Source organism: Adiantum capillus-veneris, chromosome 1, assembly GCF_014529385.1.
Source record: "Adiantum capillus-veneris isolate H3 chromosome 1, ASM1452938v2, whole genome shotgun sequence".
NCBI classification, from domain to species: domain Eukaryota; kingdom Viridiplantae; phylum Streptophyta; class Polypodiopsida; order Polypodiales; family Pteridaceae; genus Adiantum; species Adiantum capillus-veneris.
In genome coordinates, this window is record NC_140931.1 from 51,534,556 (window position 1) to 51,606,644 (window position 72,089).

At 42.1% G+C, this 72,089-nt stretch overlaps 2 pseudogenes; one reads left to right on the plus strand and one right to left on the minus strand.

Annotated features, from left to right (window-relative positions):
• Positions 1–8,352: 8,352 nt before the first annotated feature.
• On the minus strand, positions 8,353–43,393 carry LOC147464728 (uncharacterized; annotated as a pseudogene).
• A 23,398-nt stretch (positions 43,394–66,791) lies between these two features.
• Positions 66,792–67,892, plus strand: LOC147464729 (pentatricopeptide repeat-containing protein At1g19525-like; annotated as a pseudogene).
• The last annotated feature ends 4,197 nt before the right edge of the window (positions 67,893–72,089 follow it).

The window sequence follows — 72,089 nt, forward strand, 5'->3', positions numbered from 1 at the left end:
CACGTAACAATTTGTGGAGAAGGATGGAAGAACTCCAAGTGCCAAGTGAGTTTATGCTTGCGGTTTCTCGAATCTATGAGAAGGTGATTTGTCAATTGCGCATGGGAAGAGAAATTTCAGAAATTTTTGTAAGCACTATGGGGTTAAACAAGGATGTCCATTGTCACCAACTCTCTTTGGTTTATGCATCGATCAATTGGAACAAATGGTACTTGACTTTATGCAAGAAGAAGGCATTGAAGAGGTCACTATTTGCAATGCGGTAATCATGCTTTTGTTGTATGCGGATGATGTAGTGCTTCTAGCACACACTTTAGAAGATGCACAAAAGCTTATGGTTGTCCTTGAGAACTTTTGCTTGCATAGTGGGCTGATTGTAAATGAATCCAAAACAAAGGTTATGCTTGTGAAAACCAACCATAAGGAGAAGCCATGCATTGTGTACAACAACGAGACACTTGAAGTTGTTGAGAGCTTTAAGTACCTTGGCCTTGAGGTTCCATCCAATCACAAGTGGCATGAATGTGCTATGCGTCGTTTGGAAGCGGGAAAGAGAGCATATTATGCATTTGAGAACATGTGTAATGCGGGAAACATCAAGTGTTGGGTTCTCAAGAAGTATCTTTTTGATGCATTGGTGACACCGGTTCTTCTTTATGGAGTTGAAGTGTGGGGTGGGAGCATCTCAAAGTCTACTTGGAAAGAGTTTGAGAATGTCCAAAAGCGTTTTCTTACAAACTTTCTCCAAGTTAAGACACAAACACCATATATGCTCCTACTTCTTGAGTCGGGATCTCTTCCAATTGAGGTTATGGGCATGGAAAGGGTTGTGGAGTACATGATAAAGATGCGTCAAAACCCTCACATCGACTTCCTACAATTGCATGGGAAGCAAGCAAAAAAGTTCAAAAGACGCATAAAAGCAAGATCTTGAGCACGGGATGGATGCAAGACATAAAGAAGTGGTTTGGGAGATGGGATGCATTACACTTGCTACATGATGCTTCAATTGACTCTCAAGTGAATGAAGCTTTTCTACAACGCCAATGTATTACGGCTTGGGAGAAATCCGGTGGGTCACGCTTCATACATTACACCACCTATATTGCCCCCAACTACAAAACCATGTTCTTCGCTGAGAGAGGAAACCGTACTCACACTTATATGCTTGAGCCTATTCCTTGTCCGTGATACGCACTATCGCAGCAATTCGGCTTAGCTCCCATTTCCTTCGATGCGAGATAGGGCGTTGGGGCAATGGAGAAGAGTCAAATCGATTGTGCACATTATGCTCACTGCAAGTTCGAGAGTCTGAGTACCACACACTACTAGAGTGCTCAGCTTTTGATCACATCCGAACTTGCTTCTCTCACATTTTCAGCCATAACTTAGACCTACACACTTTCCTCTCCCAGCCAAAGTGTGGGCTCTCCATTGCGACTCTCATCACTACAATTTTGGAGCATCGAGAGTCACTCATCAGCCGTACACATACTACATCACATGTAACTTTGGTCCCATAGGTCATATTTGACCTCCGAGGACGATAATAAAATCTTCTATCTATCTATCTATCTCTCTCTCTCTCTCTCTCTCTCTCTCTCTCTTCTCTCTCTCTCTCTCTCTCTCTGTGACTATGTGTGTGCAAGGTGGGGCCAAGGAGAGGGCGCAATATGTGTCTCCACGAGGGAAGAGTTTTGGGACAAAGAGGTTGCAAGGATAGGGTTTTGGGGAGGCACCTCTCCACCTGTGTGTGTGCAAGGTGGGGATGAGGGCACAGAATAGCAAGTGTGTCGCATGAGGTAGAGCTTTGACTTGGATTTTCAAAGGGATGGCCATCTTATTATTGATTGAATTTATTTTTGTTTGATCCAATAGGTGCTACACATTTTGAAGAATCAACAAAACTTCTCTCTTTCACTCTTAAATAAAAAGTGATGCCATTTTTCAAGCTTTGCATGAGGTGCCATTTTGGGACTGCTCTCTCTCTCTCTCTCTCTTCTCTCTCTCTCTCTTCTCTCTCTCTCTCTCACATTCCGGAGTTTATAATCAAGGTAGGCTGCACAAAAAAAGAAGCTCGCATATAAAATGCACGCAACATAGTTTGCCAACCCCAAAGCCTACTAGAACATTCATGCTCATTAGTAGCAAACAATTTCATGGTCACCTAGATCAAATGGCCATAAAACACATGCTACAACTTCATAAAGTTAAAGCACCCAAGTTAATGTTTCCGACATCAAACCATGGAATATATATGCCATCTATTCCCCTTGGAAATAAAAAATAGTATTCACAAATACCATATATAGAGTCTCCTCACTCATCATATCATGTACATCATCCTTTACCATCCCCTTAAAAATGGCATCAACCTTTTCATCAAGCATCATCATATACTTATGCATAACCAAATCATATTCTTCACCCATTAAAAAAAAATCATTCATTTCAAAAGTGTCCAGCTTAAAGGTAAGACATCTTCTACACATAGCTTAATCTCCTTAGCAAAAGAGGATCTAGAAAGTTACCATGAACCATATTATCATTACGCATCAAATTACATTTCCATGGCTTCCCACATAGCCTCAAGAACCATCTTATGCACTTCATCATTGACAGCATGGCTACCTACATCATCATAGATAGAATCATGAAATTACTTATGGATAGTCTCCTCATTCCAAGGTCCACAGCATGTTCAATAGCAACATCATTTTTTGTCGTAGACCCAACCATACAATATACTTGAGAAGCCTCTTCTTGGGTATAATCCTCTTGCACATGAAAAGCTTTGTTGATGTGCAAGTCCTTTTCAACTAAAACATAAAGGAGAGGGGCAATCTATATCCACTTTAGCATCATACAAGCTCCTCTTCCAATGCACGTGCATACAGTAGACATGACATTTATGGCATCCATATCTTGATTCTCATCATGATCCTTTTTTGGAACTTCACTAATTTCATTCTTTTCCTTTCCATTCATTTTCACATCCATCGAAACATCATCTTTGCCATGTGAAGCACCATTAAGTGGAAAAGACAACAAGGATGACATGATTTGTACATTCTTCTTATCATCTTTCTCCTCATTATATGCTTGTTGTTCTTTTGCAAGACAAACACCATGATATAATATTGAATTAGAGGCTCTCTTTGTATATACATCAATGCATGGAGAAACCTTTGGCTTCACATCACATGCAATCCAAGCCCTCTCAATCTCTCTAGTGTCCATTCCTCATACTTTGCAACCTTTACTACATCCTCAAATGTAAGCCACCTTTTTAGCTCAACTTTGAATCTCAAATCAGCCCTTAAGATTAGCATAAACATGGTCAATTCAAGCATAAGAGGAGGACTCATTTCTTAAAACATTACAACATTTTCTCCATAACTCATTAAACTACCTCACATGCATATCCATTGTTTTATGTTCACCTTGCATAAGGCTCTTGACACAAATACCTACCTTCTCTAGATCCTTACCTTCTTAAACCTCTCAAGAAAATCCTTCTTAATTGCACTGTCAGTCATCACCATGGAGATCGAGATGATTTCAACTACAATTTATATTCATTGTACCATGTCCTTGCATTCTCTTTCAAGCAAAAAGTATATATATATTCAACATAACCAATGGATCTTCTTGATTTGTAATCAAACAAGAAAACTCCATCTTTTCAATGAATGCATCAACATCCTCGCCTACATTACCATAAAAAATTGAAAATTCTGCTATCACATCAATCAAAACCTATAACTTGAAGGTCACGTGAAAGAGTTTTGCGGTGGAGGGCATCAAAACATTGTTAAGAAAACAAGAACAAGGGGCACCTCTACAACAATGTATCCCAATAGTCCTCAATATGCAAATTCATCACCACAAACCATATCAAAATAACTCCACAAAACCACAAGTCAAAGACAAGTGATCCCGTGGGAATTTACAAGCACATGCCAACTTAGAAGACCACCATGGAAACTAGGAAGAAGCACCTGCCCTAGCATGGATTTACACCACATACCAACCAATGCACTTGAAAAAAGATCTTCTCCATTTTGAAAAACCATAATTTCAAATTTTACATATGTCACAAAGCATGTAAGCTTTCACAACTTGCTCTAGATCAAATTGCATGCAGGCTACCATATCATGTACCCTGCAGGGAACATACTATAGCTTCTAAAAAACAAATCCAAAAGGGATGCTTTCAAGGTTTTAAAAATTCTAATTTTTTTACAACAAATTTTTGAAGATGTCAATGTTTGAATCTATGCATTACTATGTGAAAAATTGATGCAAACAACAGGCTATATAGCACTACTACATAGAGAGAAGTTAGTTGAGGGCAAAAGAATTATAACGACAAAAAAAACTACAAAATTTTGATAATAAGATACCACAGTGCTTGCTTAAAACTCACATCTCATATACATAGATTAGGAGCATATAAAAAAAAATTCAAACTGCACACACTTGCCCCTATAACGGCTGACCTACTAGCTGGGTGACTTGACGCACATGTACATGTGCCTAACATACCAAGCTAAAAAGGCCACAAACTAAACTCATAAAGACTCTCATATAATTCCATGGCATCACCATATCTACGATAAGTACAAAAAATGGATCTTCAAAATAGACGTTTAGGTTTTTGGTTGAAAAATTGTAAAACCGGATGTCTACTATAGTTTCTTCTTGGTCACTCAAGTTATCAGAGCATTCATTGTCTACGTCATCCTCTTAAAACTCACATCTCATATACATAGATTAGGGGCATATAAAAAAAAATTCAAACTGCACACACTTGCCCCTATAACGGCTGACCTACTAGCTAGGTGACTTGACGCACATGTATATGTGCCTAACATACCAAGCTAAAAAGGCCACAAACTAAACTCATAAAGACTCATATAATTCCATGGCATCACCATATCTACGATAAGTACAAAAAATGGATCTTCAAAATAGACGTTTAGGTTTTTGGTTGAAAAATTGTAAAACCGGATGTCTACTATAGTTTCTTCTTGGTCACTCAAGTTATCAGAGCATTCATTGTCTACGTCATCCTCTCGTGCAAAATGCTCCGAAGAGTCATAAAACTCTTCAACCTCTTGTTTGATCAATCTATCACCCCTAGGATGTTCTAAGGAAACCTTTCCTAGGATTGTATTGACCATAAAACACAAAACCACATCATATCCATCCTTATCGTAGAATTTTGTTGTGGGACCATCTGAGATAGCACACACATCTAAGGTTTCTAGAATATGAGTCCATTACAATGGCTCTAATGCTTCCTTCGAGAAAGGTTCAGGAATATATATGTCATCTTCAAGTGCCCTTTCCAAAATACACTCTTCTCTTAAAAACTCTCCATCTGCTCTCGCGCTACCTACATTTGGTCACGTGGTAGCTATCTCGCCTTTGCTGCCAGCTATGTCCTCTTGTGCCCTGCCACCTGCCTCCTTTGTAAAATTTCCCTCGCCGTCCACCTACCAAGTTGCTTGCCATCTGCCTATGACACCTGGTAGGTCTCTACTTTTCCACTTTGATCACAAAGAGGGTATCTTTTAAGATTCCTCCTAATTTAATACACTTCAAAATTGGAGCAACTTACTGACGTACTAATGGTGCACCTACTACAGGCTCTATCTTTAAAAAGTCCAATAGGTAGGAATACCCCCGCCCCCCAAAAAATAAAACAAAAATCAATCTCATGCCGTATTCGTAACTCTACACATGAGGCTTCGTTGCAATCACCTATGCAAGAACATCTGTCGTCAGGTCAAAGCCATGACGCCACTATCGAAAAAATGCTAGAGCCGCTCGAATGCTGAGCGGGCTCATCAAGACCACTTTGGCCGCCATCTCTGGAGACTCAAACTCAATCTGATAATATCCTCTCCCGAGTAGCTGCACATCAGTGATCTTGCCCACTTCGGTGAGGAGTCAAGCTTGAAGTAGGTCCCTCACCTCGCCTCTGCAGGATCGAGCCAACAATCCTGCAAATGACTGAGGTGGCTTGAAGCCGTTCCACCTCAGCCAATAAGCTCGCTTGTTTTTCTAGCGAAAGAGCAAGTCGAAGGGTCGACTCCGCGGTGTCGGACGAGGGGGCTGCTGTAGAGTCCCTCTGAGGTGAAGCTGAAGTCGTCATTCTATGTCTGATGCTGAAAAGAAAAGGGGTGGGTGAAGTCGAAGAAGACAAAGCAGCATGCGCGAGAGAGGCTCAGTCCACCGCAGCGTGCCACCAACAAAGGGGGGGGGGGGGGGGGGGGGGGGCTGCAGCGTGAAAGAGGCTCAGCGTGCCACCAGCAAGAGGGGGGGTGGGGTGGAGAGGAGGGATGGCGAGGGCGAAGCAACAGCAGGGAGCTCGGATCGCAATGGTGTACATTTATGTAAGAGCAAACATCTAACCAGATATGTTTATATGGGTATACATGTGTGCACAGATACATATGTGGATATGGGAGTGTCTACACAAACGTTCGAATACAGCTTATGATAATAAGCATGCATATATTTCTATACACTATTGCATATATAGATATACATATCTGCATTTGATATACGCAACAGTTAAACTGTAGTTATTAATACATGTGTGTATATATGTATGTGTAAATGTCCCTACGCAAACACATGTATGTGAGAAAGAGAAAATATACACATAAATTTTGCACATACACACAGATACATATATGCACATATGTGTGCATGCATGAGTATGTGTTTAGGTACATAGAAAAATGCATACATCCACACATACACACATATCTACGTATGTATGTGTCTTTTCCATGTGTACACGGATCTATCTACGTATGTATGTGTCTTTTACATGTGTACACGGATCTACGTATGTATGAATTCAAATATAATGGTACATATGTACAGAGAGCCATGACCATATATGTTTCATTGTGAGCATCCAAGTGCATATTTTGGGAACCTGGGTTTCACACAAAACACAATTGCAAGTGGCCACAGGCAGGCGTGTATATGTGTGTGTGTGTGTGTGTGTGTGTGTGTGTGTCAGAGAGATCAAAACAAACCAAATGAGCAGGGTCACTTATACGTTTCTCTCGAGGTAGCCAAATTGTAGGTGAAGGGAGTTGAACAATGCGACCGGTGTTCTCAGCAGCGGAGGGAAGACTAAAGAGCTTCTCTGCCAGTGCCTGCAGGGCCTGCTCGCCCCTTTCAAGACACTCCCGAGTTATCTCCTCCATGTCACAACAGGTGAATCAGGTGATGGTGCAAAAAACATAAATGTGGATGTGCAAACAGACGGGGAAGACAGCCCACTTGGAATGGGGGAGGAAGTGATATTAGCATTTCATGCACCTGCTACGAGCAAATTACCCAGGTCCACGAAAACTTCATGTAGCTCCTCCATTCAAATGAAAACCATAAACCTAAGGCAGCTTGGTGACAGTGGCCAATGTCTGCCAAAAACCGGTAATGTATTTTAAACCGGGCCACATACTTGCTCACACCAAACCTATCTGTCATACTGGTGGTTCTTTTTTCCGATGGGATGCATCAACAGCGGATTACACTCCCATCGTCGATCCCTTGACTTCCTCAGTGTCACTTACGGACGAGGAAGTGCGGGCACAAAAGCAGGGGCGACTGAGGACGTCGAATGCTGAAAAGTAAACGAGGACAAAGGGGGGAGTAAACAAGAGCTTACTTTATAATGGTATTAGTTGGCAGATGTTTCAACAAACCACACACACCTGAATGGTTAGCTCGCCAAACAAGCATGAAGAGGATTTTGACTCTTGCAAGACATCTAGTGCATGCTGTATAGGTGCAGGAAATTTATTTTTGTTGAAAAATATGTGATGTTAGTGACAAACCTTGAAATTGTTTACAAGAAGACTTGAAATCTAGTAACTCTTGTTTGAGCATCAAAATCAAAATTCAAGCTCAAATTTCATATTTGAATCCTCATACATACACACCACAACTGAGCTAGAGGAAGTTTTCGAGGTAAAATGGGATTCAAAGTGTCACATATGTATAGATACATATGTGTGTGTGTCCTTGTATGACTACATAACCTATTACCATACACACTAAAAGATCATAAACCAACACACCAACTTTCACAATCATATGCGTATAATACACCTCCGTATAATGCCCTCAAAGTGTTCAGCAAACAGTACATAGTCCGGCATGGTTAAAAACAACAAGAACTAAACACATAATTAAAATAAACAGCCTTTGTTATCAGGCATTGAGAAACTATATCCTAGAGAGCAGACACCAGCCTGCAAGTAAGTCCCTACACGCACAGAGTCCCATATAACCATCCAGGTATATAGCTTCAAGCACTCAGACAATAAACAGCTCATTGGATTAACAGTAAACACCTGCAACCAGGCTTTTACATTTTGTATCCTCTCTACACAACCTGCATAATGTACCCTGAGGACTACCTGTCCTCAACATAAATCATTACGCATCACTGAACATCATCAGACCCAAAAAAAGTCCTCATCACTCTACAGCGAGCCCATAGTCTCATGTACAGTATCATACGTACCATGACCACATTCAAACAGATCTACATCTGAACTCTTCAGCACGGCCTGTCCAATCAATATATATAAAATGAATACAGGCAACATTCAAACAATAAACAAATAAAAGCAACAAGAGTAGCAGGTGTACCTGGTAGACAGGTCTTCTTCAATGTCAAACTTCGCCGCCTTTCCAATACAGAGAAATATTTGGACCTGTTCAGGCAACATAGGCCCTCTATGAAAATAAATTCTCCCATTGGCGGCCTGCAGTTCAGCCAATTCTTTACCTGCGTGCACGTGCTGCGAAAGAATGTTGTATATAGTATGGCAGTGCGCTGCTTGCTTCCGCACATCTTGCAGTGGAATATTGGTGTGCTTCTCTACGCAAGCAGCCAAGTCCGGAGACCACTTGAGGATTTTTTCCCACAAAATGGAAGCTTTGTTTCCTTTAGCACGTGTATATGTTGCAAGGACCTCCTGCATTCTCTCGAACAACCCACGTGTATTGTTCAAACCCTTGGATCTAAGGAGGTCTACCTCCAAATATGCGATCTCCTTGTTCGATACTCAATGGCCTCCTTTTGATATTCAATTTCTTTCTGTTTCTGTTTCCAGACCTCCTCCTTCTGTTTCCAGGCCTCCTTCTCTAAACAGAACACGTCCATGAGGCCTTGAAAAAGTTCCTTCCCGGAACTTGTGACATGCGGCTCCAAGGCCGCGAGCAGCTGACTGGATGATCGCGGATGCAATTGACCACCGAGCTCCTGCTTATGGCAGAAGCCTCTTGAAGGATGCAGCAGGGCCCCCAGGCGGCGGATAACTTGCGAGACGCCATTCTCCTGCAGAAAAACGGTTCAAACCCTAATCCCTAAACACGCTCTATCTCTATGAGAGTGAGAATATGTCCTCAAGAGACCAAACTGTCTCGGTACAAAAAAAAAAAAAGGGGGAAATTACCAAAATACCCCTATAATTTTTGGAAATTCCCAATATACCCCTCAAATTTCAAAAATTCCCAAAATACCCTTGTATCTATTTTCGTTGGATCTTCAAGATTTTTTAATCTTTATTCTTGTTTGACAATTGAGATCGGTTTTTGAGTGCTTAGCATGTAATTTTTTGCAAATCACCTCCCAAAAAAAAGGTAATTATGTCTAAAAATATTGAAGAAATTCATCTCCAAAGCCTACATAACCAACTCAATTAGCATCTCGTATGGTAGACAATCACTCTTCTTATGAAAAGCTACAAATTTTTTTGTTTTTGAAGAAATTTACTCTCACAATCAAGGGAATTTCGGAAAATTTGAAGGGCATTTTGGAAATTTATGACAAATTATGGGGGGTACTTTGGGAATTTTTGAAATTTGAGGGGTATTTTGGGAATTTCCACAAATTAGAGGGGTATTTTGGTAATTTTCCCAAATAAAAATGAAATAAAGAAAAATAAAAGCTAAATAGCTATTATCATGGTTCACAACTGTTTAGGGTAGTACAATCCGAGTGTATGAACATCAATGTTCGAGGATATCCGGCATTGGGCTCTATTATCCGAGGATGTCCAGCATCGGGCGTTGTCCGAGGATGTATTGCATCGGTCACTATAGAATATTGTCAATGTCCGCCATGGTAAGTACCTTTACTATCAAGCTAAAGTGATCCATATCATCTACTGTAATCTCTGTCAATGTTGTGAAGTACCCCCAATTGTGGGCGTCTAGATCTCCCTAGCTCAGTAGCCTCTGGGCTTTGTTGTGTGGTCTGCCCCTCTGTCTGCCAGTAGGTGGTCTAAAGAATTTTGTAATCTACCTTGAGATTGTCTCTCTCCTGATCTCCAAAGTAGCAAAGTCAATGAAATCGCCCCTGTATCTCATGATATACAAGACAGGGACATATGTAATGTAGCTCTGTCTCAAGCTCCAAATGGCATAGCCGTCATATCCTATCCTCTGTAGATATCCCCCTAAACCTGCGAGTCTTGACCTCAAGCTGATGTGAAGAGGTGCGTAGGTGACCAATAGCGCACCGTATCCCCCGAGATAAATGTGTTTCCATGTAACTAGGTCTAGTCACAAACCCGTCCTCCGTCAGATGGAGAAGATTCTCTCTACAAAAAGCCATCTTCATGCCCACTCTCGTGTCGGCTAAATCCAAGTCCTCCTGGCATCGAGCTGAGATAGGTCATCCTGATGGACGAATGAGTTTGGCAATCTTTCTGCCCGTAATAGACATAGAGGGTGCACCATCCAAAGAATACTAGGCAATCTATCCATATTGAAAACCGTGCAACTAAACCATGATGTTATCTTTCCATACCAATGAGTAGTATCCCCTGCAATGCTAGCTGTCAGGAAGACTCAAAAGCTAAACGAGCATATATGTGTCTGGGGAGGTCCCATAAATTGTTCAAAAAAGAAACTGATATGGTGAGTGCCTCGACCACAAGTGAAGATGCAGCCAGCCCTGCTCTGATAATCTCATGTGGTACTAAAGCCTTAACTCTTATCATCCAAGAGATCATAGAAACCAAAGGCCTCTCCATACATCTCCACCCATCAGTGCTACCAGATCTGCTATTGTGGTCCATTGAATGTCCCCATATCTAGGCTCCATAAAGCATAACTAATGCTACTAAAGTATCAAAGAGCCATAGCTTTGTTTGAGGTTCTTGGAACGAAACCTTCGAACACATCCTCTCTAATTTGCCTAGGGTAGCATATGCTCTGGTCAATCTCGTCTCAACTGCTCTCCTCGATGAAAACATTGGACCACTAAAGGCTATCCCAAGGTAAGTGTATGCATCTGTATACTTCACTGACTCCTGGCCATAAGAAAATGTGGATGTTGATCTCCTAACCCACTGCGGTGTGGTGAATTAATACCATAACCTTGGTTTTGCCAAACAACAAACAATACATTATCATGGGCAAACACATGTAATGGTCGGTGTTAGCGTCTAGTTGAGAACTTACTTAGGGCTAGCACATTAAGTTTTACCACCCCAGCAACCTCCCACTTAAAGGCCAATGTGCCTTTAAGTATGGGGTATAAAATATATATGTATGTACAATCATGTTAGAGTAGCCTATCTAGCTCTCGCCCATAAGTAGCTAGACCTTTGGTGAGAAGATCTACAGGGTTATCATCTATGTGCATCTTCACAAGCTCCATATGCTTGTCCTCAAGCACATCCTGAATGAAGTGGTACTTTACATATTTCATAAAATCTAATATCTACCTATTCCAAAAAGACTTTCTCATAATGAGCTGATCATTTAATATGGGAGAGATAAATGGAAACAAGAGGTAGAATATAGACATGTGCTTACAGATCTATCTCAACAAGGGGCCAATGGTAAAGGGGCTCAAATGAGAGATGGTATGTCAAAGAGAAAGGCTACCAATGGAGCTTAGAAGACCTTAGGGTTAGCTTCATTAAAGACCTCCAAAGGTTAGTGTTAAAAGTTCTTGACCTAAGTTAGGGTTGAGCTTGAGGTGGGAATCCAGCCCGAGCTCGAGATGCTTGTCTTGCTTGAGGTGCTTGATTAAGGTGCTTGAGGTACTTGAGGTGCTTGAGGTGCTTGACTGCTGCATGACTAAGGTGCTTGCACATGCTTGCTTGAGATGCTTGTGGGAACACCCCCTAGTCCAAGTGCTTAGTCATGCTTGGTGACTAAGGTGCTTGATCAAAGCAAGTCAAAAATATCCCTACAAGAGGGGGTCGAGCCCTTTCCTAGGGGGTAGAGAGAGAACACACTCACACACTCAAGGTGAGCCCAAGCCTAGAGATGCAGCAAGGACACATGTCAAGACCCTACCCATGTTACCTTCATGAGGTGCTTGAATCCTATTGGTCAGGCTTAAAAGGGGTCCAATGATAAATTACCACATTTATTTAATTTCTTTTGCATTTATCAAGTCCTCTCTCTCAAAGTGGAAAGGGGGGACCATTGTCCCAAGACTACCCTTGTTGCTTGATATGCACTAAGGCTGTGATTGGCCAGGCTTGAGGAGGTCCAATAAAATGCCTAGGAGTGCTAAAAGAGGGGATTGACCAAGGAAGCATGGGCCTAGCTTGCAAGGTATACTAACCCACACACTCTCACATTCACTCTCATTATGTGGTTGGCAAGTGCAAGAGCTCCATCTCCTTCTCTAACCTCCTTGAGAAGAGTGAGCCTACACTTAACCTCTCTGGCTATGGAGTGAAATCCAACCAAGAGACATGCTTCAAATCTTGAGCTTGCCATCTTCTTCATCTTCATCATTACTAAGCTATTATGCTATGCTAAAGAAGAGTGATGATAAGTAAGGGAATAGCTCTTTCTCGTATACTACTTCTTCTTCCTCTTCCCTATCCTCACTCCATGCTAGCTCTCTCCACCTTCGAGGTGTTTGAGGTCTTTGGGACTGAGGCTTGGTCCAGTTAATGCTTTCTTCAAATATTATGCTATGCTAGTGGTGCATGAAGCTTTCCATCTTCATAGCATCACTTAGGTCAAAAAGAACACATAAGATTGTATTGTATCAAGTCTCCTTTAATGGGAGAATCTATAATACAAATGCTATTGGAGGGGGGACCCGGCTCCACATAAATCCGGTCCTCAATTTTTGTAATGTTCTCTAATTCTCTCTCATGCAAAAGTATTGTTCATGTCTAGTTAATTAATTGTTATGTTTATGTTGCTACCATTAATGAAGTTCACCCATTATGCTCTCAAAGTAATTTCAGGAAACACTTTCTCTTAATTCCGCTACTCTACAAGTTATTAGGCCATTTCTATTACATTGGTATCAGAGCATTTGGTTTCTCTTTTCTTGCTTAAGAAGAGATGTCCTTAAGTAGCCTATAAATGGTTGGTTTTGTTAATTATATTAGGGTAAGTGGGACTGGGATCTAGTAACGATTTTGTTGCAGCCCACTATGTGGGGTATGGTGCACACCTCGGGAGCTTTGGTCTTAATAATGGAGTCTCTTTAGACTTTCCTACGGCTTTACCATTATTGAGCCATAAGAAGTCTGAAAGGAGCTATCCCTCGGCAATGCTGCAATATTAGACCCACCTCACTACTCTCTATAATTAACCGAATTCCAGTCGTGGGTATAGATACCTTAGGGCCGAAATTTTCAAAGGCTAAGAGGAGTAGCAACTGAAGTTTTGAATTGCCAAAAAGTACATTAAACAAACATATAAGTTTAATTAACATGGCCGACCATAGTCAAGAGAGTAGAATGAACATTGATAGCTTTGATTTTGCACGTGAAGGTGCTAATGATGGTGCCCCCATGTTTGTTAACTACCTTGTTACTAGGTTGCAGCAAGCCATGGGTAACCCTACCTTGCAAGCCGAAGTTTTCAACAACTTCGTGCTTATGGGATAACCCTTCCTCTTCAAATAGGAGAGAGAGCTTAGGAGGTCTCTTGAAGAGACTCCCAAAAGAAGACTCTCTCCCATTCCAGAGGAGGAATCCAAGGAACGAGAAAGCACTGAATCCCTAAGTTCATATGAAGATTTGGCTCCAAGAAGACGGCGGTCTAGGCGATTGCCAACACCTCCCAAGAGGAAATCTTCAAACCATAGTCCGCCGCCGTCTCCTTGCCACTCTGAACGAGAAGAGAGGAAACCAAGGAAGAAAAGGGCAAGGAAGAGGTCACCCTCTTCTCCTTCTTCTTCACCTTCCTCCTCTTTTGATGAAAGCTATGGCTATTCTCCTAGGGAATACAAGAGGGGAGGACATACCTACCGTTCTTGCCCAAAAAAAATGCTCGCGATGGGACTCCTAGAGCTTCCGCCATCGAAGCTCCAAAAGAGGATGTTCATTGCAAAGGAGCAGCTCTCTCCTATGCATGTGGAAGAATAAGAGAGCATGATGCCTTCATCTTGTTTGACCCTGGCTCTACTCACAACTTCATATCAACGGAGTTGTCCACCAAGTTGGGCATTCAAGCTTTCGAGATGGGAGATACTGTAATGACTGATGCAGCTTTCAAGGGACAACAAGCCTCCGTTACTCCCTTGATTGGGAAGTTGAGGCTTCATGTTCAAAGCTATGTCGACAAAGAAGACTTCTTCATCTCTCCTCTCCAACATGAGGATGCTATCCTAGGGGCACCATGGTTCGACCGCATGGCTGCCAACATAAAGTTTCCTGAAAGGAGAATTTACTTCACTTTACAGGGACAAGAATATGTATATAGATGCTAATGAGCCCGGTCGCACTATTCCACTTGTAAATCTTCCTGTTTTTGACAAATCAATGAAGAGCTCAGTTTCTGCGTACATGATTTTTGTCAAAGAGTCTCAAAAAGGTTCTAATGATTATCAAAAGTAGATGGTAGGAATCAAGAAGAGTTAGACTTGTCTAATTTTCTAAAAGGATTCCAAGATGTGTTCAATGATGATATCCCTATGGACTTACCTTCAAAACGAGGGGATGATGACCATCCCATTGAGCTTATCCCAGCAAGCTCACAGCCTAACAAACCTCCTTATTGAGTTTCTCAAGCTCAATAGGAGGAGATCATGAGGCAAGTACAATAATTGGTAGACAAAGGTATGGTGAGGCCTAGCTCCTCTCCCTTTTGTTCTCCGTTCTTTTAGTGCAAAAGAAAGATGGAACATACCGTATGTGTGTGGACTATCGTGCACTAAACCATATGACTATCAAAAATAGATTCCCCGTGCCTTGGGTAGAAGATCTGTTTGATAAGCTACAAGCCTCTACCTACTTCAGTAGGATTGACCTTAAAAGTGGCTATCATCAAATAAGGATAGTGGATGAAGATATCCTAAAGACCGCGTTTCGTACAACGTCGGTCTTTATGAATATCTAGTCATGCCTTTTGGCTTGACCAACGCACCAGCCATGTTCAATCGTCTAATGGAGAAGATCTTTAGACCTTACTGTAAATTAACTGGAGGTTTCTTCGATGATATTATCATCTACTCCAAGTCTTTGGAGGAACATAACAATGATTTGTCAAGCGCTAAGGAAGAATAATCTTCTTCTCATCCAAAAGAAAAGAGAATTTTTCCTCTAAAAGATTCAATACTTAGGTCATATTATCTCTCAAGATGGTATCCGAATGGATCTATCAAAGTTAGAGGTAATAAAAGCATGGCATAATCCAGGAATCTACATGACCTAAGAAGCTTTATAAGTATGTGTGCATACTATAGACGCTTCATAGCAAAATTATCTCAAATAGCAGGACCATTGCTTAACAAAAAATAACGTTAAGTATTCATAGACTGCTAAGGAGCAAAATGCTTTTGACAAGCTCAAAGAGAAGCTTACCTCCCAACCAATCCTCATGCTTCCGGATCTCTCAAAACCATTTATGGTCCAATGTGATTCTTGTGGTGATTGCCTTGGACCAGTCTTGCTTCAAGAAGGGAACACCATAGCATATGAGAGCCGAAGGCTCAACACAAATGAACGTGTCCTACACATCTATGAGAAAGAGCTTTTAGCTGTTATTCATGCCCTAGACACGTGGAAGCACTATCTATTGGGGACTCCATTTATTCTACGAACCAACCATCAAAGTCTCAAGTACTTCATGACGCAGACCAAGCTTTCCGACAAACAAATGAGGTGGGCAAATTTTCTTTTGCAATTTAATTTTCATATTGCTCACATTGCTGGTAAGCACAATCAAGTGGCTGATGCACTTTCACGATGACCAAAGGTTAATGCAGTGTCAATAGCTACTCACAATGATCTATCTTCTATGATAGATCAGTATGCTACTGACCCTGACTTTAAAGACGTAATGTCAGCCCTTGCTTTGGGGAAGAAAGAGGAACCATTCACCTTGCAGGATGGTTATCTTCTCCATGGCAATAGGCTATGTATTACCCATTCCCTTCGTGAGAAAGTCATGTTTGAATCCCATGCTCCTCCTATGCGGGGATAGACGTATTCAACCTACTCTCCGAGGAGTAGAGACATACTTCTATTGGACTACCATGAAAGTGGACATACAAGAGTATGTTTCAAATGTGTAGTATGCCAAAAGACTAAGTATGATAGAGGGAAGTAACCTAGATTACTCCAGCCACCATTGACAATCCTAATTCACTTGGGAGAGTATATCCATGGATTTTATCTTTGGATTACCCAAGTCTATCCATGGGAATACGGAGATATGGACAATATTGACAGGTTTAGCAAGCAAGCACACTTTATTTATCAAAAAGACTATTAAGGACACAAATGGCTACTTCTTCATATCTCAGATTTTCAAACACCATGGATTGCAACATCATCGTGTCAAATAGAGATCATAGAATGTTGACTAGTAATTTCTGGAAGGGTCTCTTTGAAAGTTTAGGTACAAGATTGAATTTCTCTTCGGCCTATCACCCACAAACGGATGGCCAAAGTGAGATAGCCAATCTTACAATACTTGATCTACTAAAGACTTATGTTATAGAAGTAGATCAATGCTCACAATGGGAAAGGTATTTACCTCTTGTAAAGTATGCATACAATAATAATGTACATACTTCTATAGGAAAAGCACCTTTTGAAATCATTGAGGGAAGATCTAAAAGTCCCTTGCTACTTAAGGTACATGGGAATATCTTCGCTGCTGATGAGTATAGCCGTGACCTACAAGAATCTTTTCAAAAGATTAAGGAGGCTATATCCATCTCTCAACAAAGGCAAAAAGTTGTTGCTGATAAGCACAGAAGGGCATTAACGTTCAAAGAAAACGATTGGGTCTTACTCAAGTTCCCCAAGGCTCGATTAAGGCAAACGAAGGGCAAAAATCCTACGGGCCATCAAAAGTATTATGCTAAACTAGAAAAAAGATTCTATGGCCCTTTTCAAATTTTGAAGCCAATCAACGAGATGGCTTACCAACTTAAATTGCCCAACCATTGGCTCATACACAATGCTTTTCATGTGAGTCTACTTAAGCCCTACAAAGGAGAGCCACCAAGTGAACCAATTATTGAAGACCCTCCCAAAGTAGAAGATCAAGAAGAGGTGCTACAACCCGAAGCTGTCCTTCGACATGAAGATAAGGTACTGCGACATGGTAAGATTATCCGTCGGTATCTTATTAAGTTCAAAACTATCCTTTTGAAGATGCTAAAATGGATCTAAGGAGTACAACTTAAGGATAGTATGAACCTTATCACTGCTTACAATGCTACATTAGAGTAAGCAAATGTACAAATTTCTTTTTAATGACCAATATTTTTGTCTTATAAGAGTAGTTCTCTTTTTATTGTGCACAAATATAAGTAGTATGCATGCTTAGAATCATGTTTGGTTGACAACGTCTCTCAAACACCAAGTAGAACTTGTCATTCTACTTTGGCATTATGATATGGACTAAAGAGCATACATGCTTGCGGAAGCTATGTCTCCCAAGCACCAAATGGATTAGTCATCCATCTTGGAATGATGTCATAGGGTAAAAAGTGTTAAGTATGGAGCCAGATTTACCCCTTGTAATTTTCTCTGGTAAAAGCGCACATTTGTAAGGCCCCCATTATGAGGAGAAGCCATCGTGCGTGAAGGAAAATCACTCACCGGAAATAAAAATCACTTGCCGGAAACCAAAATTTTCACGGCCAAAAATCAGGGGCCGGAATATTATGGCCGGACGGCGACCGGAAAGCAGTCGGTTGGCCGTTGGCCGGTGGGTGGCCGGTGGTCGGAAGAAGTCAATGGCCGGTGACCGGTGGCCGAATTCAAAAGTGGATTTGTCTACACAAGGGCGGCCACACATAGGCAGATTGGAGGGTCCGATTTGGACTTATTCACACAAGGGCGACTACACATGGCTGCCTCTCATAAGAGAGGACAACCCTTTTGGCCTATAAAAGGAGGCCATTTCTACACACATTTCATAGTGTGAAGTTGATGCAACAAGATGGGTGTAAGGTGGTGAGAGTGAAGCAATGCGGGAGCTCCAAAAGGGTATAATCTCTTTGTAAACTACTTCTTGTTTTGAAGTACTAAAGCCACTGAGTGGCTGCTTTTTCGTGGACGTAGCCCACATTGGGTGAACCACGTATATTGTGTGTACTCTCTCTCTCTCTCTCTACTCTATAATCTCGTGTATGTAAATTTGTCTCTCTCCATTAAGTAATCTACTCAATTATCTATTTAGCTACGTCTTATTTCCTAACAAAAAGGGACCCTCTACCCGCTAAGTAACGTAGACTAATGACTAAGAATTTATCTCTTCTACCTCATAGTTGAGGACGATTATGATTTCAAGAGAGAGGAAATGTCATAAAATCTAATATCTACCTATTCCAAAAAGACTTTCTCATATTGAATTGATCATTTAATATGGGAGAGATAAATGGAAATAAGAGGTAGAATATAGACATGTGCTTACAGATCTATCTCAACAAGGGGCCAATGGTAAAGGGGCTTAAATGAGAGATGGTCTGTCAAAGAGTAAGGCTACCAATGGAGCTTAGAAGACCTTAGGGTTAGCTTCATTAAAGACCTCCAAAGGTTAGTGTTAAAAGTCTTTGACCTAAGTTAGGGCTGAGCTTGAGGTGGGAACCCAGCCCAAGCTTGAGATGCTTGTCCTGCTTGAGGTGCTTGATTAAGGTGCTTGAGGTGCTTGTCATTCTTGAGGTGCTTGATTAAGGTTCTTGAGGTGCTTGACCTGCTGCATCACTAAGGTGCTTGAGGTGCTTGGACATGCTTGCTTGAGATGCTTGCACCCCTAGTCCAAGTGCTTAGTCATGCTTGATGACTAAGGTGCTTGATCAAAGCAAGTCAAAAATATCCCTACAAGAGGGGGGGTGAGCCCTTTCCTAGGGGTAGAGAGAGAACACACACTCACACACTCAAGGTGAGCCCAAGCCTAGAGAGGCAGCAAGGACACATGTCAAGACCCTACCCATGTTACCTTCATGAGGTGCTTGAATCCTATTGGCTAGGCTTAAAAGGGGTCCAATGATAAATTACCACATTTATTTAATTGCTTTTGCATTTATCAAGTCCTCTCTCTCAAGTGGAAAGGGGGACACTTGTCCCAAGACTACCCTTGTTGCTTGATATGCACTAAGGCTGTGATTGGCCAGGGGGGTCGACCAAGGAAGCATGGGCCTAGCTTGCACGGTATACTCACCCACACACTCTCACATTCACTCTCATTATGTGCTTGGCAAGTGCAAGAGCTCCATCTCCTTCTCTAAGCTCCTTGAGAAGTAGTGAGCCTACACTTAGCCTCTCTGGCTATGGGGTGCAAATCCAACCAAGAGACATGCTTCAAAGCTTGAGCTTGCCATCCTTTTCATCTTCATCATTACTAAGCTATTATGCTATGCTAAAGAAGAGTGATGATAAGTAAGGGAATATCTCTTTCTCGTATACTACTTCTTCTTCCTCTTCCCTATCCTCACTCCATGCTAGCTCTCTCCCCCTTCGAAGGTGTTTGAGGTCTTGGGACTGAGCCTTGGTCCAGTTAATGTATTCTTCAAAGATTATGCTATGCTAGCGGTGCATGAAGCTTTCCATCTTCAACATCACTTAGGTAAAAAAGAACACAAAGATTGTATTGTACGAAGTCTCCTTTAATGGGAGAATCTATAATACAAATGCCTATTGGGGAGGGGGGACCGGCTCCACATAAATCCGGTCCTCAATTGTTGTCATGTTCTCTAATTCACTCTCTTGCAAAATTATTGTTCATGCCTAGTTAATTAACTATTATTTTTATGTTGCTACCATTAATGAAGTTCACCCATTATGCTCTCAAAGTAATTTCAGCAAATAATTTCTCTTAATTCCGCTACTCTACAAGTTATTAGGCCATTTCTATTACAACATTTGTATGCTTTATCTTCACATGAAACATTGGATTCCTTGCCAACATGATAGCATTGTGACTATCACAGTGTAATGTAGGCACCTCAACAAAAATTCCCAAGTCTTTCACTAGTCGAGCAAGCCATATAGCTTCCTTGCAAGCCTTTGATGCTGCAATATACAGCTTTGATGGTTGACATGGATGTGCAACTCTCAAATGAGATCACCAAGAAACAGTACCACCAATAAAAATGAAGACGCAACCTAAAGTAGACCTCCTTTTGTCCATATCCCATGCATAATTAGTGTATCCAAGTACATGTGCTTATTTTCTTCCAAACCAAATGCACAATTCCTTTGTACGATTCAGATATCTCATGACTCCTTTCACTACCCCCCAATGTTTCTTGCCAGGATTTGACATGTATTGGTTGACCACTCCCATTGCAAAAGCAATATCTAATCATGTACATATCATTGCATAATTAAGCTACCAACTGCAAAGAGTATGGCACCTTTGCCATTTTAGCCTTTTCTACATCAAATTTGGGACTATCATTTAGGCATAGTTTCACATATGGAGGCAGTGGAGTATTCTATGCCTTCCCTCTCTCCATATTGAAATTTTTGAGTGGTTTTTCAATATAATTTGTTGAGATAAGTAAAGCAACTTCTTATATTTATCTCGCACAATGTGCATGCCCAAAATATGACCCCAAATATTTCACGTCAAAGCTATCATTCAACTTTTATTTCAAGGAAGCTAACTCATTAATGTTATTTTCAACAAGTAACATGTCATCCACTTAAAGGATAAAAACCAACAAGCTACCATGCTTTGCTTAACTCGCTTAGTATAGAGGCAATGATCGATGTCACTTCTTCTATAACCTTGAGAGAGCATAAATGAATCAAACTTATGATACCATTCTCTTGGTGCGTGTTTAAGGCCATAAAGGCTCTTCTTGATCTTACAAACCAAGTGCTCTCTACCCTTCTCCAAAAACCTTTGTGGTTGCTGCATATATACGTCCTCATGAAGATCATCATGTAAGAATTTAGTCTTAATATCCATCTGGACAAGTTAAATGTCCCCTTTGGTAGCTAAGGCAAGAACACAATGCAAAGTGGTTGTAATGTAATTTGCCTATTCAATTTGAGAGTAGCGGAATTTAATGAGAGTACTTTCAAGAAATGATTTTGTGAGCATAGCGGGTTGACATAATTGAAGATAGCAACATAATCATAGCAATTAGTTAACTTGGCATAGACAATACTTTTGCAAGAGAGAGAATTTAGAGAACATGACAACAGTTGAGGACCGGATTTATGTGGAGCCGGTCCCCCCTCCAATAGGCATTTGTATTATGATTTCTCCCATAAAGAGAGACTTGTTACAATACATTCTTTGTGTTCCTTGTGACCTAGGTGAAGCAATGAAGATGGAAAGCTTCATGCATCACCATCATAGCATAACCTAAACTTGAAGAAAGCTTTAACTATACCAAGCCTCAGTCCCAAGACCTCAAACACCTTCGAAGGTGGAGAGAGCTAGCAGGGAATGAGGGTAGGGAAGAGGAAGAAGAAACATTTCGTAGGAGAAAGAATTAGTTCCTCACTTATCATACTCTTGTTGCTAGCATACATAATAGCATAGTAATGAAGAAGAAGGAGATGGCAAGCTTAAGCATTGAAGCATGGCTCTTGGATGGATTTGCACTCCATAGCCAAGAGTGTTGGTGTAGGCTCTCAACCTCTACTTGCTTGGAGAAGGAGAGGGAGCTCTTGCACTTTGCATAGTACACAATGAGAGTGTTTGTGAGTGTGTGTGGGTGAGTATACCCCCTAAGCACCCCCTAGCTTGCTTGGGTCGACCCCCCGTTGTAGCTCATGCTTGAAGCTCATTGGACCCTCCAGGCCTAGCCAATCACAAGCAAAAGCCATTACAAGCAACAGGGATAGCCTTGGGACAAGTGTCCCCCTTTCCCCTTTGAGAGAGAGGACTTGATAAATTCAAAAACAATTAGATAATTCAAGTAATTTATCATTGGACCCCTTTGAAGCCTAGCCAATAGGCTTCAAGAAACACATGAAGGTAACATGGGTAGGGACCTGACATGTGTCCTTGCTGCCTCTTCAAGCTGGGGCTTCCCTTGTGAGTGTGAGTGTGTGTTCTCTCTCTAATCCCTAGGAAAAGGGCTCGCCCCCCTCTTGTAGGGATGCTTTTGACTTTAGGAGCTCAAGCACCTTAGTCATCAAGCATGACAAAGCACTTGGACTAGGGGGTATTCCCACAAGCATCTTAGGCAAGCATGTCAAGGCACCTCAAGCACCTTAATCAAGCGGCAAGTCAAGCACCTCAAGCATGGAGTAAGTCAAGCACCTCAAGCACCTCAAGCAGGACAAACACCTCAAGCACGACAAGCACCCCAAGCAGGTCAAGCACCTCGAGCTTGGGCCGGGTTCCCACCTCAAGCTCAGCCCTAGCTTACCTAAGGTCAAAGGAATTTTACACACATTATTGGAGGTCTTCAATGAAGCTAACCCTAAGGTCTTATGCTCCATTGGTTAGCCTTGCTCTTGATAGACCATCTCCCATTTGGGCCCCTTTACTATTGGCCCCGTGTTGAGATAGATCTATAAGCACATATCTATATCTTAACACTTGTTCCTATTTATTCTCCCACATTAAGTGATCAATTTAATATGAGAAAATCATTTGGGTAGGTTAGATATTAGATTTTATGACATTACCTCTCTCTTGAAATCATAGTCGTCCTCGACTATGAGGTAGAAGAGATAAAGCCTCAGTCATTAGTCAATCGTACTTAGAGGGTAGAGGATCCCTTTTTTTTAACCCTACGACATCTTTCCAAGATGGATGACTAATCCATTTGGTGCTTGGGAGACATAGCTGCCGCAAGCATGTCTGCTCTTTAGTCCATTTCATTCTCCCAAAGTAGAGTGACAAATTCTACTTGGTGTTTGAAAGACGTCATCATCACAAACATGATTCTAATCATGCATACTAGTTAAATTTGTGCACAATTAAAAAGAGGACTAGTCATATAAGACAAAAACATGAGTCATTTAAAAGACATTTGTACATTTGCTTACTCTAAGGAAGCATTGTAAGCATTGACAAGGTTCATACTATCCTTAAGTTGTACTCCTTGCATCCATCTAGCATCTTCAAATGGATATTTTTGAACTTAATAAGATACCGTCGGATTATCTTACCATGTCGTAGTACCTTGTCTTCATGCCAAAGGACAGCTTCGGGTTGTAGCACCTCTTCTTGGTCTTCAACTTCGGGAGGGTCTTCAATAATTGGTTCAGTTGGTGGCTCTCCTTTATAGGCTTAAGTAGGCTTACATGAAAGGCGTTGTGTATAAGCCAATGGTTGGGCAACTTGAGTTGATAAGCCATCACATTGATGGGCTTCAAGATTTGGAAAGGACCACAGTATCTTTTTCCTAGTTTAGCATAATACTTTTGATGGCCGTAGGATTTTTGCCCGTCGTTTGCCTTAATCGAGCCTTAGGAAATTTGAGTAAGACCCAATCATTTTCTTTGAACATTTAAGGCTCTTCTGTGCTTATTAGCAGCAGCTTTTTGCCTTTGTTGAGAGATGGCTATAGCCTCCCTAATCTTTTGAAAAGATTCTTGTAGGTCACGGCTATACTCATCGGCGGCGAAGATCTTCCCATGTACTTTGAGTAGCAAGGGACTTTTAGGTCTTCCCTCTATGATCTCGAAAGGTGCTTTCCCCGTAGAAGTATGTACAATATTATTGTAGGCATACTCTACTAGAGGTAAATACTTTTTCCATTGTGAGCGTTGATCTACTTCGGTAACATAAGTCTTGAGTAGATCGAGTATCGTAAGATTGGCTATCTCACTTTGGCCATCCGTTTGTGGGTGATAGGCCGAAGAGAAATTCAATCTTGTTCCTAGATTTTCAAAGAGACCTTTCCAGAAATTACTGGTCATTCTAGGATCTCTATCTGACACGATGGATGTGGGTAATCCATGGTGCTTGAAAATCTGAGATATGAAGAGAGTTGCCATTTGATGTGCCTTAATAGTCTTTTTGACAGGAATAAAATGTGCTTGCTTGCTAAACCTGTCGACTATTGTCCATATTCCTGTATTCCCATGGATAGACTTGGGTAATCCAAAGATGAAATCCATGGATATACTCTCCCATGGTGAATTTGGAATAGGCAATGGCTGGAGTAATCCAGGTTGCTTCCCTCTATCATACTTGGTCTTTTGGCATACTACACATTTTGAAACATACTCTTGTATGTCCACTTTCATGGTAGGCCAATAGAAATACGTCTCTACTCCTCGGAGAGTAGGTTGAATTCCTCTATGCCCTGCATATGGAGGAGCATGGGATTCATACATAACCTTCTCACGAAGGGAATGAGTAACACATAGCCTATTTCCGTGGAGAAGATAACCATCATGCAAGGTGTGAATGGTTCCTCTTTCTTCCCAAAGCAAGGTCTGACATTATGTCTCTAAAGTCAGGGTCAGTAGCATACTCATCTATCATAGAGGATAGATCATTGTGAGTAGCTATAGACACCGCATTAACTTTTGGTCGTCGTGAAAGTGCATCGGCAACTTGATTGTGCTTACCAGCTATGTGAGCAATATGGAAATTAAATTGCGAAGAAAAATTTCCACCTCATTTGTTTGTTGGAAAGTTTGGTTTGCGTCATGAAATACTTGAGACTTTGGTGATCGGTTCGTAGGATAAATGGAGTCCCCAATAGGTAGTGCTTCCATGTATCTAGGGCATGTAGAATAGCTAAAAGCTCTTTCTCATAAATGCCCAAGACTCATTCATCACTATTGAGCCTTCAGCTCTCATATGCTATGGCATGCCCTTCTTGAAGAAAACCGCTCCAAGGCAATCACCACACGCATCACATTGGACCTCAAATGGCTTTGAGAGATCCGGAAGCACGAGGACTGGTTGGGAGGTAAGCTTCTCTTTGAGTTTTTCAAAAGCATTTTGCTCCTTAGCAGTCCATACAAACTTAACGTTCTTCTTTGTTAAGTCGTGTAGTGGTCCTGCTACTTTAGAGAATTTTGCTATGAAGCGTTTATAGTATGCACACATACCAATAAAGCTTCTTAGCTCATGTAGATTCCTTGGGTTAGGCCATGATTTTATTACCTCTAACTTTGATGGATCCATACGAATACCATCGTGAGAGATAATATGACCTAGATATTGAATCTCTTGAAGGAAAGAATTCACTTTTCTTTTGGTTGAGAAAAAGTTTGTTCTCCCTCAGGCTTGAAAAATCACTTGGAGATGTTGCTTATGTTCCTCTCAAAGACTTGGAGTAGATGATGATATCATCAAAGAACACTCCAGTGAATTTACGATATCGTCTAAAATTTTTCTCCATGAGACGATTGAAAGTAGCTGGTGCATTAGTCAAGCCAAAAGGCATGACTAGATATTCATAAAGACCAAATGTTGTGCGAAACGCGGTCTTTAGGATATCTTCATCCACTATCCTTATTTGATGATAGCCACTCTTAAGGTCAATCCTACTGAAGTAAGTAGAGCCTTGTAGCTTATCAAACAGATCTTCTACCCGAGGCACGGGAAATCTGTTTTTGATAGTGATATGGTTTAGTGCTCGATAGTCCACACACATACAGTATGTACCATCTTTCTTTTGCACTAAAAGAACTGGAGAACAAAAGGGAGAGGAACTAGGCCTCACCATCCCTTTGTCTACCAATTCTTGTACTTGCCTCATAATCTCCTCTTGTTGAGCTTGTGAGACTCGATAAGGAGGTTTGTTAGGCGGTGAGCTTCCTGGAAGGAGCTCAATACGATGGTCATCATCCCCTCGTTTTGGAGGTAGGTCCATAGGGATATCATCGATGAATACATTTTGGAATCCTTTTAGAAAAGTAGACAAGTCTAACTCTTCTTGATTCCTATCATTTTCATTTGATGAAACATTATTAGCTTTTAGAGACTCTTTGACATAAATCATGTACGCAGAAACTGAGCTCTTCATTGATTTATCAAAAGAAAGAGGATTTACAAGTGGAATAGTACGACCACGCTCACTAGCATCTATATACATGTTCTTTCCCCTGTAGATGAAGTAAATTCTCCTTTCAGGGAACTTCATGTTGGCAGCCATGCGATCAAACCATGGTGCCCCTAGGATAACATCCAGATGTTGGAAAGGAGAGATGAAGAAGTCTTCTTTGTCGACATAGCTTTGGACATGAAGCCTCAACTTCCCAATCAAGGGAGTAATGGAGGCTTGTTGTCCCTTGAAAGTTGCATCAGCTGTTACTATATCTCCCATCTCAAAAGCTTGAATGCCCAACTTGGTGGCCAACTCTATTGATATGAAGTTGAGAGTAGAGCAAGGGTCAAACAAGATGAAGGCATCATGCTCTCTTACCTTTCCCCAAGCATAGGAGAGTGATGATCCTTTGCAATGAGCATCCTCTTTTGGAGATTCGATGGTGGAAGCCCTAGGAGTCTCATTGCGAGTATTCTTCTTGGGGCAAGAACGATAGCCATGTCCTTGCTCCCCACACTTGAAACATTTATGGTCCTTGCGAAAAGCTTCAAGCTCTTTAGGAGAGAGTTTGTTTTTACCTTTGTAAACTCCCTTCTCCTTGGACCGATTGTTGTTGTTGTTATTGTTGTTGTTGGAAGTGCCTTGGGAATTATTTTGTGCATTGGATTTCCCCTTTGAATCATTTTTATCTTTGTTTTCCATGGGCTTGACATTACGTCTAGCCCCTTGATGGAAATTGATGCGTGAAGCAACCATGGTGTGTGATGGATTACTTCGGTAATAGTACCAGGCCGTTGAGAGTTGATGTATTCGGCCATCTCTTCAGGTAATCCCGCACAGAATTGCTGTCTTTGTTCGGCAAAGTCTATCTTTGGAAAGACAGTAGCTTTGAGATGTAAATCCCAAAACTTGTCTACATACTTGTTGATAGACTCATGAGAGAGAAGCTTCAAGCCGCGCCATTCGGTATTGCTTGGAAGAAATTGCTTCATGATGGAAACTCGTAGAGTTTTCCATGTCTTTGGGGCTTCTCCATTGCCACGAAGGCTAGCCCACCATTGACGAGCTGATTTTTGGAAGTGCATAGCTACATGGCGTAGCTTGGAGGACTCTGTGAAGCCCTCGTCCCCAAAGGCCGCATCAAATTGCTGGATGAAGGCCAACACTTTGTCGGTAGCACCAAAGGTGCCATCGTAGGTGAGAAAAGAGATACTCTTTCCTCCCTCCTTGAACTTCTTTAGCTTTTGTGACCTTCGCCATGCAGGAAATGATTTGCGATGTCCTTCCCTCTTGTATTCTCTAGGAGAATAGCCATAACTTTCATCGGAAGAGGAGGAAGGTGAAGAAGAAGGAGAAGAGGGTGACCTCTTCCTAGCCCTTTTTTTCCTTTGTTTCCTCTCTTGCCTTTCAGAGTGATGAGGAGAAGGACTATAGGTTGCTCTTTTCCTCTTGGGAGGAGTAGGCGATCGTCTAGACCGCCGTCTTCGTGGAGTCACATCTTTAGAAGAACTTAGACTGCCATTGCTTTCTTTCTCTTTGGATTCCTCCTCTCGAATGGGAGAGAGTCTTCTTTTGGGGGTCTCTTCAAGAGGCCTCCTAAGCTCTCTCTCCTCTGGGAGAGGAAGGGAAATTCCATAAGCACGAAGTTGTTGAGTAACTTCGGCTTGCAAAATAGGGTTGCCCATAGCTTGTTGCAACCTAGTGACGAGATAATTCACAAACATGGGAGCATCATCATTAGCACCTTCATGTGCAAAATCAAAGCTATCAATGTTCATTCTACTCTCTTGATTATTGTCAACCATGTTAACAAAATTTATGTTTATACTTAGTGTATGCTTTGGCAATACAAAACCTTAGTTGCCACTCCTCTTAGCCTTTGAAAATCGGCTCTTAAGTATCTACACCCACGGCTCAAAGTGGTTAATTATAGAGAGTAGAGGAGTAGGTCTAACATAGCAGAGTTGCCAAGGGCTAGCTCCTTTCGGACTTCTTATGGCTCAATAATGGTAAAGCCGTAGGCAAGTCTAAAAAGACTCCATTATTGAGTCCAAAGCTCCCAAGGTGTGCACCATCCCCCACATAGTGGGCTTAACAAAACCGATATTAGATCCCAGTTCCACTTACTCTATTATAATTAACAACATCAACCATTTATAGGCTACTTAAGGACCTCTCTTCTTAAGCAAGAAAAGAGAAACCAAATGCTCTGATACCAATGTAATGGAATTTGCCTATTCAATTTGAGAGTAGCGGAATTTAATGAGAGTACTTTCAAGAAATGATTTTGTGAGCATAGTGGGTTGACATAATTGAAGATAGCAACATAATCATAGCAATTAGTTAACTTGGCATAGACAATACTTTTGCAAGAGAGAGAATTTAGAGAACATGACAACAGTTGAGGACCGGATTTATGTGGAGCCGGTCCCCCCTCCAATAGGCATTTGTATTATGATTTCTCCCATAAAGAGAGACTTGTTACAATACATTCTTTGTGTTCCTTGTGACCTAGGTGAAGCAATGAAGATGGAAAGCTTCATGCATCACCATCATAGCATAACCTAAACTTGAAGAAAGCTTTAACTATACCAAGCCTCAGTCCCAAGACCTCAAACACCTTCGAAGGTGGAGAGAGCTAGCAGGGAATGAGGGTAGGGAAGAGGAAGAAGAAACATTTCGTAGGAGAAAGAATTAGTTCCTCACTTATCATACTCTTGTTGCTAGCATACATAATAGCATAGTAATGAAGAAGAAGGAGATGGCAAGATTAAGCATTGAAGCATGGCTCTTGGATGGATTTGCACTCCATAGCCAAGAGTGTTGGTGTAGGCTCTCAACCTCTACTTGCTTGGAGAAGGAGAGGGAGCTCGTGCACTCTGCATAGTACACAATGAGAGTGTTTGTGAGTGTGTGTGGGTGAGTATACCCCCTAAGCACCCCCCTAGCTTGCTTGGGTCGACCCCCCGTTGTAGCTCATGCTTGAAGCTCATTGGACTCCTCCAGGCCTAGCCAATCACAAGCAAAAGCCATTACAAGCAACAGGGATAGCCTTGGGACAAGTGTCCCCCTTTCCCCTTTGAGAGAGAGGACTTGATAAATTCAAAAACAATTAGATAATTCAAGTAATTTATCATTGGACCCCTTTGAAGCCTAGCCAATAGGCTTCAAGCAACACATGAAGGTAACATGGGTAGGGACCTGACACGTGTCCTTGCTGCCTCTTCAAGCTGGGGCTTCCCTTGTGAGTGTGAGTGTGTGTTCTCTCTCTAATCCCTAGGAAAAGGGCTCGCCCCCCCTCTCTGTAGGGATGCTTTTGACTTTAGGAGCTCAAGCACCTTAGTCATCAAGCATGACAAAGCACTTGGACTAGGGGGTATTCCCACAAGCATCTCAGGCAAGCATGTCAAGGCACCTCAAGCACCTTAATCAAGCGGCAAGTCAAGCACCTCAAGCATGGAGTAATTCAAGCACCTCAAGCACCTTAATCAAGCACCTCAAGCAGGACAAACACCTCAAGCACGACAAGCACCTCAAGCAGGTCAAGCACCTCGAGCTTGGGCGGGTTCCCACCTCAAGCTCAGCCCTAGCTTACCTAAGGTCAAAGGACTTTTACACACATTATTGGAGGTCTTCAATGAAGCTAACCCTAAGGTCTTATGCTCCATTGGTTAGCCTTGCTCTTGATAGACCATCTCCCATTTGGGCCCCTTTAGCTATTGCCCCGTGTTGAGATAGATCTATAAGCATATATCTATATCTTAACACTTGTTCCCATTTATTCTCCCACATTAAGTGATCAATTTAATATGAGAAAATCATTTGGGTTGGTTAGATATTAGATTTTATGATAGTGGTCATCTTAACAACAAGGGTAAATATCTCTTCAAAGTCCACACCTTGTTGTTGCTTAAATCCCTTTGCAACAAGTCTTGCTTTGTATGGAGCGCTCCCAAGGCCCTCATACTATGGTCTGAAATTCATAACATGTTCTGCTCTTATCACTTGCCTGTAGAGAGCAACATGTTCATAGGGATCTCCATTCCCATTGAAAGTTTTTTTGACCCATTTTTGCACTTGGGAGGGTCTGAAACCATCTTTTGTTGGTTTGGTATTTGATACTGTACATAAGATGGTCGATACCCTATTGGTGGTTGGATCAAATTCTGTGTATAAGGTGTTTGTGGTTGGTATGGCCCTTGCATGGCCAAATAAAAACCATTTCATTCTTGCATTCCAAGTTGCTAGAATGTGCTTCCTATAGGTGCTAGATCTGGAAGGGTTTGGAAGACCTTTGTCTAGGTATGCCCCCACATGTTGACAAACCTTGCAAATCTTGCGGCATTACTCGTGGTTTTCCTATAGTAGAAAATCTATTCATCATTGGGAAACCTTGGTACGTGTACCTTTGGGCTTCACCTTCTGGTATGGCTTCAAAATTTTGCCTATGTATGTCTTGGAATGTCACATTAGGAAGTGGCACATCGTCAGCATACACACACAAAATCGTTGTTTTGGATAAAGAACTCATGGATGGATACGTTGTGCGATAAAATACTCTTACGTGAGCTTTTGTATCATCCATGTAGTAGATTCCTATTGAGGTATCATCAATCATGATTCTTTTCACAAGTATCGAGTTCACATACTTGGCCTACTGATTTACTGGGTCAGTGGTTCCATGGCCGGTGGATGTTGTTAACCCTCACGGCACACGGACACCCTATGATCTATAAACGTTGTATTATTTAGAGTCAGGTACTGGGCTTGTCGGACCAATAGGAAAAGGGTAAGAGTGATCGCCGATGAGAGGCACACTCTAACTGGGACATTCAAGGGATTAGTTGGCTAAGCATGGGCACCCAAGTGTGAATGGGGTGAGCTCATATAAAAGCCAACTAAACCTAATTTTTACTCATTCTCTCATTTGTGCAATAGAAGAGTGCTCTTGCTCCATCTCCATCTCCATCTTCTTCTTCTTCACCTCCTTGTGTGTGTGTGTGTGTGTGTGTGTGTGTGTGTGTGTGTGAGAGAGAGAGAGAGAGAGAGAGAGAGAGAGAGAGAGAGAGAGAGAGAGAGAGAGAGAGAGAGAGAGTGCGATCGAGCATTACGAAGGCACGACAGCGGCGAAGCGGTTGAGCGCGGCACGACTGCAGCTTCTTCTTCATCGCGGCGCCGAGGAATCCACCACGAAGGCGAGCGTAGAGCGGTGAGTGACACACCCTTTGCTCTCTTGAGCTTGCTAGTTTAGGTTTGTTGTGTGCTTGGAGCCATTTGTGGCTCGCACACGGTGTATTGGCAAGTCCCTTGCTTCGACAGTGCGGCAAGGAGCGCATTTTTGGCGCAGCTGTCGGGGAAATGCCCTACACTAAGCTCGGTTAAGCACTTTACGCTTTCTTGTGGTGCAATTTCTATCATAGGAAAGGCAGGGAATGAGTGTGTGTAGTTGTGTGGAGATTTCTGTTTTTTTGCGTTTTTCTGGTTTGCACAGCACAGTTCGCATTTCTTGCGTTTTTTGCATTTTCTGCATTTTCTGGTTCTGTCAAGTTTCAATTTTTGCATTTTCCTGGAAAAAAAAACCGAAAAATAAAAACGCGAGTGAGGGGGAGGTTAAATTTTTCGAAAATAAAAAACGTGAGTTTTAAAACGGACGGGCTGGTTTGTATAAAAGATAGATCGGGATCGGGATCACTTCCCCAAGCCCAAGCCCAAGCCCAAGCCCAAGCCCAGGCCCAGGCCCAGGCCCAAGCCCAGGCCTCAGTCCTATGATATATACTAGACTCACTCTTATATATATACCCTACTCCCTCAAGAGAGAATGAGAGCATGTGGGGCAAGTCCTCCACTCTCCTCCTTTCTCTTCCCACTTGCACCCTTAGACTTTCTAGTTTGGGCCTAGTTCCCTACTGGAAATTGACAGTTTTAGGGATTCCGAGGGCATAGAGTGACCAAACGGAGGGCTGTAAAGCACGGCACGACCCTCTGATCGAGACGCTCGTTTTGAGCTATCATACGCTCTATTCTATAGCCGGGTCAAAAAAAAAGGACCAAAAATTCAAATTAAGGAAAGACTTGGGTTGCAAAACACCCAAAAATACTAGTGAGCAGCCTTCACGGGCACTCACTAACACTTCTAGGGGATCAAGTCATATGAACCTACGCTCTGGAACGAGTTTTAGAGCACGATCCCATTGGTAGTGCCTCTGTTCATACGGACACCCATTACCCATCCACGATAGGCTCTAGACCCTCAGCGGGGACACAAGGTAGCACCACCCAAGACCCTAAAATAGCCGCTAGTGATTCCTCCTCCGACTCAGAAATCATGGAAGCATACCCTACCCAAAACACTGAGAGAGAAGGCCATGCACCTCCCGAAGCTCCACAGCCTAGTACTAGTATGTTTAGCCGTTTCATGGAAACATTAGGTAGAGCTACTCGCTCGGAACCTGATGCAAATGAAGCACACAAAGGGGGTGGGGAAGTGGACTCTCCTTTCACATCGCACGTGGACCCCACACCCCCAAAGAGTGTCCAGGTGGATATCCTGCCAACTTCTTACCAAGAAGGCCCTGTTGAGCTGCCTCCTTCAGAAGTTCCCTCTAGAGTACTGTTGGTGACAAGTAAAACCACGGGGAGCAACATTGCTTCTACCTCACAAGAAACTGTTAACACGTCGACTCTAGAAGGATTGTTCATTAATGATCATTGGACATACGACCTCCACACTGAGGTGTTGACAGATCTACACTCTGGCCACGCCTACCATGTAGGATGGATAGAGATTGTACAATCCACCTCTAGTGCCACGAGCATCGAAGATCAACAGAAAATGATATGTAATGTTATCCATGGCATTAATCAATCGGAAAGGCAAAACCGAGGGGTAAATATACTCTCAAATGGCCCCATGAGATTTCTGGATACGAGCAAGGCTCAACAGCCTACTCCATCACAAATGGAGACTCCTTTAATGAGCCCCACATACCCATCTTACGTCATTTCACCTGGGGTCTCTATGCAATCTGAGCCTCCGAGCGACAACTTTAGCTTCCCTAACTTGGTTGAACCCCCTCTATTAAGGAAAACACAGTGCTCACTCCAGGGATAAGCCTGACAGAGAATTCCGATGACATCTACGGTTAGCGCAATGCCACTACCTAGTGTCGTAGTACCTAATATAGGGCCTCGACCGTATGTGCCTCTAGCCCCTTCTGCACACATGGCCCCCACACCTCCAATTGTACCACTTGCTTATGCTCCTCAAGTGCCGCTCCCTAGCCCTTATCCGAGTGGACCTATGTCCGGTTATGTTCCATATCCTGCATCATCCACACATATGCCAAGACGGTACCCGTTCCTCTCCCACATATGATTCCAAGAGTACCTCCACCGGCCCTGCCTCCTCACATAGGTGACTTGGCAGCATTTGCTCAAACCATAGGTCGATCTATCGCGGAAAATATGCGTCATGCATCTGATAGAGAGCCTAGAAGTAAGGCAGTACAAATTGCCAAACTCACGCAAAAATTCAATGGGGACGAAGATGCTAGAAAACACATTGAAGTGTTTGAACAAGTATGTGATTCCTTAGGGGACGCAACGAACTACCTAAGTGCAATGCCTTAAGCTTGACATTAAGTGGGAAGGCTGGAGATTGGTATAGAACCCTAAGGGTGGACGAGAAACAATCTACCCTACCCTTCGAAGGTTGTTTCTAAAGGAGTACATACGAGAAGGTGTGCTTTGGGGTGTAGCATCTCAGCTACAGAAGGCCGAACGTAAGGAAGGAGAGTCAGTAAGGGACTTCATTAGTCGTCTAAAGCACTTAAACTCTCGCTGCCCTGTAAATGAGCGCTTCAACAATAACCAACTGCTTGATCGATTCATTCGAGGGTTGAGGAATGAAGGAATCTATAATGGACTAGTGATTAGAGGTATCACAACCTGAGAAGATGTCACTGCCAATGCAATCCAATTAGAGGACAACTTGATGATAGCAGGCATGAGGGTGTCTACTGACACGAGATCCACTAGCTCACAAGCCATTGAGTATGAACCCATGACTGCAAAGCCCATTGCCAATGAGCCAAAGGTATTTGAGACATTCTTGGCAGACCTCACCAAGGCAATCCAAGAGTCTCTTAAGGATAATCGACCCCCTCAAAATAGTCACATGTATCCAAGAAGGGAGCAACAATGGTGTTCCATTTGCTTAGGTCCACATAGCACTAGTGAGTGCCCTACGTTTAGAGTAAAATTTAATGGAACTTGCAACGCATGTGGTAGGTATGGTCACCAAGCTAAGGATTGTTTAATGATCAAACGTATTATGGCAAATAGACCACCTGTAGCCTGGACGGATGCACCTCGAGCTCCTGTATTGATGCCTGCTCCACCTGTTGAGCAACTACCGCAACACATGGTCCCTAGATCTCAAAATGTTGTACAAGCTACACCGCTACCACCTCCTGTGCTAGGACCGCAGCCCCCGCATCCAAGAGTCGCCCCTATGAACCAAGTGGGTTGCGAGCCATCAAATGCTTATGCAGATGGCTGTGAGGAGGAAATAGACACTAGTATTGCCTACGGACTTGATACATTGGAAGAGTGTCCTATATACTACATGGAAGATTGTTGGGGGCAAGTCAAGCCGGTTTATCAAGCTGCTGCTCTCGCGCATCCAGAGGTCAAAATATCAACACCCAGGCTAGGAGGCCACCTCTTCAATGCTACGAGTGTGGTGGACCACATCGGGCAGCGGAGTGCCCTATTAGGCTGCAAAAGAATGCTGCACAGATGCAAATGAATCAAGGGAGCACGTCTGCAATGCCAATACTCACATGTAATCGTTGTGGCATAGATCACTTGATTGCCCAATGCCCCTATAACCCAAATGCGCCTAAAATCACACCCCTAAATTTGGTCGAAATTGCTAGTGTGACATCGCCAATACCACCCGTCGCACCCGCTTATGCGATTACACGGTCCATGCTTCAAGGGCCAGGCCATATCCTCGAAGAGAGAGATACCGCGTCAGTTATCCAAGCAAAGAAAAAGAAGACACGAAGGACGAGGTCGCAGAATACGGAAAATTCAAAGCCAAGTTCCAAAACAAACATAGGAACAGGAGATGACCCCGTGTATATGAATGACCTCGAGGATGATTCAGATTCAATCGAGACAATGGAGACTAGAACCAATACCACAAGGGAAAGACCGACAAAGAAAACCGTAACATGGAACCAAATGAAAACCGAATAAGAGAAAACCATAGAGAGCCTCTGAAAACACCACAAGTGTTTCCAAATCCAATCCAAGACCCCCAAGATAAACCGCAGGGGCAAAAAGGGAAGAATCGTAACAAGAAGATTGGGACGTACCCAAACCCAGTAGACGAGATTGAGCAGGTGAAACATCTAAGAGGTTTAGTGGAGGAGACTCAAAGGAAACTAGAACCAGAACCCATGCATGTCAAAATTATGACACAGTGTTTCCCACGCAAGTTCATCCACCCCACATGAACCATAGACCGTTAGCCATATCTAGTATCATCCAAGAAGGGAGTGAGGACGGGACATCAGAAAGTGAGCATACACCCTTCTTGTTGGAAAGGATGTTTAACGAAGGAATACCTGATCCCATTGAGGAATATGAGATTCCATCCTCACCAGTTCCTAGTCAAGGACCTACACCCTGCAAAATGCCAATGAATGTTGCCAAACTAGTGGACTTCATGTCTTCTGAGGTCCGAACCACGATCATAGCAAAGCTGTATGGAGATCCTGAGTTATTCCTTGCACTTCGAGCATTCCTTAACGGAGAGCTACGAACGGGATTACCGCAGTTTGCGCAACCAAATAGGCCTGACTCGATTATGATTGATGAGGAAAATCATGTGCAATCACTTGACTTAGATGGACACGAGTCTGTGATCGAGGTACCCATTAACGAATTAGGGCAGTATTTTGAAGGCGACGAGTCTAATGCGACCCTACCCATCACTACCAAGGGATTAACTATAAAGGGAATTCTTGATGGTGGTGCGGGAGTTAGCATCGTTACAAAAGATTGTTGGGAATCCATGGGAAAACCCCGCCTCAGTGTTACTAACATTGTGGTAAAGATGGCAAATGGTACCATAGCCAAACCTATGGGGATGCTCAAGGATCTTAAGATCAAAGTTTCTAGGAACAAGGTACGACATACGTTCATTGTAATGGATTTCTCTAAACACCTTATGTCATATGAAATGATTTTTTAGGACGACCATTCATGAGGGAAGCACAAATGGTTCATGATTGGTCTAAAAATCATGTCTATTTGCAATTCCAAGACTCTGTCCTTAGAGTGGATTTGGTGACTGGTAAGGTACACCCCTTAGGGAGTAAAACCATTATTGATCATCGCTCTGACACCACAGTTCACTTGGCCCCACTACAATATTGTTACACTTGTAAGAAGGATACAGACATTGGCCAAGATTCTCCTTATATGGATATCCTACCTGGGATGACTGAGTCTGACAATGTGGATTGGGTCCACATAGCATCAACCATAGACACTTGGGGAAATAGGGGGACGACCTGGGTAACACCTGAGGGGGATGAAATGCCTATACCCTTAAATATGCTACAAGCAATGCATATCGCTTCCGACAAGACTCATCCTAATGTAACGAAGAAAACATACAAGTGGGTCCCTAAAGCTTCTTTAGTGACCATAGCTAGTGCTAAAAAACAGAAGCCTTGTAAGAAACGTACCACTCGCTCCAAGAAAAGTAAGCAAATGTTGCGATGGATCCCTAAACGCCTATTGGAAGCCCAAGGCTACTATCAAGGAAATGATCAAATCTGGGTGCCAAAACGTAGATTGTGCTCTTACCTATCACCTGACCCAAGTGAGCCCAATCCCGTAGCTCCAAAACGAATCAATGATCATGGAAAGAAAAAAATCACAGAATGCTACACACCCGCTCCCGAGCTAGTTTGGGTACCAAAGAAAGAACGATTTGTTCCACCTAGCTCAGGAAGGGGGGAGTCCCATGAAGATTCTAGCTCCTCATGTAATACATCCATAGAGGTAAAAGCTTCTACACAGCCTCCATCCATAGAAGTGGACCTCCATGAAGCTACAAAAGAATCCACACCTCCCAGTGTTCAAGAATCACTTGATGAACCACTTCAAGTTCGATCCTGGGAGAGTACCTTACCACCCTTGCAACTTGACGAGGCACCTAGGGTAATAGAAAACTACTGGCAAAAATCCTCACCTATTACCAACTGGAACAATTGGTTTCAAAGGGTGACAAGCTCATTTCAAATGGTATGATCTACCCAAGGAAGGGGGGAGTGTTTGCTGACTGTCATCATTCATTTGTTTCCCTCTCAACCTTTCTCCCTGACCTCTATATCTCCTAATCTTAGGGAATGTACATATAAAGCCTTATACTCATACAAACAAAAAAATAAAAAATAAAGAGCAAGAGCAATTAGCAAACGAGTATGCACATTAAAAGTCAAAACATTGACTCAGACCTACACATGTCACATCTGGTACAGTGAAACAGAAACCTATGCCATAAAACACATTTGATCCTCATCACTTGAGTGATGGAGGGTAGGTAAGATTAGTACGATAGGAGTGTTTCTGTTTTAGAGTTGAGTGATTAGCGAAGTTCTCTTTTTCCACTAATGTGCCTCCTGGAGGTATTCCTTTTGTTTCCTAGTGTGTACAGGAGCGTGTTGCTATTGATAGGATTTGGACCTTCATGGAATCTTTCTCTCGTTCACACTTCAAATCAAGCGTGACCATCGACACAAACAGGTGTTTTATGTCCATTAGCATTGCCCTTATCTTTTTGCATCTATGATTGTCTGCTTTGATTGTGATTGGTAGCATAATATTCAGCGCATTGGCGTAGTATCAAACATTTAATTCAATGTAATGTTTTGTCATAATCACTTGTCTAGGTGTAAAAATCAAGCAGTCCGACTAAGCTAGTTTGACCAAGCTAGGTGTTAGAGATATTCTCTTAATACCATGGGGAATGCCTTCCTAATAAGCAATGGTTACTTAGGTTCTTAATCCGATTTAGGCACATTGTATGAAATGTACTAGGGCTTTCTAGTGGGATTAACCCTAGTGACCTTTAGCTTAAGCATTATAAAGGGAGTTTACTAATGTGATGAGCCTGAGTGTTATATGACCCCCAAAGTTACAAAATTAAAATGCTGAAAATGAACAAACAAAAAATCAAAGTGCCACAATGTAAAATTTTAAGCTGGAAGAGAAATCCCTGCTTAAATTGGTACTTCACTCACATGTATCGCCTATGGTACTAGAGCCCTAGAGGTTCCCAGTGTGGGCGCTTTTCCTTGAAAAGCAAAAAACCCAAGGCATACAAAATAAGCACACACATCATAATTGAATCAATGTGAAAAGACTTTGGGGGGTCAATGAAAAAGTAATCAGTCAGGCGATGATTTCATGAGAAATTCCTTTTATGGTAGCTTAACTACAAGGTCTTCTAGATATAGCCTCTAGTCAGCCCTCGAACATGAATACTTGGCTCTCGCGATTAAACAACTTAATTGACCACAGATAATTAAGAAGCTTACCCATGGTATTAATATTCGATCTCTAGTGCCTTTCGACCGTCAAATTAGCGACCCCAGACTTGTTTAATTTTTTACCTTTACATCTGTTTATGCATTTGATTACATTGCAATTTAATGTTCATTGCTAACAAATTGTTTGAAATTTTTTTACCAATCAATGTGTCTACCTAAAACTGCATATGCTTTTTAAGAGAATGCCATTACTGTGCCAATGTTGTTTGATTTTGCAGTGACTGAAGAAGGCTAAGGACATTCATCTCAAATGCTCTTCCACCTCGACGAACCAGCTTCAACTCAATAGCTTCCGAGGACGGAATCTACATCAGGAAGGGGGGCATGTTAACCCTCACGGCACACGGACACCCTATGATCTATAAACGTTGTATTATTTAGAGTCAGGTACCGGGCTTGTCGGACCAATAGGAAAAGGGTAAGAGTGATCGCCGATGAGAGGCGCACTCTAACTGGGACATTCAAGGGATTAGTTGGCTAAGCATGGGCGCCCAAGTGTGAATGGGGTGAGCTCATATAAAAGCCAACTAAACCTAATTTTTACTCATTCTCTCATTTGTGCAATAGAAGAGTGCTCTTGCTCCATCTCCATCTCCATCTTCTTCTTCTTCACCTCCTGTGTGTGTGTGTGTGTGTGTGTGTGTGTGAGTGTGTGAGAGAGAGAGAGAGAGAGAGAGAGAGAGAGGGAGAGTGTGTGTGCGATCGAGCATTACGAAGGCACGACGATGGCGAAGCGGTTGAGCGCGGCACGACTACAGCTTCTTCTTCATCGCGGCGAGGAATCCACCACGAAGGCGAGCGTAGAGCGGTGAGTGACACACCCTTTGCTCTCTTGAGCTTGCTAGTTTAGGCTTGTTGTGTGCTTGGAGCCATTTGTGGCTCGCACACGGTGTATTGGCAAGTCCCTTGCTTCGACAGTGCGGCAAGGAGCGCACAGATGTATTGGAGTAATGTCCATTGCACGCCTCTTGGAAACCAATCTTCCCATGTTGTTGACCTCGTTAGGCTTGTCCATGGCTAAGTACATAGCCCCGTCCCTACCTACGTATCGATATCCTTGGTAATTTACCATGGGTTTCGCTTGGAAGTTGGTTTGTGTGTCCTCTATCTTAACACAAGTCCTATCCAGTGAATCTTCATAGATTTTGACACCATGGGCATTGTTGTAAAGATATGTCAAGGTAATTTTAAATGCCCTTGATCCTCTTTGTGAAGAATCACTTTCAAAAATCTGCTCGTCAATGGTGGACTAGTCTCCGCGAGAATGGCAAAGCCCCAAGAACATGGAAAACTCTGCGAGTTTCCATAATGAAGCAATTCCTTGCAAGCGATGCCAAGGACAAAGTGCTCATTGAATGGCAAAGTTTGAAGCTACTTTCCAATGAGTTTATCCACAAGTATGTGGACAAATTTTGGGATTTACATCTCAAAGCTGCAATCTTTCAAAAGATAGACTTTGTCGAGCAAAAGCAAGAATTTTGTGCGGGATTACCTGAAGAAATGGCCGAGTATGTCAACTCACAACGGTCTAGTACTATCACCGAAGTCATCCACCACACTATGTTTGCTTCAAGGATCAATTTCCAACAAGGGGCTAGAAGGAATACTAAGCCCATGGAAAACAAAGACCGAAATGAATCTAAAGGAAAGAACACTGCTCAAAACTCTTCCCAAGGCAACACCACCACCACCAACAACAACAATAACAAGGCAAAGGAGAAAGGAGTTTAAAAACGTAAAAATAAACTCTTTCCTGAAGAGTTAGAGGCCTTTTGCAAAGACCATAAATGCTTTAAGTGTGAGGAGCAAGGACATGGCTATCGTTCTTGCCCCAAAAGAACTATATGTAATGACACTCCTAGAGCTTCCATGGTTGAAGCTCCAAAAGAGGACACCCATTGCAAAGGATCCTCTCTCTCCTATGCTTGGGGAAAGGTGAGAGAGCATGATGCCCTTATTCTTTTTGAGCCACTAATTTGTACCTACGCTTCCACTATGAGCATTGGATGTGTAAGAGTGGAAAGTGGATACCCTACAATCCAGTGTTGCTGATTTTGTGACATTTGACATACCCATTACTTTGTCAAATGGTGTTTTTGAGATTGTGCATGTCAATGACCATTGGATTCTCTCCAACATACGAGAACACTTGATTATCTTGGGCTATGAAGATATCAAAGATGCCTATTTTCGTCTCAATCGGTACAAAGTCAGTTAGATTTTTATGTTGTCTACATGTATCCCAATGCTAGTCTTCTAAAAGCTTTTTTGTTGTTTCATATCGGTAGGCGGATGGAGGCAACCATGAAGTGCAAGAGGAGTGGAGGGTTGGCAGTGCACTGTCTTTACGTTGATCTGATAGATCAATGTGATCGGCTTTGATGCCACGTTGTAAAGCATTTTGTTTAATGGAAACACAAAACTTCTTTGTCGTTATAGTATCACTACCATTGATTAAATTTTTTACATTTTGTTTAAGTGTTTGTGTGTGCACCTATGTGTGTTTGTGTGTATCTCAAAGAGCTTTGGGTTTTTTTTTTTTTTTTGCAAAGGGGGGGGGGGGGTATATAAGATGCTTATTTGTCTATCACCATTGAGAGAGAGAGAGAGAGAGAGAGAGAGAGAGAGAGAGAGAGAGAGAGAGAGAGAGAGAGAGAGAGAGAGAGAGAGAGAGAGAGAGAGATCACCATGGCAACACATGCTTCTCCCACGCAGCATCATCATCAAAAGAGCCACACACCCCCCTTGCGGTTCCTTCTTTCAGAGAGAGAGAGAGAGAGAGAGAGAGAGAGGAGAGAGAGAGAGAGAGAGAGATCACCATGGCAACACATGCTCCTCCCACGCAGCAACATCATCAAAAGAGCCACACACCCCCCTTTTGCGGTTCCTTCTTTCCTAGAGGACACCAAATACGTTGGACGCAATGATCTTCACGGCTTCTTCACTTGCACAATCGATTTACAAAAACCTATGCAACTCCACAATGACACTTTTCACACCATCATTGAGTATATGCATGTGCACATACTCAAGTATGTTGTGAGCTTTGAAGACAACAGCATGTTGTGGTTGCCATGTGACCTGCTTTGCTACATCCACAGGGGGACACTGCATTTTCAAAGAGACTAGCCTGCTTGAGGTGATTGCAAAAGAGGCAAACCACTTCCTCCAAGTGACAAAGGAAGTTGCAGACTCCTTCAAGAAGCACAAAATTGGGCAATCTTTCTTGTCCAACATTGCCACTTGTGATGAAGTGGGAATTAGTACTAAGGGCTACGTTGCCTTATATGGTCTCCTTAAGGATGCTTTAAGGGAAAGAGGAATTACTAAGAATGTTTTTCCTATACCATTTAAGGTCAATCTTGCTAAGAAGGCTTTGAACTAGGATGTGTACTTTCGAATAGGGGGCTATTTGCACATAGAGGAGATAATGTCTTCATCCACCTTTACCAAGAGGTCAAAAGGAGTAAGAAAACATACCAATGCAAGCGTCGGTGCAGACAGAGTGGACAAGGGATTTCCTTACTCAATGTCAAATAATATTTTTGTTGATTTGAGAAAGCTTCAAATGGCAATGGTACATTTTTATGGTGTACCACCTAATGATGAGGCTACAACAATGCGTAGTCAGTTTTTTTTTCCAAATTATGGTTTTTCATATGTTATTTTTGACATTTTGTAGCGCTAGGATCAAAGTTGACGTGTGTGCTCTAGCTAGACGAGTGTCAAATTGTGAAGAAACAAAGACTAGAAAGGATGAGTATTACTCTCATGAACGAGGCCTTATTTCATGCGAGGCGTTATCCTCATCATCCATACTTGGTGTGGCTTCAAGGTTGATATAGGATTTGCTCTCATCAACTGTGCGGGGATTGTGCGAACCAGACAAGTCAGGGCGGATAGGAGTTTGGTTGGCAACAATCCTGCTTCTATTGCAACAAACTCCTCATTCGTGACTTTACTTTGCTCTGACAGAGTCCCTTAATGGAAGCAACTTGTCATCTGTATGTTTTGGTGCAGGATCAAGAGGGAACTCCATCTTTGTGCATATAAGGCTTAAGCACTCATCTAACCGCTCACCAAAAGCCTTTTCCAGATCATACAAGAATAGATACTCTTCATCTTCAATCATTATGTTGTTTAGGCAGTTGATCTCCACTTTGGGTATTGCAGCTGGGTCACGATTGTTGAGGTCGGGCACCTCGAAGGTGCCAGAAATATGCTCTCTCACTGCAATTTCCCCTTCCAAGAAGTGGGTATATTTGACGGCTTGCAATCTTTGCTCACTCTGGACATCTATAGGGGCGGGCGTGGGATCTTTACTATTTGGCAGCACCCCACCCATTGCCAGATGCGGGATCTCCATCTCCTCCAAGGAGGGCTCCTCATTGACAAGGAAATAGAATGTTCTATATTTGGTGCTTGTAAACGGGCTACGACATCTGATTTCTTGAGGCACAAACTCAACAAATGGATGCGATCCTCTTGGATGTGTCCACACAGCTCTTGGATAAAATTCCTAGAAGAAGGGACAAAACATTACCACAGAAGAAATTTAAAGTATGTATTGGAGCATAGCAAAATGCAACTTGTAGCTGTAACCCTTATTTTTTGAGCACCGCCTTCGGGGGCTAAAGTCTCTATGGATGAGAAGCTCCTCTTATGTTTCCTTGCACCTAAGGGCGTCTTTTTAAGATGCAGGATCTTATCTTTAAGCTTTGCAATCTTAGCATTTTTCTCTTCCACGTGTAGCTTAGCAGTTTGCACTTCCTCCTCTGCATGAATGATCCTTTCGCGCAATCCACTAGTGGTATGGGAAAGAAGTTGGCATTGATGCAAAGACCATTGTGTGCTATTAGCTCCAATAGTCAACAATCACTTGCAGTGTCCACCAAGAAGACCTTGCTCCCCTCTCTACATATTGTAAGAATAAGCAAGGCTATTGAATGTTGAATACACATTGATCATTAGGGTAGAGGCAACCATGCACCCAAAGGTCCACATTGGTGTGACATGTATCATGGTGTTGTTGTGCAATTTACAAGTATTGACGTTTTAAGGGTGCGAAGTCCTTTGGCAGTCGAACATGTAGAGACACCATTTTTGAACTTGAGATCTTGCTGCGGATGGGAGGTTTGTAATGTCACTTAGCTCCATGGAAAGGGGGATAAAGTTGGCATCAAGCAAGAGAGCTATGGTATGAAGAGCTACAACAGAGATACAGAGTGGAGAGGAGAGCTATGGAGTGGACAACTATGGAATGGAGAGCTGCAGAGCTACGGAGTGGAGAGGAGAGCTATGGGATGGAGAGCTGCAGTAGAGCTATGGAGTGGACCTGCAACAAGGAGAGGGAAGGAGAAAGAGTTTGTGATGAAAAATAGAAGAGAGAAGAGAGAGGGAGAGGAGAGAGAGTGTGAGAGGGGAGTGATTTTGGAGGGAACTGAGAAAAGGTGGAAAGTTTGACATTTTTCAGGTCTAGCAGTGAGATTTTGAGAGAAAAATTTGATTTTTGGGTATGCATATAGGTTGGGGAGAAGTTTTGAGTAAAAATGAGGTTTATTTGAATTTTTCTTGAAAAAGGGCGGGGGTTATGGACGCCCTTGATGATGTGGCAAAAGAAAGGGGGTAGGGTAGTTATTGTCATAACGGCCACCACTCTTTTGGGTAGAGAGAGAATGTACCTAATACCCCCCAGGCTCTATTTCAGCCTACAAAAAGCCTATGACAACCCTAAAAAAATCCTATGAGAAAACCCTCATTGAATGCTCTTCTCTCCTAAATCACACACATTTTTTTGCCTTATCCCTTAAAATTAGGGATCCTTACAAGGCCCTTTTGGGGTTCATATTTTTGCTAATGTGACAGAGCACTAAACTAGATCACTATCAAAGTAAGATTTCTTGTACTGTGGGTAGAAGATCTGTTTGATAAGCTACAAGGCTCGACCTACTTTAGTAGGATTGACCTTAAAAGTGGCTATCATCAAATAAGGATAGTGAATGAAGATATCGTAAAGACCACATTCACACAATGTTGGTCTTTATATGAATACCTTGTCATGCCTTTTGGCTTGACAAATTCTCTAGACACATTCAACTGCTTAATGGAGAAAATCTTCAGACCCTGCCGCAAGTTTACTGCGATGATATCATCATCTACTCCAAATCTATTGAGGAGCATAAGCAACATCTCTAGGTAATTTTTCAAGCATTGAGGGAGAATAAACTTGTCATTAATCAAAAGAAGAGTGCATTTTTCCTTCAAGAGATTCAATACTTAAGTCACATTATCTCGCAAGATGGTATCTGTATGGATCCAACCAAGTTAGAGGTAATAAAAGGATGGCATAACCCAAGGAATCTACAGGAGCTAAAAAGCTTTATTGGTATGTGTGCATACTATAGATGCTTCATAGCTATATTCTCACAAATAGCAAGACCATTACATGACTTGACAAAGTAGAATGTTAAGTATATGGATTGCCAAAGAAAAAAATGCTTTTGAGAAGCTCAAAGAAAAATTTACTTTTCAACCTGTGCTTACATTGCCGGATCTCTCAAAACCATGTGAGGTCCAATGTGATGCTTGTGGAGATTGCCTTGGAGCACTCTTGCTTCAAGAAGGGCATGCCATAGCATATGAGAGTCGAAGACTCGATTCCGATGAGCGAGTATTGGGCATCTACGAAAAGGAGTTGCTAGCTGTCATACATGCCCTTGACACATGGAAGCACTATCTTTTGGGGATCCTACTAACGGATCACCAAAGTCTTAAGTACTTCATGACGCAAACCAAGCTCTCCGACAAACAAATGAGGTGGGAAAATTTTCTTTCACAATTCAATTTTCATATTGCTCACAAGCACAATCAAGTGGCCATGCACTATCATGATGACCAAGGGGAAATGCGGTGTCCATAGCAACTGACAATGATCTATCTTCCATGATAGATGAGTATGCTATTGACCCCGATTTGAAGGATGTAATTTCATCCCTTGCCTTAGGGAAGAAAGAAGAACCATTCACCTTGCAGGATGGTTACCTTCTCCATGGCAATAGGCTATGTGTTACTCACTCTCTTCATGACAAAGTAATGTATGAATCCCATGCTCCTCCCTATGCGGGGCATAGAGGGCAACCTACTCTTTGAGAAGTAGAAACATACTTCTATTGGCCTACCATAAAAGTAGACATACAAGAGTATGTTTGAAAATGCATCGTATGCCAAAAGACAAAGTATGATATAGGGAAGCAACCTGGGGTACTCCAGCCATTACCAATCCCTAATTCACCATGGGAGAGTATATCCATGGATTTTATCTTTGGATTACCCAATCTATCCATGGGAATATGCAAATATGGACAATAGTCGACAAGTTTAGCAAAAAACACACTTTATACTTGTCAAAAAGACTATTAAGGCGCACCAAATGGCAAACCTCTTTATAGCCCAAATTTTCAAACACCATGGCTTGCCAACATCAATCGTGTCGGATAGATATCCTCAAATGACCAATAATTTTTGGAAGGGTCTCTTTGAGAATCTAGTTACAAGGCTAGATTTCTCTTCAGTCTATCACCCACAAACGGATGGCCAAAGTGAAATAGCTAACCTCACGATTCTAGATCTACTCAAGACCTATGTTACGGAAGTAGATCAACGTTCCCAATGGGAGAGGTACCTACCCCTTATAGAGTATGCGTACAATAACACTATATACAGGGAAGACTCCTTTTGAGATCATTGATGAAAGACCAAAAAGTCCCTTGCTACTTAAGGTACATGGGAAGATCTTCGCGGTGATGAGTATAGCCGAGACCTACAAGAATATTTTCAAAAGATTGAGGCTATATCCATCTCCCAACAAAGGCAAAAAGCTGCTATTGACAAGCACAGATGGGACTTAGCCTTCAAGAAAAATGATTGGGTCCTACTCAAGTTTCCCAAGGCTTTCAATTGAGGCAAACTACGAGCAAAAATCTTACCGTTATCAAAAGTATTATGCTAAATTATCAAAAAGATACAATGGTCCTTTCCAAATCTTAAAACGAACCAATGAGATGGCCTATCCGCTAAGAAATGTAGACTAATGACTAAGACTTTATCTTCTCTACCTCATAGTCCAGGACGACTATGGTTTCAAGAGAGAGGTAATGTCATAAAATGTAATATCTACCTATTTCAAAAAGACTTTCTCATATTAAACTGATCATTTAATATTGCAGAGATGAATGGGAACAAGAGGTAGAATATAGACATGTGCACATAATGGAGCTCAAAAGACCTTAGGGTTAGCTTCATTCAAGACCTCCAAAGGTTAGTGTTAAAAGTTATTACCTAGGATCTTAGGCAAGGTAGGAATAACCTTGAGGTGGGAACCCTACCCAAGTGTTGACCGCTGGGTCAACAACACAACATAACTCAAGTTTCGTACCAAAGTCTTATCTTTTGCGAGTTATGAAATGCTGCGGATTATGGCTATAAACGTCATTTGTAATGAGTAGTTATTCTAGTTTCAGAAGCCGGAGTGCAATGGCACTTCAAGATTGTAAATACAAAGCCATTTGACCCTTTCAACCCCATTTTTGGTTAAACCTAAGGTAGCCTTAGTATATAAGGTACCTAGGTCATTTTGTAAAAGGACTTTAATCATAATCAAAGTTTTAGCGCTGCCGTCTACTGTGTGTGAGAGAGAAAGAGAGTGAGTGTGAGCTTCATCCTCCCGTTACGCCCGGCTCGCTCAACACATTGGAGATCCGATTGCACCATTGCGGTAGGCTCGAGGAGAGCTACGCGACAACGCCAAGCATTCCACGCGAGACGAAGCGCACACGCCGACGTATCTACTAGCTATTTGTGGCCGTAAGTGTATCAAACGATGTCTGTTTTTTGTGTGCTAGTAGTCTATAGAATCGTGGCGACATAAGCTACGCATAGGTACTCATAAATTTCAGTTTCGGGCACTTTCAAAATTCGGCTCTGTCATCCTACGCGTTCTCCACAGATGGGTTTAGAGTGAGGGTTTTGAGTGTAGAAGCTTATGGACAGGTGTATCCTAGTGAGGGGATAGTGTTCCTTAAGTTTCGTATGAATCTGGCATGATTAGGTGAGTTACCTTCCGCATGTGTGTATGTGGCTAGGTGGTGTAGTTGAGAGCAGTGAGGTTCTTGATTGTGGTTTAGTTGGCCTTCCTGAGTGTTGTATGTGTAGGATGGTCTCAGCCTGACAAGCTTAAGAGATTTCCTCCGTGTGCCTATCGTGTCATCTGTGTCCTCGATTGACATTATGTTGATCTAGGTAGTGTTTGTATGCACTTCATGGGTGTGTGAGTCTCTCCGTCCAACATTGGCGCCGCTGCCGGGGACACAAGGACCTAAGTAGGTTTCCTACTAACACTTGTGTGATGGTTGCTTGATTAGTTTCGGCTAAAAAAAAACGTTTTTCTTAAGTGGATCCGGAAGAGGATATTCCGCGATCAAGTGGATAGCCAGGAAGCGTGTGTCTTGCCGAGGGTCTGCGACTAGATAGGTTTAGTTAGGATATGTGGATTAGAGTAGTTGTTGGTGGTCGAGTGATTTGTGAGGTGATAAAAGCGTTTACTAGTCCGTGTGTGGCAGTGAAGCGTTTTTCTACTCATAGATGCAAAACCCCATATGGTTTGTAGGAGTAGCTTTAGGTAAGTGATTCGATTCTGATCTAGAGCTATTCATCATTGAATTATTTGCTAAAGTGCTTGATTGCATTTGAAATCACGAAAAAGTGTGCTTTTGAGGGTAAAAATGCATTAAACAAGTTTTTGTGGATATTTTTGTATGACTAACTGATGTTGTGCATATAAAAGAGCATTTGCAAGGGTTCTGTGAAGAAAACCTGCAATTTTGTAAACATAGACATCCTACGCGTAGGATGTCTCAAGGGGGTTCTGGAGACCAATTTTGAAAATTCTGACTGCACCAGTGGGTTAAGAGGGTAGGTTTTACCCTAGTAACATATTGACTTGGGTGTTTTTCCCTATTTTTGTTGACCAAAAGCCAAAAGGTGGAGTCAAAAAACGCAAAATTTTAGCAAAGGCTAATTGAGTGATTTTTGCATGTTTTTGCAATTGTGAAGCATACTTGCACTTGCTGAGAGCATAAGGAAGCATCAGGGACACTTCAATCTGAAAAAATCAGTAGTAGACATCCTACGCGTAGGATGTCTACAGGGTGATCTGGTGGAAATTTTGAAAATCTGAGGTTACAAGTGTGTTTAGAAGGTAGATTTTACCCTATTTTCACCTAGAAAGTGGAAGTTTGACCAAATTTTGACAGATCAAGACCAAAAGATGAGAATGGCCAGACATCCTATCCAAATTGTGTCCAAGGCATAATTTTAGAGACCAAACCATAGGATGACTTCATGTGCATGTTATACATGATGTTTTGAGTGCATGTGGGAGTTTTCACCTCATTTGGGTGAGAAAATTGGGTTCAAAGCGGACTTTAACACTTTTGACTGAAAAAGGCAAGAACAGCTAAAATTTGGGTCTTTTGAGATCCAAACTCAAATCTAAGCATACCACTGGGTTGCTGACATCAAGGGGAAGCTTTGGGTCAAGTCTGGGGTCAAACAGGCCAAAAAAGACATCCTACGCGTAGTATGACACATGTGTGTGATTTTGCACTCCAAACTTAATTTTGAGCATACCACAGTGATCAGCACCTTAAGGAGAGTCTGTGGTTCAAATTTGGGGTAATTCTGAGTGTTAGACATCCTACGCGTAGGATGTCTAAGGCATAATTCTGAAACCAAAATTTTCTGTGACCATACCATGCTGTCATATAGCCTTAGGCAAGCCTCCTAGTCAAATTTGGTCCATTTGGAGCTGATTTGACTAGGAATTCATCAGAACAGACATCAGGCTTTTGAATATGATTCTTGTTCATTTGACCTACCCTATAGGTGTCAGAATCAAAAAGTAAAAATAGCTGTGAGTTTAGCACATCAAGGGGAAGCTACAGTGCAAGTTTGAGCTGAAACAGAGTAAAAAGACATCCTACGCGTAGGATGTCTCCAGCTTGATTTAGGACTCCAAATCAACCTATGAGCACACCACTGTGATCAGCACATCAAGGAGAAGCTGGGGTGAAAATTTCAAGTCATTCTGAGCAAAAAGACATCCTACGCGTAGGATGTCTCAAGGCCATTTTTAAATCCAAATGAGATTCTGAGCATACCATTGTGTTGCTGGACTTAAGGGGAGTCTCTGGACCAAATTTTGTTAAATTCTAAGCATATAGACATACTACGCGTAGGATGTCTCCAGGCCAGTTTTAGGGTCCAACTGTGCTTTTGACCACACAGAAGTGTTCACAGTGTCACAGAGATCCCAAATCTTTTTTCAAAATTGAATTTGGACTCATTTTGACCATTCTAAACTGCATTTCACTGTTTTGGCCATAACTTTCACAAACGGTATCGGATCGGAAAAGTTTTTATATCAAAACGTAGCCTGAGAGCGGCTGTACAGATCTTAGAGCAAAATTTGAACTTAATGTATGCCTATGGAAACCATTTAGTTCAATTTGAAAAAAAAAACGTCGTTTGAGGCCTCAAAATTCATCCGGAAGTCAGGGGTGTCTAAAAGCGACAATTTACAAGAATTGTGACGAAACGATTGCGGTTTTGGACATAGTTTCGACTTTTCCCTAACCAAAGCACTTGAACACAGTGGACTAAGTCTACTTGAACCAAGAAAAAGCTCTTAAGCCTAGAAATCATGTCTACCCTAGATTCAAACGCAGCTTACACAAGCTTGGAGATCCCGACGATAGAGGAATATCCTCCCACAATGGATCTTCCAAACTTGCAATTGATAAAGACCCATCTTGTTGAGAGAGTTTGGATGATCGATCATGAGAGTGAAGGACTATATAGAAACATTGATGACAACGAGGTCAATCTTTATAGGTGCTCAGATCCATACCTAGAAGAGATAACGGATTACAAGCTCTTATATGTGTACACATACGGAGTTGACTGTCAATGGAGATCTATAGTTGTTGACAAGTATGGACGAGAATACAAAGTTGTAGAAAGCACAAATCCACAAATTGTACTAGAAAGAGGTGGATATTTGGTCAATGAAGGACCACAAATGCCTCCACCAAAGACGAGAATTCCTATAGGAATTCCAAGAAGAGAGCCACCAGGATTCCCTTCAAGAGCGATAACGAGAGAAGGATTGGGAGAGTCTCTGGTTAGACTTGTAGACAATCGACGAGTTAGACCATCCCAAGTCCAGAAATGGGTAAACAGAAAATACTCCGGAGATAAAGATCCGAGAGATCACGTAGTGGCTTTTAGAAGAGTGATTAGAGCAGAGGAAGTTTCAGATTTTGCGACACAGTTTGCCGGATTTGGATTGACTCTAGAAGATGATGCAGCTACATGGTTCGACTCGGTGGAAAAATGGGATTTTGAGACCCTAGATGAGCTGTTTGAGGAGTTTATTGAAGAATTCTCGCCAAATGGCATTGCTCACAACACGGTCTCGCAAATCCATAGATTCAAACAGAAAGAGAATGAATCAGTACGCAAAGCATCATTACGGCTCAAGAGATATGTTAAGCTCTGTCCGAGAGCGGAATTACCTACGCAAGCAGGATTGATGCTGATCTTTATCCAGGGAATGAGACATGCGGGCCTTCAGAAGGATCTGCATATGATAAGGAGGATGACGCTAAACGAGTTGATCAAAGAAGCTCTTTATCTAGTGGATAACTGTGAGGCATACAAAGAAAAGGACTTAAAGAGTGAAGGAGATGACACATCCTCTCAGCACAGTGTTTCACAGATAAGTGAGTCCATTGCCAAGCCAACGGCACCTATTGATCAAGAAAAGCTTATCGGTGACTTGGTCAAGAGGTTGATTCCTCTTGTAAGGTTTGATTCAGGAGAGCCGAAGTGGTGTGAAAATTGAGAGAAAATGGACGAACCATACGGGAAGAGTGCTATTATAGCATGGAAAATTCTAGGGAGAGGTATGTACAACCTGTTCTAGAAGCACCTACTCCACCTAGATACATTACGGAAAATGCACCAGGACCAGTAGGAGTTTTAAGGCCACAGCTTGTCTTAGGACAACAACCTCCGCTGCCAGGTGCTAGAATGCCGGTAGACATGAGATACATGCCAATGATGGAAGCATCAAATAAACCAATGCCAGTACCAGCTACAATGTGGTATAGCAACCAAAGTAGGTACTACCCTTCGGAGCAACAAAAGGTGAGAGAAACACATGGAGTGGTGAGGCCGGTACAACCTCCACCTCCCGGGTTTCAGTCGAAAGAAAGAAGGTATGAAATGGACGAAAGGACATTGCGATTCATTGCAAATAGCGGCTTATCTAGGTCAAAGCTTGCTTATAGCCAAGAGGAAATGAAAAATCTCCTCAAAGACAGATTGTCACAAAAGTCGTGACAACCACTTGGTCAAACAAATGTCCTCATCACGGAGATCACTGAAGTAAATGCCTATTGTCTTGAGTGTGGCATCACTCACTTGATCCCCGATTGCCCGAAAAACCCAAACCAAATCAGGAAAATCACGACAAATGTATCAGGGATTGTTCAACTCCCTAGTAGCTCAGAAAATGAAAATGTTGTACCAGTTCAAGTGGTTACGAGAGCACAAGCTCAAAAGAAAGCTGATGAGAATCCAGAGACAAAGAACACGGAAAGTGACACGAGTCCAAAGACAGATGATGGACCAAAGACAGACGCACCTAGTCAGAAAACCAAGAGCAAATGAAATAGTTGGAAAGCTAGAAAGACTAGGATGAAAGCACGCAGGGAACGAGAGCAAAAATCCCTAGCTGAGAAGCTTACCGAAGCTGCGGAGAAGATAAAACAACATGAGGAAAAGGAGGCACCTTCTCTTACACAGATGTTTAAACCTCTAGAAGTACCATCCACGGATGAGAAACCGAGAAGTGCTAGTTCAGGAGGATCTGTGTTGGTAGAGAAGGTTAATGAGACATTAGATGCCCTCTTGAAAGCCTATGATGCGAGGCTCAAAAACAATCAAACCCAAGAACAAAGGTGGATGACATATCCCTGTACGGAACTAGAAAAGCAAAGGTTTGAAATGTGCAAGAAAATGATTCAAACAGCCCAAGCTTTACTAGAAGCACGAGTTGCAAAACCTGAGGATGTGATCCGTGTCATGCCTACACAAATAATCCCACCAAACCAGGAACTAAAAGAGCCAGATTCTAGTCATGAGCACAGACCAAACCTCAAAGACCAGCATTAGAACCAAGGATAGTACTGAATACCACGGATAACTCTTCCGAGGGAAATTCACCAAGCTATACCTGAGGATTGTAAAGAGATAGATGGTCTTGACGAATTGTGGAAACAAGTCAGTGAGGCCAATGAAGCCGATGACCTAAGAAGACGAGTAGACAAGACTGGTGATGAAAGAGAAGTGTTTCTACCACCAATAGAGGAATTTGAGACTGGATCTCAAATGAATATAGACGTGCGATCGTATTGGGGAAACAAAGGATCTGTACAATCTATGGATAGTCAACCCCATTCGCTAAGAACACTACCGTCCTACATGGGAGAGTACGAGACCAAGTCAGATGTGGTTCTAGTCCCATCACAGAGACTGTCTCCCAACAAGGCCATCGATTCAAAGGGGCTAGTAGATATTCTATCTACCCCAGTCACCTGTACAATAGTGTTAGCCGAGTTGCTCAGAATAAGACCAAACATGTGGGCTAATGTGGGTAAATGTCTAGAGAAATTTGGTGTAAAAACCCCAATGACTCAAATTGAGGAAGGCATCAAAGAGCTTGAAATGCCTCAACTAAATACTAGGCTAGTGCCATTAAACAAGGTAGGCGAGTATTACGAGGGAGAAGATGGAAACACCACCCTTCCTGTGGAATTCAATGGTGTACAAACCATGGCAATCCTTGACAGTGGAGCTGGTGTGGCCATTGCAACCAAAGAGGTTTGGAAAAAATGGGGAAAACCTGCCTTGAGATCCACACGAATGACCCTGCAGCTTGCAGACGGACGCAAGGAAAAGCCCATAGGACTGCTAGAAAAAGTAATTGTTACTTCTTGTGGCATTGAATATGAACACACTTTTGCTGTTGTTGACTTTGGCAAGAAGAACAACTATGAAATCATTCTGGGAAGACCATTCATGCGACAATTGAAAATGGTCCAAGATTGGGGTTATGACCATATATACCTGAGACATATGGGAACCATAACAAAGATAAACTTGAGGGACCATAGCTATAGGGATGTGACGAGAACACCGGTTGAGGAGTTTGATTTCGCCACAGTAGCAGGATCAAACTTCCAGCTTGGTTAGGTAAGCCTAAATAACTGTGGATGTGTGGAGCTTCACAATGTGGTAGCTTGAAACGTGAGGAATGTATCCTAGAGCGTGTTATAGAGGATAGGGACTATATCACAGAACCATTTCCTGAAGAAGCGTTGAAGCCTTTTGGATGGGAACACATCTTGGCTACTCTGGACGTGTGCGCCGTTGAGGATGCTCCCACAACAAATTTTTGTGATGAAAATGGCTATGATGTCGTTCCTTATTTTGCAGTGAGTGTAATCCAGGAAAACGAAGAGAAACAGACATCAACAAGCTCTTGAAATAAAGAGCACACAAAGAAATGTGGAGAATCAAAAGATGAAGAAGACGACGAGTTCTATGACTCTGTAGAACACTTCGAGCTTCAAGAAGATCAACGACCCGGGAATCAATGTCATCGCTACACGAATAAAGTGCATCAAAAGTGGATTCCAAAGTCCTCCGTGAAGACACAGCCACCACAAGCATCCTCATACATGGCTCCTAATAAGGATGCAAAGACTCAGCTAGGAGGAATACGACCAGAGCAACGAGCTAACAATGCTCTAATCAATGGGCTAGAAAAGTTCTCCAAGAAACTACCACCCACGAGCAAACACACAGTAACTTTCCAATACCAGCCAAAAAATCAACGGAAAGTACAAGAAGTCAACCTTGTTGAGGATAGTAGCGATAGTGATGAATCTTACGACATCCCCTATCATCAACTCAGGCCATCACTATCACCAACCCTTCAGCAACAACCATGACAGGTCAAAAGAACAGGACAACAAGTCAAAGCCAAAAAGCTCGACAAATCTGGATACCAAAAAGCCAGATTGGCCAAAAACAGATATGGATCAAGAAGACAAAGATCTCTAATGAAAAATCACAAGATCCAACACCAAAACAAAAGCAAGGAAAGCGTGCACAAACGGGTAAGAATATCACAAAGTCGTAAGCTTTCACAACTCAGGTTTGGGTTCCAAAGAAGTTGATTCAAGCACAAAAAAGTCAGGAATTCATTTGGATTCCAAAACAACCACAGTATCAACTTTCAAAGCCTGAATCCCATCACCAACCAAGCGTACAAGGGCTGAAGCAAAGACCACTGTTGACTCACACAACAAAAAGGTGGATCCCAAAGAAGTCTCTTCAAACAAAAAAGCACGGGCAAGTATGGGTTCCCAAACGAGCGTTAGCAACAAAACCACCAATAATCGCAAAGAAATGGGTCCCAAAGAAGAACAACAAAACTGATGTCAGTGCATCGCCGCTTGAATTCTTACAATTCTTCCTACGATTACAATACAGTTAGAAGAGAGCAAGTCACTTCAATCAAGCAACGATACAGGAGCTTCAAAGACCATTACATTGCTTAGAATAGGAAGCCTCGCCAACAAATGCCAATAAGCAAATTGTTTATACCCACATCTTGCACAACATAAATCTTTTCCATGCATTGATTGTGTATGCATAATAGGGCTACATTACAAGGCCTGCATAGGCACAACTTTTAATTGCCCAAGCACAACACATACCCTTTGCGATACCCTGTCGTAAAGGATGAATCCAAATAGGAAGGGGGGAGGCATTCTGAATGCGGACCTAATATTATAACTATTAGAGGGCAATGTTTTGTGAGATGCATTGAATTTTTGCGTTTTATTGTGATAATTTTTGACGAAATTTAGAGTATATGCCCTCATAGTAGTGTTACAGAGGAGTATGGGGACAAAATCCATATATGAGCCCCTAGGGACATGTGTATAGTGTACATAGCATTTAGATTTCTATTTGAATGATTTTTCTTTTGTTGAGTTGTTTTAAGATTTTCTTTGTTTATTATTAAGAAAAAAATAAAAAAATCCATAATCCACATGAAGAAAAGACTGACGAGAGGCCTGAGCACTACAAGGAGAAGAAGGTACAGGAAAACGATGAAACTTCATGAAGTATGTCTCAGCAGCCACTACAACAGCCGAAGAACTTGTCACAAAGCAGTGTCAATATGCAACCGACAAGTCATACAAGTCAGAGTCGAGTAGCTAAGCCACAAAATGAGTGAGGTGTTAGTCCCAAAGCTTCAAGTGATATTCTCTGTGGTCTAAGCATCTTAGCTATTCTAGGTACTGCTCAAGCTGGAAGAGTTGAGCATATTTAAGTTGTGTCGCTCATGCTGGTATAGGTGAGCAAAAGAGTCGAAGCCTACTATACTTAAGTCTGGTGAGGTGAAGGAGAAGGTCCAAAAGACACTCACGTACTGAGCACTGTGAGATACGAGTGGAGAAACTTCTACATCGAAAACCCTTCTTGGAAAGGTGGAAGCTATTGAGACATCTTTTGATGTCACATGTGCTACATTTATTCCTCGAAACACCCATCATCTCCTTCTTTCACATTGCATGCTTTTGTTGACAAATTTCTCATATGCATATAGAGTGTCCCATAATTGGCACTTGCATCAGACACTCTTTCTATATTTCACTCAAGCACTCACCTTTCATGAACATGTACTTCACATTCAACTGCTCAACTCCGATAAGAGCGTATACCAAAGGCATTTTTTCCCACCGGGTTTTTTTCCCTTTGGTCATCCAGGTTTTAGACCCTAATCTAAAGACACCTATCACCATACTCTTGTACATATTCCTTCTACATCAAAAATCAGGAAATGCTACTCAAATCAATTGACAAATGAGGATAGTAGCGATAGTGACAAGCTTAAGAGATTTCCTCCGTGTGCCTATCGTGTCATCTGTGTCCTCGATTGACATTATGTTGATCTAGGTAGTGTTTGTATGCACTTCATGGGTGTGTGAGTCTCTCCCGTCCAACACCAAGCTTGAGGTGCTTGTCGTGCTTGCTAACTAAGGTGCTTGTTTCCTAAGGTGGTTGTTGACTAAGGTGCTTGTGGGAACCCTGCCCAATCTTGAAGTGCTTGTCATGCTTGATGAGTAAAATGCTTGAGAAGATTGAAGTCAAACCAAGGCCTAAAAAGAGGGGGGCGAGCCTTACAAGTAGGGGATGAGAGAGAATATCACCTATATCCTCTCAAGGGTCACCCCTTCCACAAGAGGCAACAAGGGCACTTGTCAAGCTCCTCCCCATGTTCCCATCATGGTGTGCTTGAATCCTATTGGATAGGCTTTAAAGGGGTCGAATGAGAATTTAGTTTGATTAACTAATTATCTAGGCAATATTCAATCCCTCTCTCTCAAAGGGGAAAGGAGGACACTTGTCCAAATGCTACCCTTGTTGCTTGATATGCACAAAGCATGTGATTGGCTAGGCTTGAGGAGCTCCAATCAAATCAAGGCTTGAGCTACAAGGAGGGGTCGACCAAGGCAAGCTAGGGGTGTGCTTGGAGATACACACCCTCTTACACACATACATTCTCATTGTGTGAAGTGCAAGAGCTTCGATCTCCTTCTCTAAGCTTGAGAAGTTGAGAGCCTACACCAACACCTCTTGGCTATGGAATGCAAATCCAACCAAGAGACATGCTTCAATGCTCTACTTCTTTCTCGTATGTTACTTCTTCTTCCTCATTCCTTGCTATATCTCTCTCCACCTTTGAAGGTTTTTGAGGTCTTGCGACTGAGGCTGGGTACAAGTTATGTTAAGTATGGAGCCTGATTTACCCCTTGTAATTTTTTGTGGTAAAAGTGCACATTTGTAAGGCCCCCATTATGAGGAGAAGCCATCGTGTGTGAAGGAAAATCACTCGCCCAAAACCAAAATTTTCACGGTAAAAAATCAGGCCCCGAGACTTTTTTTTTCCCTTGGCCGGAATATTCCTTTCCCCGAAATATTATGGCCGGACGGTGGCCAGAAAGTGATCGGAAAACGATCCATCGATTGGCCGGTTGGTCGGTAGTCAATGGCCGGTGGCCGGTGGTCGGAAGTCAATGGTCGGTGGCGGGTGGCCGAATTCAAAAGCGGACTTGTCTTCTCAAGGGCGGCCACACATGCGCGGATTGGAGGGTCCGATTTGGACTTATCTACACAAGGGCGGCTACACATGGCTGCCTCTCATGAGAGAGGGTAGCCCTTTTGGCCTATAAAAGGAGGCCATTTCTAGACACATTAGACAGTGTGAAGTTGATGCAACAAGGTGAGTGTGAGGTGGTGAGAGTGAAGCAAGGTGGGAGCTCTATTAAGGGTATAATCCCTTTGTAAACTACTTCTTGTTTTGAAGTATTAAAGCCATTGAGTGGCTGCTTTCCCGTGGACGTAGCCCACATTGGGTCAACCACGTATATCGTGTGTACTCTCTCTCTCTCTCTCTCTACTCTATAATCTCTTGTGTGTTTCATAGATGTTCTCACCTCTTCACAAACAGGGATCAATTTTAAACCATGAAGGCTAATACTCCCTTGTGGGGATAGAGAGAAGGTAGAGATAGAGATTCGGTAGAGAGTAGATAGATAAGGTTGGGATTTATGAAGAGATAGATTAAGTAATCTACTCAAATATCTATTTAGCTACGTCTTATTTCCCAACAACTGGTATCAGAGCAAGGTTTGCTCGTAGCTAAAGTATCTCAAGGAAAGGATTCCTTGAATTGAGTGGGAGTTATGGCGGAGGAAGGAAGCTCAAGATTGAGAAGTTCAACGGCAAAAACTACCAACATTGGAAGATGCAGATTGAAGACTATCTCTACCAGAAGGACCTCTATTTGCCACTAGGCGGTCTTGCGAAGAAGCCCGCAACAATGGCAGATGAAGCATGGATTGTCCTTGATCGAAAGGCACTGGGAACAATCAGGTTAAGCTTGGCGTCAACGGTGGCCTTCAACATTTTGGAGATGAAGACCATGGAGGACTTGATGAAGTCACTTGACGACTTCTACAAGAAACCATCGGCATCCAATAAGGTATTTCTTATGAAGCGCTTGTTCAATCTAAAGATGGCAGAGAATGGTTCAATTGCAGAACACCTAAATTACTTTGACACAAACATAAGTCAACTTCGATCGGTGAAAATAAATTTCGATGATGAAGTGCGAGCTCTCCTTATACTATCATCTCTACCGGATAGTTAGGACAGCCTTGTGATGGCTATAAGTAATTCTATCTTTGGCACAAATACTCTTAAGTTTGATGATGTTGTGGGTGTTCTCCTAAGCGAGGAAATGCGAAGGAGAAGCACAGAAGAATCATCAAGTGCTGCACTATCAGTGGAAACAAGAGGAAGGCCTAAGGAGAGGTTCAAAAACCAAAAGGGTCGTGATTGCTCAAGGCAGAGCAAGTCACACACAAAGTCAGTTCTTGAATGTTGGAACCGCGGCAAGAAGGGCCATGTCAAGAAGGATTGCTGGTCCAAGAAGAAGAAGGAGACATAGTCTCAAGACAACAAGCCAACATCGGAGGCCAATGTGGCAGGTAAAGTAGAGCAAGATGCTCTAATTCTCTCATTAGACAATGTGTCTAATTCCTGGATAGTAGATTCTGGGGCTTCATTCCATGCAACACCACACAAGCAACATTTCCAAGATTACACCAAAGGTAATTTTGGGTATGCATACTTGGGAGATGATGAAGCTTGTGAGATTGTCGACAAAGGTACAGTTTCTGTCAAAACTACTAACGGAAATGATTGGAAGCTTAAAGATGTTAGGCATGTTCCTTCTCTTCTCAAAAATTTGATCTCTACAGGACAATTGGACGATGAAGGTCACAACATCGCATTGGAAACAAACGGTGGAAGATCTCAAAGGGATCTTTGGTGGTTGCCAAAGGAGAAAAGGTCGGTACACTTTACTTGTGTACTGTTAGCACACAACCTTCAGCTTGTGCAGCAACTACAGAAGTTGACAGTGCGGTGTGGCATTATCGGCTTAGGCATATGAGTGCCAAAGGAATTCAGAGAAAGAAGCTTCTATCAGGTTTGAAAGAAGTGGACTTAGAGTTGTGTGAAGATTGTGTTTATGGTAAACAAAAGAGTTGTCCACCAACTTTTCCAACAAATAAATCAATAAATTGATTTATTAAAATTGGGTTGGGGGGTTCTAGATTAGGGACACTTGTTGCACACCCGCCCACCTAGGAATTCGATCGACACGGGGAATGGCTCGTTGGATTCCTCTAACCTAAAACTACATCACGTCATGCAAGATTCCCATCGTAGTGTAATAACACCTGTCAAAACGCGTATACAAACCATTTAAGCAAGAGGGTTCCAAAACAAAAAAACCTAATCTAATGGACTTGTTCGGACATGCAGGTCCTGTGAACAGGGTCACAAAATTGCCGGTACTAATCCTCCTAGGATTCTAGACACTTCTATCTAGGAAGAAGGAAAATTGGCTATGGAAGTCAATGAAGCATAACCACGTGGCACACAGAGCCATGTGCACGTGACATCCCCTTCTGCTTAAGGTGAGGTACGGGTACCGATCTGCATGGCCTCCTTGTATGAGGTTAGCAAATCTGGATAGTGGATGAGCAAGTCCTTGTTCACCCAAGCATCTGCATGTGTCCCTCGATCCTTGAATTTGAGGAAATGTTGCTGCGCTTCCTTCTTATTGCCAAGTTGAATGGGAAGCATTCAAAAACACTTCGACTTGGTGACAACAATCTCTGGTGGTTCTTCTGTTGGATTGCTCCTTGAAAGGCCACCCTTGTGGTTGCAACTTGACATGTCCACTTTGGAAACGCGATGTGCCTCTTGTAGACTGTCCAAAGGAACGGCCATGTGAGGTCTCGGCTTCTAGAATTTGACCATCCGTGTCTTGAGTGCCCTGAAATGCACACAAAACTGAAATGAGTTTCGTTTCTTACGAACAAAGAGAACTGGTAACCCAAAAGACCATACCTTGGGAGGGTGAAGCCTTCTAAACAAGACATCACTTGGTTTTGGCTTCTCTTTATCCGATCGAGAAAAAAATTTACCTACATATTCCTCGTCATGCAATTGGTCGGAGACAATGTCCATAGGTCGATGGGGATGGTGAGTAGGGGAATGATGATCCTGAGAAAACACAGAATTGACTTTGACAAACCCTTCACTATACCTCTTAGGAATACCCGAGTTCCTTGATGTGGGCTTGGCATAGATGACCGCCTCTTGGGCTCTTTGACGCAATTCCCTATTTGCTTGGACGTGCGAGATGAGAGGGAGAGAGGGAATACTGTTCTCGCCTCGAACGAGGAATGGCTGCAACACATTATCTTTGATTGAAACATGAGCTTCTCCCAATCGATAATGGGCTTGAACATACGAAACCATTTAATGCCCAAAATAATGTCACATCCTGCAAGTTTAGAGACTACAAAATGACGAGTAAATTGGGTTTGTTGAATGATCAACTTGACATCATCACATTCTTGAAAAATCAAAGCATCCATGCATTCAGAGAAACCCCTGCACCAGAGGGTGGGAATAGGAGAAGTTTGAAGACGTGCACGTTTCACAAGAGATTCACTTATGACATCATGAGAACTTCTAGAATCAAACAACACAATGACCCTTTGACCAGTCACATCTCCATAACATTTTATGAGTTCATCATCTTCAAAAATCCCCTCCTGCTTACCTTCTTGCTCTCCCACACTCATAGCATTCACTTGAGGGTAGCATCAAAAGCCGACCGCAGTAGAGGACCGAGGTTTCCTTGATACATTCCCTTCTTAGACCACTTGGTTATTCCTTCTTAGGACACTCCCTTTTCATGTGACCTACTACGTGGCAATGAAACACCTATGTTCCTTTGCATACAATGCTTGTTTCTTCCTCTCTTAATTGACCACCAAAAGAGCATCACCTCTTACCCTTACATGATGGATGCCAAGCTCAAGGCAACGGTTGAGTCCCTTCTCCAAAGTAGCATACTCAGCTTCATTGTTGCTTTGTGCCATAAGCTTTATACTCCTTTTAATTACCAAAGCACCTTGAGGATCATAAATTACAACACCTCCTGAAGCTTCACCATGTGCTTTCCTGTAAGAACCATAAAAAACAATAGATAGGCATTGTCTCTTTGAGCTTGTCAAAAGCATTTTGCTCCTTAGCAGTCCATGAATACTTAATTTCTTCTTTGTTAAGTCATGTAGTGGTCCTGCCATTTGAGAGAATCTTGCTATGAAGAGTCTATAGTATGCACACATACCTATAAATCTTCTATCTCATGTAGATTCCTTGGATTAGGCCATGCTTTTATTACCTCTAACTTTGATGGATCCATTCGGATACCATCTTGAGAGATAATATGACCTAAGTATTGAATCTCTTGGAGGAAAAATTTGCTTTTCTTTTGATTGAGAAAAAGCTTATTCTCCCTTAGCGCTTGAAAAATCACTTGGAGATGTGCTTATGTTCCTCCAAAGACTTGGAGTAGATGATAATATCATCAAAGAACACTCCAGTGAATTTACGATAAGGTCTAAAGATCTTCTCCATTAGACGATTAAACGTGGCTGGTGCGTTGGTCAAGCCAAAAGCATGACTAGATCTTCATAAAGATCGAACGTTGTACGAAACGCGATCTTTAGGATATCTTCATTCACTATCCTTATTTGATGATAGCCACTTTTAAGTCAATCCTACTGAAGTAGGTAGAGCCTCGTAGTTTATCAAACAGATCTTCTACCCGAGGGGATGGGGAATTTTGTTTTTTGATAGTGAGATGGTTTAGGGCACGATAGTCCACACACAAAAGGGAGAACAAAAAGAAGAAAAAAAAAAACGGAAAGTGATAATATATTTTTTAGAGCTAAGCTGATTCATTTGGTATGCTATCATGGTAAGAGGCTTGTTGTCCCTTGAAAGCTGCGTCGGCCGTTACAATATCTCCCATCTCAAAAGCTTGAATGTCCAACTTGGTGGCCAACTCTGTTGATATGAAGTTGTGAGTAGAGCCAAGGTCAAACAAGATGAAGGCATCATGCTCTCTTATCTTTCCCCATGCATAGGAGGGAGCTGTTCCTTTGCAATGAACATCCTCTTTTAGAGATTCGATGGCGGAAGCTCTAGGAGTCCCATCAGGAGTATTTCTTTTGGGCAAAAATGGTAGGTATGTCCTTGCTCGCCACACTTAAAGCATTTGGGTCCTTGCGAAAAGCTTCAAGCTCTTTAGGCGAGAGTTTGTTTTTACCTTTATACACTTCCTTCTCCTTGGACCGATTGTTGTTGTTGTTGTTGTTGGAGTTGCCTTGGGAAGAGCATTGAGCATTGCTCTTCCCTCTTGCTTCATTTCGCTCTTTATTTTCCATGGCTTGACATTACATCTAGCCCCTTGTTGGAAATTGATGCGCAAAGAAACCATGGTATGGTGGATTACTTCGGGATAGAACCGGCTGTTGGGAGTTGACATATTCAGCCATCTCTTCGGGTAGTCCATCACAGAATTGTTGCTTTTGCTCCGCAAAGTCTATCTTTTGAAAGACTTAGCCTTGAGATGTAAATCCCAAAACTTGTCTACATATTTGTGAATAGACTCATGAGAGAGAGCTTTAGGCTACGCCATTCAGTCACACTTTGTCCTTTGCATCGCTTGCAAAAATTGCTTCATGATGGAAACTCGTAGAGTTTTCCATGTCTTTGAAGCTTCACCATTTCCACAAAGGCTAGCCCACCATTGACGAGCTGATTTTTGGAAGTGCATACTACATGGTGTAGCTTGGAGGACTCTTGTGGAAGCCCTCGTCTCCAAAAGCTGCATCAAATTGCTGGATGAAGGCCAACACTTTGTCGGTAGCACCAAAGGTGCCATCATAGGTGAAGAAAGAGATACTCTTTCCTCCCTCCTTGAACTTCTTTAGCTTTTGTGACCTTCGCCAGGCAAGGTAAGATTTGCGATGTCCTCCCCTCTTGTATTCTCTAGAGAATAACCATAACTTTCATCAGAAGATGAGAAAGGTGAAAAGAAGGAGAAGAGGTGACCTCTTCCTTGCCCTTTTCTTCCTTGGTTTCCTCTCTTCCCATTTGGAGTGCCAAGGGACGGACTATGGTTTGAAGATTTCCTCTTGGAGGTGTGGCGATCACCTAGACCACCGTCTTCTGGAGCCACATCTTCAGATGAACTTAGGGATTCAGTGCTTTCTCGTTCCTTGGATTCCTCCTCTCGAATGGGGAGAGAGTCTTCTTTTGGGAGTCTCATCAAGAGGCCTCCTAAGTTCTCTCTCCTGTTGAAGAGGAAGGGTTATCCCATAAGCACGAAGTTGTTGGGTAACTTCGCTGCTTGCAAGGTAGGGTTACCCATGGCTTGCTGCAACCTAGTAACAAGGTAGTTAACAAACATGGGGGCATTATCATTAACCACCTTCATGTGCAAAATCAAAGCTATCAATGTTCATTCTACTCATATGAGAAGTCTTTTGGAATAGGTAGATATTAGATTTTATGAAAATTTAACCATATACAAGTGATGCACCACAACCACACATCACTGTCCTTGCACATAGAGCTAGTTTTTGACATAGAAGGATGGAAAGCAGTACACACATGTAGGTGGGATAAACCATAGCTATCCTTTGAGGTTTCATGCATCATTTAATATCATCACATAACCTTAATCATGATACAAAATACCCCCATCACTTTGACCAGTTGTATAGTATGACTTCACATTTGAGTGCAAAACAACTTTTCCTATTATTGGATGCACACATGATATAAAAAGAGGAGTGATTGAATATCAATATAGTATACTTTTCACACTTAAGTGCAAAACAATTTTTCCTATTTTTGGATGCATACATGACATAAAAGAGGGAGTGATTGATAGCATACCAAAATGAATCAAGCTTAGCTCTACAAAATATATTATCACCTTACCAAGTCATTTCACCCATGCGGGACTCATATGATCAATCATGATGTGAAAAGAAAGCCATTTTTGTGCAAAACTATCCATACAACTTGTGTTGGCTAAACATACATCAACACATAAGTTTATGGACATGAGAACCTTGAAATAGCGCATAGAACATATATGAACCTCACATCAAACCTACAACTCTATATGGTACTCCTCTTAACCTATACATAAAAAGTAATTCATAACTCACAGTCATGAATGATAATGGTGATCTAAATACATTTATCAAGTATTAGTAGATTTTCCTATCAGATGAATGCATATAATGGCTCTCCATGGATCTTGGGTTCAAAAGTTGCCTTGAGTGCAAAAGGCAACAAGGAAATATTTTAACCATAACTCTTCACTCAAGCAAAATTTTCAAATGCTACATAAAAGATAAAAATGTTGTATACGATGTGGTTAACACTAGTTCTATAATTGGACACTCAATCTCCTGAGACACTAAAGTGACCTATTTTTTCTAGTAGACCATCTCTGTGTGGTGTGTGTGTGTGTGTGTGTGCAGTAAAAATCCTATTTTATTTGCCATTAAAAGTCCCCCCCCCCCCCCCCCCCCCCCCCCCCCCTCCCCCCCCCCCACCTGCGCCTCCCCCAGGTGTGAGGGGTAGCCCTACGAGGGGGTTGTTAAGCATAAGTTTTATTGGTGTTGTACCAACATTGATTCTGTTGACAGACATACAAGTATCAGGGGCAAATCCAAATTGTTGCCTACATGAAAAATCACATGGTGTTGATAACAATGCCATATGCCCACATGCTTCATTACATTCAGAGGTTGATGGTGTGAGCTTAAATGGTGATGACAATAATATGTGCCTAGCAGAGGTACCATGCAACCTTGTTGCTGATGTTTGTGAGCCATTAATATGACGTGAGAATTTAATGAGCAGAATCTCACCATTCAAAAGAGAGAGGCCTGATTGCGATCTTGAATTTCAGCAAGGCTAATTGCAATCTAAGGGAAGGCACGTCGATGTGCCCTCTTCCAAGCAATAAATTTGCAGCAGTCTCAGGAAGTGCATGCCAACATGCCCTCCTCCAAACAATAAATTTACAATTGGAAAGTCCAATCCCAGGGAGGGCATGTCGACGTGCCCTCATCCAATGATGAAATATGGAAAGGAAAATATCAAAATTTCTTAGAGGAAACGTTGAGGTGTCCTTCCAATGACTTGAATTTCTCTTTCCCTATTTCATCCTTGAGTGAGGGCACGTCAACATGCCCTCCCTAAGATTGTAATTTCCCAATGTTAATTAGTTATTTTAATTCTTTTGGCTACCAAACTTAAATCTTTTTAGGATGGGAGACATCATGATAGTCATTCAATTGATTGTAGTGTTGTGATCTAAAGATTGCTTTGTGGTGTTTGCAGTCCTATGAGTCCATATCGTTCATCTAAGCAAATGAAGCGACCAATAGTCTCAAAAAAGAAGGATATTCCAATAGGTAGTCAAATTTTGGGTGAAGTTAGTAATGAGGTGGAGACAAGTTTTAAAGATACAGAGGATTTGGGTGAAGAAGGTGTCATTCAATGTGGTGATTTTGTTCCAGCTGAGCCAGGATTTGTAAAGAATTCTAGTAAAATACATGAACTTAGAACGTTATGATGATGTAGACAGGTTGATGAGTAATTTTGATAAGGGCTTTTCCCCTGATTTTGTAGCATGCACCTTGTTGCTTGATATGAACTGCAAACTGTAGAGGGTTGATAAAGCTAGAGAGATGTTCGATGGAATACGTTCAATGGGGTTACATGCCTGATCTTGGTGCATGCGATAAGATGATTGAGTTTCACTGTGAAACTAGAAATCCTGAAGAGGGAGAAACATTGCTAGCAGAAATGGAGGAGGAAAAGCTACATGGATTTGTTGATACTTACCTTATGGTTCTTAATGGCTATGGGAAACAAGATAAAGCTTTAGAGGCCTTGAAAATGTTTTCAATTATGAATGAGGATGCCTTCTTAAGGCCACAAATGAGTCCTGATATCTACTCAGCTCTTATGAATGCTTATATTCACTCAAATTTGCTACCATCTGCTGTTCTGAAAATTGAAGATATGATGAATTCAGGATTTTCTCCTCCAGATGAGTCAGTCAACATGCTAATTGTTGCCTTTGAGAAAATAAATTAGTTTCAAAGGGCGGTAGATGTGATGCTAAAGCTAGAAAGCATCGCTATAAGGCCCGGGGTGGAGACTCTTATGACGCTAATTGGATGGTTTGGAAAACTGGGTTTGGTTCAGGAGGCAAAAACTCTTGATAGAACCTCAAAGATAAAGGCGATGTTTCGGATTGCAAACCTTACGCTAGTCTTTTTTCAGTGTATGCTAGAGAAACTTCCGTTGATAAGGTGAAGGCTCTTCTCGCTGAGGAGGTTGAGATTGATGTTTCAACTTATGAGCTAATGATTGTTTCATTGCTGGATGGCAACAATCGTGAGGAGGCTCAGTCCATGCAAGATCGGATGATTGCCCAAGGTCTCACCCCATCTGATGAGGTTGAAAGAGCTTTATTAGGAATTCAAGCAGCCAAATTTCTTGTAGGTGTTAGAAAGCCTTCAGAAGGAGCAACACAAAGCTTAGGGATAGAAACCAAAAGTTTTCTTGCGGGTGTGAGTAAGCGTGTGGAGGAGGCACCTGAAACTCTATGAGGAATAATCACCACTCTGAATTTCATGTCAGCTTCTTTGAAGTCTTTATTGTTGCTATGACAGAGTGGGGCTCTATTTCGAACCTTTTTCTTGAGTAGCAAGGTATATCTTCAATCAAAGTGCATATATGAGATCTGCAAACAAATGTTGGTGCATTGATTCCACATATTTATTAAAGATTGAACAACGTTTCTGTTTGAAATGCTTATATTGCTTGGTTACAGTTGTAGGTAGTTGTGATCATGGCAATCAGCTAAGATTCGGGCAGAGAGAAGCCTGATTCAAGCCAGATTGTTAGATAGCAAACAGGTGGTTCTTTTATTGAAATGTTATGACAGTCATTGTCATACCATTATTTTTGGTTTTGCACCCCCCCCCCCCCCCCCCCCTTCCCCTTCTCTTGCTCGTGTCACTACCGGTTGAACAAATGCTAAGCCTTGTATTGGCTTAAGAGTAGCAGAGTCACACGCCGTCTTTAACTTATAGGTCTTTGTTCTTTTTTATCTTGCTTGCCCAATGCCTTCTTTGATTCACATCCCATGGGGCAAGCGTGTGCACGCACACTTGTGTTTTCTAAAACTTGGAAAACCTACAAATAAGAGTCATATTTAGTATATTTGAACGTTTTAAGATTTATTTTCCACAATTTTAGAGGTCGTCTCTTATAGGTATTTGCTCGTTTTGATGTGTGCATGTGCCCGAACGCACACCCTTGTTTTCCAAAACTTGGAAAACCTACAAATAAGAGTCATATTGAGTATATTTGAAGGTTTTTAGATTTAATTTTCCACCATTTAAGAGGTTGTCTCACCTTAAAATGTTTAACTCGAAAGTAAATGTCAAATTTGGTAGGTGGGATTACATGTTTATTTTGAGCATGTGCAATATGCAAACACATTCTCTCATAATGATTTTCGCACTTTGCAGTTGAGTGCTAGCCTTGCTAGTTGCACACAATGCATCATCTTTGTTGAAGTTTGTCTTTTTCTGAGTGGCACTTTGTTCTTTTGGGGAGGGGGGGTTCCTCTCCATAGGTTTTATTCAGCTTATCTTCCTTTTATTTTCCCCTTGATGGACACTTAGTCGTTAATTGAGATGTATCTCACAATCCCCTCGCTTCGAAGACCTCTCTCTAATGTTTTGTTTTCGGTCCCATAGGTCATATCTCACCTTCGTGGACGATAATTGATCTGTGTGTGTGTGTGTGTGTGTGTGTGTGTGTGTGCGCAGTAAAAAATCCTAGTTTCTTCGCCATTGCCAGCCCCCCCCCCCCGCCTCCGCCAGGTGTGAGGGGTAGCCCTGCGAGGGGGTTGTTAAGCATAAGTTTTATAGGTGTTGTACCAACATTGATTCTATTGACAGACATACAAGTATTAGGGGCAAATCCAAATTGTTGCCTACATGAAAAATCACATGGTGTTGATAACAATGCCATATGCCCACATGCCTCATTACATTCAGAGGTTGATGGTGTGAGTGTAAACGGTGATGAAAATATTATGTGCCTAGCAAAGGTACAATGCAACCTTGTTGCTGATGTTTGTGAGCCATTAATATGACATGAGAATTTAATGAGCAGCATCTCACCGTTCAAAAGAGAGAGGCATGATTGCGATCTTGAATTTCACCAAGTCTAATTGCAATCTAAGGGAAGGCACGTCGACGTGCCCTCTTCCAAGCAATAAATTTGCAGCAATCTCAGGGAGGGCATGTCGACATGCCCTCCTCCAAACAATAAATTTACAATTGGAAAGTCTAATCTTAGGGAGGGCACATCGACGTGTCCTCATCCAATGATGAAATATGGAAAGGAAAATATCAAAATTTCTCAGAGGAAACGTTGAGGTGCCCTTCCAGTGACTTGAATTTCTCTTTCCCTGTTTCATCCTTGAGTGAGGGCAAGATGACATGCCCTCCCTAAGATTGTAGTTTTTCAATGTTAATTAGTCACTTTAATTCTTTTGGCTACCAAATTTAAATCTTTTAAGGATGGGAGACAACATGATAGTCATTCGATTGCTTCTAGTGTTGTGATCTAAAGATTGCTTTGTGGTGTTTGCAGTCTTGTGAGTCCATATTGTTCATCTAAGCAAATGAAGCGACCAAGAGTCTCAAAAAAGAAGGATATTCCAATAGGTAGTCAAATTTTGGGTGAAGTTAGTAATGAGGTGGAGACAAGTTTTAAAGATACAGAGGATTTGGGCGAAGATGGAGAAAGTCAACCTAATCCAGAAGGTGTCACTTAGTGTGGTGATTTTGTTCCAGCTAAGCTTGTTCCTTAGGAACAAGCCCTTGCAATTGTGCCTTTTGTGGTAAGGCCTGAGCTTGGTCAAGATGACAATAATGAAGCAGAGATCTACCTGAACAAAGGACAAGATATTTTGAATCAAATACAATTGCTTAATTATCTATCATGAGTGTCATTCTATCCCTCTTTGTACGTGGATGCCTCATGCAAACGTTAGAGGACTCAGAAATGAAATGGGTGGTTTGAAGGCTGCTTTTGGCAAAGAGGGTTATGCCGCTAAAAAAGGTGCTTTTATTGTTTCTTTGTGGAATTTTTCATGCCAAGGGTGCTTCATCTCAAAAGAAAAAACCTCCTAACGTAGGATGTCTTCTCAACTATGCGTAGGATGTACGATCACCTACGTGTAGGATGTCTTGCTCTGCCTCCTCTGCTCTGCTCGCGCCTTCCCTGCCCTGCCCTGCTCGCGTCTTCTCTTCTCTACTTGAACTTTCCTTGCACTGCCTTGCGTTGCCTTGCTGAGAGAGAGAGAGAGAGAGAGAGAGAGAGAGAGAGAGAGAGAGAGAGAGAGAGAGAGATGAAATGAAATGTTATATTAAATGTCTTTAAAAGGACAAAATGGCCTATGAGATCAAACCGATACAATCTTGGTGGATCTCATACAATGTTTGGGTACAAAAATAAAATAAAGTGTCATAATAATCAATATCTAATTCTCCTAAATGATTTTCTCCAGTTAAACTAATCATTTAATATGGGGAAGTGCCAAGGGAGAAAAAGCTAGAATATTGGTTAAGTTAGCAGACCGGCCGCAAGAGGGATCCAAAGGAGGGAAAATAGGGATCCAAAAGGGGGGCCATGTGCAAAAGAGTTATGTGCAACAATGGGCTTAAAAGACCCTAAGGTTCAGCCCATTAAGACTTCCAAAATGCTAAGGTTCCAAAATTCAAAGGTTGTGTCCAAAGGTCAAACATTAGGGAAATTTGATGCTTTGTGTGTGCCCCAAAAGTCTTCATCCATCCCTACATAGGAGAGGGCGAGCCTTCCAAGTAGGGGATGAGAGAGAAGATCACACACACACACATACACACACACACACACACACACACACACACACACAAGCTCCCTTTACACAAAGGGAATGAGGGACACATGTCAGCTCCCTAGCCCAGATGCCCACAAGGTGTACTCAAATCCTATTGGATGGCCTTGGAGGTGGACCAATGAGAAGTAGGCTAGCTTAATTAATTTAAAAACACTTAATAAAAGAAACAATGGGAATTAAGCTCTCTAGAAGACAATTAGATAGTCTCCAATGAGCATTCAGCAGCCCAATGGCTTACCTGATTCCTATTGGCCAGGAGGCAAAGGGGTCCAATGAGATTTTACTTGGATGAAATAATTACCTAAAGATCTCACAAAAGGGAAAGAGGGGACACATGTCAGAAGGCTTATCACTTGTGCTGCTTAATTGTCATTGGCTAAGCCTAGGGAGGTCAATAGGATGCTAGCATGAGTAATTAGCAAGGGGGTCAACCAAGAGAGAGATGGGGTTGATTTTTGCAAGGAATTATCACACACACACTCACACACTCTCATGTGTGAAGCAAAGAAGACTCTATATCTCCCTCTTCTCAATCTTTAATGGAAAGCTTATCACCTACTCCAAGCTTGTGAGAAGGGAGGCCTACATCAACAACTCTTGGATTTGTGATGCAAATCCAACCAAGAGCGAAGCTTCAATGCATTCTCATCTCCTCTACCATGATAATTACTAAGCTAAGCTATGCTAATATGAGTGATTATGTGAGGATATGTACATCTTTCTCGTAAGAATACTCCTTCCTCTCAATCTACTCTCATACCCCGCTAGCTCTCACCGTCTTCGAAGGTGTGTGAGGTCTTGGGTCTGAGACCGTGAGGGAATTGATGTTGTGTTTGATAAGTGTTTT